The sequence below is a fragment of the Sorex fumeus genome, unplaced genomic scaffold (genome assembly GCF_029834395.1).
Source record: "Sorex fumeus unplaced genomic scaffold, SorFum_2.1 ptg000024l, whole genome shotgun sequence".
In the NCBI taxonomy this organism is placed as follows: domain Eukaryota; kingdom Metazoa; phylum Chordata; class Mammalia; order Eulipotyphla; family Soricidae; genus Sorex; species Sorex fumeus.
Genome location: NW_026606081.1, coordinates 46,744,512 through 46,816,600, shown reverse-complemented (window position 1 = coordinate 46,816,600; position 72,089 = coordinate 46,744,512).

The window sequence follows — 72,089 nt, the reverse complement described above, 5'->3', positions numbered from 1 at the left end:
ACTTCCGTGTAACTCCAACAATGGCCAGGATCCAGAGATTATCACACTCAGCTCCCGGAAGCGCGCGGCCGCATTTGCGGCCGCGTGACATCTTATCATCTCATTCCTAATTTGGTCAAACTGGCAGGCTACCAAATGTAACATGCCCACACGGCAGAGTCTGGCAAACTCCCCGTGGTATACCCAATATGCCAAATACCAGTAACAATGATGGGTCTCATTCTCCTAACCCTAAAAAAGCCTTGAATATGGCACTTTAAAAAAAAAATCTCAGGGCTAGGACGAAGAAGACGTTACTGGCACCTGCTCGAGGCAATCGACGAACAACAGGGTGGTCGTGATCGTGATCGTGAATAATGGGTGTATGTAAGTGACTCAGCTTCGCTTCCTAAACTCCTCCCACATTCTCTGAGCAGTGAAACCCTTTATTCCTGTGAAATCTATTTCATAACTTGAATTGTAAACCAGACCAGGGTAAACAGGTAACATGAGGGGCTAAAGAGTATGATCTCATATATTTTCTATGGCTTGTAATATGTTAAGGTTACCTGATTATGCTTCAAAATTCTCAAAATAATATGATCTTCTCATTGTCTAAAAAGAAAGTCTGATACTGAGACAGGTTTTAATTCTTCTAGAAATATCTACATTTTGGGCTGGAGCGATAGCACGGCAGGTAAGACATTTGCCTTGCATGCAACCAACCCAGGTTCGATTCCTCTGTCCCTCTCGGAGAGCCTGGCAAGCTACTGAGAGTATCCCTCCTGCACAGCAGAGCCTGGAAAGCTCCCCGTGGCATATTCAATATGCTAAAACACTAACAACAAGTCTCACAATGGAGACATTAGTGTGCCTTCTCAAGCAAATCAATGAAAAATGGGAGGACAGTGCTACAGTGCTACCTATGAAGAAATGGTACCTTAAACGAAGCCACTGTAATAACAAATGTTCATTAGAAATGCCGAAGGTATGCTATTTAGAATGGAATGTATAAAATTTCATGTCAAAATACATTACATGTCTTATATGTAAAAACAAGTAAGCATCAAATATAGATGCTTCCTAATCTACTGTTTATGTCATATTAAAAGGAATCTCATGCACTTCTATAATTAGCATGCAATCTAATCTAAGCTCTAAGTGTTCATTTTCAGCTTTCTTTCAAAATTATATTGTCTTATGGTTTCCTGGGGGAATTGTTGTCTAAAGTTTATCAGCAGGGTTCTACTACACAGAATCTTCTTGCATTCCACAGTAAATGTGCTTGCGTCAAACAGCAATTGCATCAACAGCAAATGTTGAACAGAGTTCAACAGTTCCGTTTTCATCCAGTACTGCAATTCTTCTTACCCTGAAATGTATACTGCTCAACAATATGTATGGTGGACATATTTAATTTGTAATGTGAAAAACATAATTGCTTAGCAGGTATGCATCCTCAGTATAAATCATGCTGACACTCACTCTTTCCTTTTATGAGTACATTGATCGCTTGCTGGATTTTTCCAGACTCAATAAAAATCATTTATGCCCCACACTTCATGACAGATCTCCAGTTCCCTCCTATTTTGACCTACTTTTCCCCCAACAACCCAAAAGGTCCTGACCTCTATTATCAAAATCTCAATGCAGATGGAAGCTCTGATGAGATTCTAATTAAGTGAAAACTTTTCTGTAATTATACATGTTCACTATTTAATGAGACTCTTTCTATAATTAGAAATTTATTTGGACACTTTCAAATTTCACAGGCTGTTGCTACAGCGTCCTAATTCAAATATTTTTCATTCATGATGGGGCAAAGATCTCTTTCCCACAAATGGATCAATGCCAGGGGAAATGTTCTTCTTTAATTAAGTGTGTTGTATTGTTCACTGATGACTCACCAATACCCCTGGTCCCCCTCTCACTTTTTTTGTCCATTTTAGCACACAGCCAAAATCGATGCTCTATGAAATTTCAACTTGTTAACTCCAAACTGCTTATTGGTGGCCAAATACTTATCAATGGTGATTGAATCATCAAATAGTAGACAAAGTTTACGGCAGGAGTTACAGTCATCCTGGAATATGTTTGTTTTGTTTTGCTTTGTTATCTTGGTGGTAGGGGATATGTTATACTGATAGTGGCAAAAATAGCACTGTAGCAGCTCTGTCCTCCCATTGTTCATCGATTTTCTCAAGTGGGCAGCGGTTACATCTCCAGTGTGAGACTTGTTACTGTTTTTGGCACATCAAGTATGCCATGGGGAGCTTGCCAGGCTCTGCTACGCAGGCGGGATACTCTCGGTTGCTTGCCGGGTTCTCTGAGAGGGTGTCAGGCTCTCAGAGAGTAGCAAAAATTAAAAGAGAAATCAGAAGAGATGACATATACAAATGTCTTTCTGGGTTAAGGATTCAACCTAGGCTCAGAAGACGGGAAGCTGGGAAATATAGCTGATACTTTTGTTACTTTCTATATACCTCTGTTTTTTTCCCCCTTTTTTCTTTATTTGCTCTATCTTGGGCCACCTGATGTTAAAGCAGTCTATTGTTAAATAGCTCATCCTGTTTCCTCTTCATCAATACCCTAGAGGAAACACACTGTTCAGACGCAGGCATCTATAGAAAAAGATGCTTTCCTCCCAACTAAAAGGTTCCACGCCATGAAGCAGATAGTAACACAGGACCGAAGCAAGCACCAGGAAAAGAGCTAGCTGCATTCGTTCTCTCAACCAACTGGGCTGTGTCTGAGCAACTGTCTTTTCACTTGCTGAAACATATTATGGACTTTTCTTTGTTGACCTGTCATTGTGGAAAATTAATTCTTCCTTCTCCAGCTGGGAGGCTGTCAAAATCCCATCTATTTTGAAAGTCACAGTATTTAGAATATACTTGAGCTAGTGTAAGGTAACTGCAGAAGAAAGAAAGAAACAGAGGGTGAGGGGATTGTCTGAACACTTAGAACTGGATCCGAATCTCAAAATTCTCAAACCCATAGGACCCTTTGTACCTAACAGTCAGCTCAACTGAGTCAAAGAACTGAATAATATAGAAGACTATCAACAAAAAGCATAAAAATGACCTAGTCTTGGACCAACGAGAAAACACAGGCTTGCAGTAGACCCCAGCCTTTATCTTTGGTACCATTGTGGCCACATACAGGGTTGGCCTGGGGAAACCCAGGCATCATTAAACCAACCAGACTGGGTGGATGAGAATTGCTAGGAGTGAACCCAAGCATCTCTTGGGAACAACACCTCCAACAAAAATAAACAAATAAACTTGACCCAAGCCTTATTCATTTATTTATTTTGGTTTGGTGGCTACACTGGGCTGTTTGGGTCTAATTCCTGGCTCTATGCTCAGAAATCACTCTGAAATCACTGGTAGTGCTCAGGGGACCATACTGCTCTATGCTCAGAAATCACTGGTAGTGCTCAGGGGACCATACTGCATGCCTGGTAGCCAACCCGCATCTGCAGTGTGTAAGGCAAATACCCTACCCACTGTGCTTTCTCTCTGGCCCTAAGATTTATTTGTCTTATGTAGACAAGAGTCTTATCATTTTGTCAAAAAAATAATAGAGCAAAATGTTTACCAGTGAAATATTCATGTGGCTTGAATTTTAAGACAACCAAGTATTCTACCAGCAAATGAAGAAGTAAAGTATACTATCCAAATGATACTACATTTAATTATGATTATAGGACGTTATACTATTATATTTAACTACTATGATTCTCTTAATAAAATTTATTTGATTTTTTTACTGAAATTTAAAATATAATTAAATCTTTACTTTTTGTAACAATGTAAAATTGTAGAGCATCAAAGAAGTAGATGAAATATGTAAAAATCTTTCCAATGAAGTTGGTAATAAAAAGTTAGAAAAATTTAGAGACATTGTTGACATTTCCGATGAATAAGTATGTTTATTTAATACTGCTTCAGTATTGAGGCTTTATTTTTACTGTACTTTCATTGAGCTAAGAATCATGTAGTAGTCTATTTCATGTGCATGTCATATTTTAAGTAATTTAAGAATGATTATGTGCATTTCGCTTTTAAACCTCAGCATGGCATCAAAGACAGATAAAGAGATGGGTGCGGAGATCTGGTCCATAGTGGATATTTGTATAGGAATTGAAAAATGTCCTTTTAAATGTAGAAAACTCAACCAAGTGAAATGTAATAGCTATTAATACATCCAAGACGTATTATGTTTAGAAGATATGTGGATGATATGATTATTTTAAATACAAGTAGATACAGCCACCTTGGAGTTTCCAAAAATGTTTAAATAAAAGTAATGTGTCTTTTATCTATTATAGCTTCTTTAAGCAGACTATTTCAGTTCTTTACCTTCGAATTCATTTTCTTCAATGACTATTATTTACTCCAAGAGAAAGTTCAAGTTTATGGATAATATCATTTATTTATGACAGAATAAATCTTTAAAATCTGATAAAAATTACAAGGTTATAAAGTATATTAAGTCCTCTAACAGATGACTTAACTTCTACACTTTCTGACATTTTCTGCAATAACATTTTATTTTAAATGTCAACCATACATAAATTCAATCTCGTCACAGACACTGAGATGTTCAAAAGTTCTCAAATTTAGACAGAGGGAAAGAAAATCAGGCCAGAGTAAGAATAACTAAAAGGTTCTATTTGAAAATGCCTTAAAATGCTCATGTCTTCTACAAGTAAAAAAAATAAAAAGCGATTCTGAAATATGGCAATAAATTATGCAATGCATCATAAATTTTAAATTGCCCATTGTAATTGTGGCATAATGTTTTAGAACAATGTCACGGTGAAGGAAACATCAAATACCACTTCTTCCTGTGTTTGCAATACGTATTTGTATTTTAAGAAAAAGGATTCCAGACATTTGAATAAAAGTGATCTATCAATATTTTAAAAGTGAGATGATTTCTAAATTGTTCAAATAAGCACATTTACTTTGGATTTTGTAAGGTTTAGAGGCCAAAAATTAATTTCATAGTTGTTTTAGATTTGTGTATAACAGAAAAAGAATCATGTAGAAAGCATAAGTGTGAACCATGAGGTATTTTAAATTTACTTTGTCTTAATACTGCTTATATAATTCTTTTCTCAATGGTCATTCTTTTTCTTTAAAAAGAAGTAGATGGTTAAATAAATAATCCTAATTCTATAGCTGGTGATAGTTCATATTTTTTATGATCATTTCTTGTTCTGAAATTTCTCTATTATACTCATATCCATTATCTTGAGAAAAACTGCTAGAATAGGTCTATATTTCTATTCTCCTTTTTCCCTGCTGGGGGCAATGTCCCTCCATTACTATTTAGGACATGACTGAAAACTACTCACAGAGAAACCAAATGTTCTTTTCAGCAACAATCTCAGTCACCAAAGTAAGATGGGGGCAGCACGCCGACTCTGTCCTAATAAAACATTTTAACAATTGCAAATGAGTAAATTTTTATAACTTATTTCTACAATCTGCATAGTAAATTTTTAAAAAGTGAAGCAATAATGAATAGATATGAATTCTTTTCTCCCACCTGCATGATAATTTTATAGAGGAAGTGTTTATTACTAAAATCCTTGGAGCCCCCTAAAACTCATTGTGCATTTCTTCTTGATGCTTCTTATTTAATAACTCATAAGTTTAAGGAATAGAAGTCAAGAAATGAATAGGTTGGAAAGAATAATCTTATTTAACTAGAAAAAATTATAACACTATATAATTGGATTCAGACTCCAAATATTTCCCTTTAAAATTCCCTTTGCAATACATATAATAATGCATCTAAAAATTATAAAATTAGATAATGATGTGTAATGCCTATATTAACTTAATAGAAATGTATAGTGATAAAAGAACAGTGAAAATTTTAAGCCTATACTAAAAAAAATAACGTCATCATGGAACTAATTTTTCATTCAATGTGCATAAATTACTTTAGCTTTGCTTTTATAGGTTATAAAGGAACAATAACTCAGATGCTTTTTCAAAATTGTAAACAAACACAGATACATACATTTAAACAGAGAAGTAGTAGAATACGATGTCATACATTTTTTAAAACATTAACCAAATTTCAAATACCAATAAAATATAATTTTATTAAGTTTGCCCCAATTATTTTTGAACTAGGATTCTCTTTCTTTTGTTTATTCTATTTTGTAATTTAAATGCTATATCTTAGGCCACATATTTACATATCTCTCCTTTATGATACTAAACAGCCCACATTTGGAATATTTTATATCCACAACTGAACCATGTACTTTTTTTATTCAGATCACATTTGTCCTTTATATACAGGGACATCTTCCACATGTGATATGTTTAGTTTCCTGATCTTTTTCAACCCATTATTTTCTTAATGTTTACACATGCATAAATAAATTAAAATGTATAAGACATTAAAATGTTTCTCAACTATACCAATGAATAAATCTGATCATATTCTTAATAAATTAGTATGAATTGTGTTTAACCAGAATGAATAAACTTTCTGAAAGAGTAGCAACTTTTTTTCTTACATAAATTAAAGATCTGATATTGCTTGGACAATCTCTGGTTGGGAAAAGGAAGTGATTGTGAGATAATATTTTTCCACAAATGAAAATATGACAAATTAGTTTCATAGTTTCAGAATCAAATATTAGATTTATTCTCTCACTCACCCAGTCAAGCTAGATCACAGTCTTACAAAATACAGTCCCAGTTGGAATAAAATAAATAATAAAGAAGATTAAAAACTAGAGAGTAAGAAGATCTCATGCAGTAATGATGAGAGTAATAACAATCAGTATGATAGTGGAAATGTATGTCCTTGTGAACTAAGAAAAGAAAGGCCTGGGGGAAGGCCTCATACCATCCCCAAGAGACCAAATGTGAAGTTCTACATTTTATGGTACACATTATTGTTGTCTGATATGACTAGTATATACTGATACACCAAGAAATTAGGCCTTGGTTGAAAACTTCTCAAAGAAGTGATCTTAATTTAACGGAATACAAATACAATCACTGTATCACTGTCCTCCCATTGTTCATCGATTTGCTCGAGCGGGCCTAGTAACGTCTCCATTGGAGACTTTGTTGTTACTGTGTTTGGCATATCAAATACATCACGGGTAGCTTGCCAGGCTCTGCCGTGAGGGCGAGATACTCTCGGTAGCTTGCCAGGCTCTCCAAGAGAGGTGGAGGAATCGAACTCGGGTCGGCCATGTTGGCTGTGTGCAAGGCAAACGCCCTAACGCTGTGCTATCGCTCCAGCCCAAATACAATGCACTTCCCAAATTATAGTATGTCAAAAACAAAACAAAACAAAACAAAAACAAATCTGAACATGTGTGTGGGGAATACATTCTCCTGTCTAACCAAGAACTCCCAAGGGAAATGTCTGCCCTAGCTAATGGATTTGAACTTGAGCAATGCAGTGACAAGCACAGCACACTGTGGAAAGTTAACGTATTGAATACGTCATGGGGAGCTTGCAAGGCTTTTCCATGTGGGTGAGATACTCTCGGTATCTTGCTGGACTCTCTGAGAGAGTGGAGGAATCGAACTTGGATCCGCCGGGTAGGCCATTTGCAAGGCAAACACCCCACCCACTGTGCTTCAGTACCATGGTGAAAAAGCAACTGTGTGAATTAAAATATAAACTTTACCAGGTTATTTGATCACATGAGAAAATACATATTTGATCATACTGAGAAGCATTTTCTGCATGATGGTAGTAAATCTGCCACAATTCATTAAGCCAGTTTCTATAGAAGTCTCTAAATATTTATTTTGGGCTGGAAAAAGAATACAGGTGGCAAGGTATTGGCCTTGCATGAGGCCTACCTGGGGTAATTTCTGGCACTCCATATGGTCTCCATGCCCTGCCAGAGTGAACCCTAAGCACAGATCCAGGAGAAACCCATAAGCACTGTCAGATGTGGCCCCAAAGCAAACAAACAAAATATTAATTTTGGCAGCTTATCTACAGTTATTCATCAGGAATGAGAGCTTCAAAATGTTGCTCTTTATTTTTTTCTGTATGCATACAACTACCTATACATTCTTATGTCTGTATATTCTTATATATAAAGTTATTCATGAAACTGACCATTCCTTCTGGATTTACTTAACCCTGAAGATGAAGCAAGCATTGCTTGAGTGCTTCTTCTGCCAATTCAATTCTTTATTCTTAGCTTATAATAAGAGTTCTATTAAACATTCCAGTACATTTAACAGAAACCAAAATGTTCCATTTGAAATCTGCATATGGTTAATGGCACTGTTAAAAATAACAGCCCTTATAATTGTCAATTATAGAATCATCTATTTACTCAGTCTTAAAATAAGTCATATATAAACTTTTCCTTCAATCAGTTATGTACTTGGGAGACAGACAGAACTGGGTTCTGTGAGTAGAGGCAATGTATTTTCCATCTTTGCCTTTTATATCTTGTATATAAAATGGGTATTACAATATAGGACACAGAGTATTGCTCTGATGAAAAATATAATGGTGCCTACCCATGGCTAAGTAGTATTCTGTGCAAAAGGAAGTCTCAGTAATTGCTTGATTAAAGGAACTGGTATGATGTTAGCTGATGAAACTAGGAAGAAATGTAAAATTATTCTAGCAGGATAGTTACCTTTTTCTTTTTATTGAAGCATACATTAGGAGATGCTGAAGGGTTGAAGCTTCATGAGACAAGGGCAGGGGAAGGATTTGAGTGAGAGTAAGCTGGGTATTTATTCATTTTTCAGACACTGAAATCATAGACTGCCTATATCTTTCTATGCCATGAGACAAAACTAAAAGGAATGTCAGAACATGTGCAAGCTGAATGGATCCTTCAATATCACGCAAATTTCTTTTGTCACCTTTGAATTAGTTGATAAGAGGGAGAGTAGCACACTCTTGGGAAATGGCAATGAGATGCCAGAATTTGTTTTCTTATCACTATGACTTTTATTTTAACTGCACTCCCTCATCCAACCCCAACCTACTTCATATTCTGAACCTGATATCTATAAGATTCCTCCCTGTAAAATTTTATCCTAAAGAGCACTAGTATTTTCTTAGCTTTAAATATAATGCATTAACATCATCTAATTCCAAAGTTCAAAGTTCAACCTACAGTACTTGCAAGAAACATGTTTAAGAAAAAGTTTCAAAACTTTGTAGTCTGTTTTCTTTGTTTATAAAAATTTTTTTAAAAAATTGCTCAAGAGTACTTAGTAAATATATATTTTATAATGGATTTACATGTATAAAGCATTATCTTAAAATAGCATATGTCATAGTCTTAATGATTTGTGACTTTCAAAATAGCATTTTTTGCAGTGGTAAATGTGATACAAAAACAGCAAATTTCTCTTTATCTTATCTTTCCTCACTAATAAAGTTGTGATGGCAGCTTTGGAAATTTTGTGTGAGCAGGAGGATTTTTCTTTAATGCACAGAAAATAATAGTGCTGCATTAAATAATTAAAAAACACATTTTTTGATGTTAAAAAGTGGTATCTAAACCAGGAAACATAACTGTCAATGAGACCTATTAAAGAAGCGTTCACATATTTTCCTCACTAAGCTCTGCAATACCATCTAATCAAGCAGAGATTTTGAAAATTTTCTGATCTACTATTAGAAAGTCCAATTTTTGATAAAAAAAAAGAGCCTGAAATCGACAATTTCTGTTCACTGGTATGAGAATTAGAACTAGAATTTACATCTACAAACAGGTACAGAGGTGTTTTTTTGTTTGTTTGTTTTTGTTTTTTGAACATATCATGATGGAGGCTTTTGCAGTTTTGTTTTGATTTGGAGGGTGCGGTGTGAGTGGAGGTAGGGATTTGAATATTTGAATCATACCTGCTGGTGCTCAGGGCTTAGATCAAGCCCTGTATTCAGGAGTGACTGCTACTGGTACAAAGGGCACCATATGTAGTGGAATGGATTAAACCAGGATTTGTGGGACAGATGGCAACTCTACTCATCCCTGTCCTGCTTCCCATAAGGAGTTTTTGTTTTGGAAAGTACTGACAGAAAGGTTTTATTCGTAATCGATTTCTTCCTTTCTTTTTTTGTTGTGGTTCAAATCTATATTACATTCACCAGAAAATCTTCAGCAAGAGGGAAAAAACATTAAAAATCAAAACAAAACAAAATTGAACAATAACAAACTAATCAGATGAATGTAAAAGAAAGAACTCAAATTAATGATGCTAGTTCATCAGGTTGATCCATTAATAGCACCTTCAGTGTATCACTCTGGTTTTGATTATTCTATCATCTCCTCAGGGAAAAGATGCACTCCCTCCCCATGAATATTTCATTTTACCTTTTCTTTGAGATCATTATCATTACCAATTATCATCTTCTCAATTGAGCTTGTTTTGTTTGGGGGATAATCAATCAGTGCTATAATTTGTTTTTAACTGCACAGCTCTACCACACATTGTATATGACATTTAACTAAATAAACTGTATTTTCCTCTTGAACTGAAATTTAGACATTGAGAACAAGAATGGTTGCAGGCAGAGTAATAGTACATCAGGTAAGATGTCTGCCTTGCATATGCCTGACCCTAGTTCAATCCATGGCATCCCATATTTTTCCCTCCACCTGCCAGAAGTGAGCCTCGAATGCAAAAGCTGGGAGTAAGCTTGAGCACTGTTTGAAGTGGTCCCTGAACAAACACCAATCCCCCCAAAAAACAAGAATGCTTATAACACTCCCCTGCCATCTAACACTCACTGAAATGTTTTCTGAATCAGGAAGGTAACTCCCAGGCTTGAGGTCAATGAAAAATGAAACAATCTGATCAATGTCAGAGTATTTCAGCTAACACATAAAATAATAATGGCAAGTTGGTAATCATAAAATTTCAAAGATAAGTAATCAAATCCAACAAAAAAGAGAGACTTTAATTGCCCTACAATCATGTGCTTTAACTAAAACAGAAGGTGCATGCCAGAATTAAGGTATAAAGAATAAAATGGATGAGGGAGTGCAAAGAAGTAAAGTGGAAGATGTCTGTATCTTCCTTGACCCTAGGGTATAGGAGGAGGAGAGAGAAGGAATTAAATCTTGGAGAGAAGTTAAACATGAGAAAGGGAAGTAATGAGGGAGGTCAAGGACTTTGGGTACATTGATCATGTCACGGAGGCGGATAGTTCTATATCCACCTACAGCTAACAAGACTGAAATCATGATATCCAAATGCAACCACCAAATTTTAAAATATGCCTGTAAAGGTGGCAGTCTGGTTGGTATAGGGGATGGGAATGAACTTGGGAACACTGGTGGAGGGGAGTTGACACTGGTGATGGGATGTGTGTTAGAACATGACATATGTAAAACTCAACTATCAATAACTATGTAAATAATGGCTCTTTAAGAAAAATACATATTTCTAATTATTGGATCACTGCGAGATACAGTTACAAAGCTTTCATGACTGAGTTTCAGTCATACAATGATGGAGCACCATACCTCCACCAGTGTACATTTCTCATCACCAATGTCTCCACCATTCCTCCCAAATACATATACTTTTAAATGAATTTGCAGACAAATTCATGCCATGGAGCAAACTCAAGAAATATTGGGCACAAGCTGCCCCCCACGAGCGGCTCTCCGGCACAGCCATGGCTCCAGAGCACAGAAACCAATCTCTTAACTATCTAACTTTTAATAGAAATACGTCCAGGGTTAATAAGTAAAACAGCAGAAATCCAAAAGCGCGCGGCTGCAATAGCGGCCACGCGACATCATTTTATTCTTAAACCAAGCTGTAGAAAGCAAATCATTTCGCAACGCTGTTTCAGCATATCTGATTGGGGGGGGGGGTCGTAAACTCTAAACAATAATTGTGCATCTTCTATCGAAACAATGTATCTAGTCAAAGTAGATAGAGTATTAACTAGAACTCATCTGCCTCACAGGAATTAGGAGGGGTGGGAGGTGGGGTTCTATTGGGGTTCATGGTTAAAAATAAGTATTGGTAAAGAAAAATGTGTTTGATACTTACATGACTGAGACCTAAACCCGAAAGCTCTGTAACTTTTCCCACAGTGATTCAATAAAGAAATAAACTATAAAAAAAAAAAAGAAATATTGGGACTTTTTTTTTTGCCTCTCCGAGGTATATTTCCAGGAGTGGTATTGCTGAGTCAAATGGGAGCTCAATTTCTAGTTTTTTGAGAGTCATCCATACTGTTTTCCACAAGAGCTGAACCAGTAGGCATTCCCACCAGCAGTGAAGGAGGGTCCCTTTCTCGCCACATCTACGCCAACACCTGTTGCTTTTGTTCTTTTGGATGTGGGCCATCTCTGTGGTGTGAAATGATATCTGATTATTGTTTTGATCTGCATCTTCCTGATGACTAATGATGTAGCATCTAGATATAGAAGGGAGTACCAAATGGGGGGTATTGGGAGGATCCCCTCAGGATGGGAGAAGCATACTGAAAGTAGAGTCTAGACCGAACATGATTGCCACTTGATTCTTTTGTAGGCCACAGCACCCAAAAGGAGAGAGAGAACAAAAGGGAATGCCCTGCCACAGAGGCAGGGTGGGATGTGGGGGACGAGGGGGGGTGGGAGGGATACTGGGATCATTAGTGGTGGAGAATGGGCACTGGTGGAGGGATGGGTACTCGATCATTGTACAACGGAAACCCAAGCACAAAAATTTGTAAGTCTACAACTGTACCTCATGGTGTTTCACTAATAAAAAAAATATTGGGACAATCTATTTCCCTAGCTTTATGTTTGGGGCAGAAGGAGAAATACTATCCAGGTGGTAATGCAATTATCTCAATGTATCAGAGATACTTGCAGCCTGTACTGTGCTCTCTTATCTCACCTTTAGACAAGGAAGGCAGATATTGTAACATCCCATTCCCAACCCCTACCCTCTATGCCAAGGTACCGCAAGTCAGAACTTTTGGCTGCATACTGCAGCAAACTGAGTCCAGCTAGACTGGTATTTTCTCTACATGTCATCCTTACCCAGTGATGATGTGGAAAATGGGATAAATACTGCAGGAATATAGCCTGGTGGTAGAGAACATTCAGTTGCAGATTACCATGAGGATTTCCTCCCCAGACACGCTTTCAATTGTCTATAAGGAGACAATTTGCTGGCTTCTTCCCTCATTGCCTGTCTCCCTTTCCTTCTTCCTCTACCACTAACTGTGGGATCACAGCTCAGCTATCTAATCAACAGTTTAGACACAAATGATTACCTGGGATCTTCTTATGAGCACAAGCCAGTGAATCATGATTGTATTTGATGAACCTGGTTATTTCTGTTCAAGATGTTGACGGTTTTCAAATGCTATTTTTGCCCTTCTGTGTCCCTTTTATAGCTATAGCTTATAGAGTTATTCATGGTCTAACACAGTGTTCTTTAACCTTTCTACAAACACAGACCAGCATTTGCTTAGCAGTTAACTGACCTGCATTTAGAACCAAGGCTGTTGTTTAAATCTTTCTGCACCAGCAGATGGGCTCCAGTTCGGGGATTGGTGTTTGAAGAGTCTGTTCAGGTCTCTTATTTCAGTAATAGCCCAACTTTGAAGTCTCATCATGTTTATAGATGAACCTACAGAGTGTTTTTCTCACATAATTTTCCAACAATACAGATTCTGGGAATTCAAGATTCGGCAATGTTAGAGTGCACATCTAAAATTCGATGAGTTGGAATAGGATGCACAATCTATACTATTTTAAAATTTGATTTCTAAGAAGTGTATTGACTGCACTGATAAGATATTGGAAATAACATTTTCTGGCATGTGTGTCTAACCAGGGAACAAGGTACTCAACCATGTTCTGCCACAGAAAAGGCAAGTGTTTTGCAGTTGAACTACATACATTGTGGAGCCTCAAAATGCTTGAATATTAAATATGGATGCTTAATAAAATATGTAACTTTGAAAACATTTAGAAATGGCATATATAATGTGACATTTCAGAGATTTTCTCTGCTGATTCAAGGAAATTTTTATCATACAACTGCAAATTTTATAATAACACATTAGCTTATCAGACTAATGTGAACAATTTTATAGTATATAATCTTTCAAATTTTATAAATACGTTACACGAAGATGGCTTCCCAGTTTTAGTAGCAATGCAAATCTCCTAATAATAACAATATAGTAATTTTTCTGATAATTGATCATTTTTATTCATTAATTAATTTAAAAACAATGACTTACTACCTCATACCTTTGATATTGTGAATATGGTCAGTGTTAATCAGTATTTTGCAATCTAGTGAGATTTTAATGGAATTTTTATCACACTTAACAGCTGAATGCATACAAATGTCAAAATTTATTCAGTTTTCTTAGAGATTTTATGAGAGAATATATAAAACTTGAATAAATATAGCTGTTAGGTAAAACTCTGAAATGTTATTGAGAGAGCATTTCATACATTTATAAAATACCTTGTCATTAGGAACAGAATTATGAGTGATGTACCTTATACTTTGGGTATTTATTAAGAGGAAGACTGATATTTATTTTTATTTTGTGAAACATTAATTGCAACAGATTTATGAATGACCTAATTCTGTATTAAGTTTAAGCAATAAAACTTTATTACTACACTCGTTTTGAGAAATGTAACATAAAATTTTAAAAAGCAATTCTTAAATATTGTGTTTATATCTCAGTTGTGAAAGGTATTTTTCCCCATGATTAGCAGGCCTATGTAATTTTAAGCACTACTCCACTTTATGTTAACTTGCATGTTTAATAATTTAGATAGATATGAAAGCAAAAACAAAAAAATGATAAAATACCTATTCCCTGTACTCAGCCTCAAAGACTCATGAATCTATGAGAAAAAATGTTTATACTCCTTACCATCCTAGGGTTCATTTACAGTCTGTTAAATCAAATTTATAATGTATAAAGTTATGGATTTTTAGGAACAGTTGTTTTGCTTTCCTAATTTAAATACACTAAGATAGAAAACAATGTCCTTTTTTTTCTTGTAGGAAATTCTCAACTTTTGCAGAAATCTAATGTGATTTAAGTTACAAAATACTAAAATCCCACTTACCATTCAACAGTTGCAGGAATAACACTTAAAAAGTTAAATCACCAAACTTTTAATAATTCAATAAATGTATCTGAATATCCTATTGAGAAAAATGATCATACAGATTAATAAAAATGCTGATTAAAGATTCTTAGATAGAGCCAGAGCAATAGTACAATGGGTAGGGCATTTGCTTTGCATGCCACCAACCTGGGTTCAATCCCAAGCATCCCATATGGTCCCCCAAGCACTGCTAGGTTTCATTCCTGAGTGCAGAGCCAGGGGTAACCCCTGAACATCTCTGGGTATGACCCAAAATATAAAAAATAAAAAAAATCATATATATATAAGGACTGGAGCAATAACACAGCGGGTAGGGCGTTTGGCTTGCATGCATCTGACCCTGGTTCAATTCCTCCGCCCCTCTCGGAGATCCTGGCAAGCTACCAAGAGTATCTCGCCCGCACAGCAAAGCCTGGCAAGGTACCCATGACATATTCAAATTGCCAAAAACAGTAACAACAAATATCACAGTTTGTTGTGAGATGTTACTGGTGCCTGTTTGAGCAAATAGATGAACAGCAGTGGGACAGTGCTACAGTGATATATATGTATATATATATATACATATATATGTATGTGTGTGTATGTATATATGCTGGCAGTATCTTTTAACTTAAATAAAAAAAACTCAAAGTGGTTCTAATCAGATACAAATCATGACAATATATAATTGACATATGAACAATATACAATTTCACTAAAGGTGTAGAAATATTGCTCATGTTCTTAGCCTCTCCAAAGTTTCTGTTCCAGGAGTAAGCCATGGTAGATGCCATTCAATGCTAGTGGAGAAAAGTTCTGTATCAGAGCAAGTAGATAACAGAAAGGGAACACAGTCACAATGGGCTGGAGCAATAGCACAGAGGGTAGGGTGTTTGCCTTGCAAGCCAGCCAACATGGCCAATCCGAGTTCGATTTCTCCGCCCCTCTTAGAGAGCCCGGCAAGCTACCAAGAGTATCTCGTCCGCAGGGCAAGCTACCCGTGACGTATTCGATATGCCAAGCAGAGTAACAATTGTCACAATGGAGACGTTACTGGGCCCCCTCGAGCAAATCAATGAACAACGGGAGGACAGGGGCAGTCACAATGAGAAATAATATTTTTAAATCTTTCTGCAGTTAAAAACATTCTGTCAATTTGAAGCTTTACCCAATATTAATATATATGCCACTAATATGACAGCTATAAAGCAAAAGAAACTTTACTATATCTTCTTAGAATGACTGTAGATAACCTTTGTAATTATTGTTTCATAAACCTCGCACACTTTTTGCATTTACTCATTAAAAGAAAGGCTAGATTTCTGACTTACAAATCTGTATGTGTTTTGTTTATGTTCTTACATCTCCAATACACATAAAAATTTGGTGATAAAACAGAGGAATCGCAAGAAAAAATAAAAATAAAAAATGTAAATCAAGAATTTTTATTTGAAAAAGAGCCAAGAGGCAAAGAAACATCTAAAGTGAAAACTGACTTGATTGATGTCTACTGTTACTCTGTGTGACTCACTACAACCACCTATGTTTATACCCTCACAGCTGGAAAAACACTTTCTATAAACACGTTCAGCTTTTTCACTACTGAGTGTGATAGATATAGAAGATTTTTCAAACTCAAAAATGGACACAGGGAGAATAATTGCCTTGGTGACTTTTCTAAAGTCAGTAAGTCAGGGAGAAAACCCTTGACTTCACTTTCCCTCCATTGGATAGTTAAACTAGCAACTCAGTAAAGGAACTAGAGATTTAGAAATAAGACAATGCATATTAATGTGTGTGCAATTAATGCATATACTGTAGCATTGTAGTACTGTCCTCCAGTTGTTCATTGATTTTGCTTAAGCGGGCACCAGTAATGTTTTCATTGTGAGATTTGTTGTTACGTTTTTGGCATATCAAATATGCCAAGGGGAGCTTGCCAGGCTCTGCTGTGCGGGTGGAATACTCTCAGCAGCTTGCTTGGCTCTCTGAGAGGGACAGAGGAATCGAACCTGGGTCAGCCACATGCAAGGCAAACACCCTACACACTGTGCTATTGCTCTGCCCAAATAAATATGCAACTTAAATTAATAAACTACTAACTGCTGTCTAAAGTTGATGACTTTATGTAGCAGCTTAATAAGCCAGGGAAGGATGGTCAGAAACAAAAACTTTCAGGTACTGAAAAAAGCTCAAAAGGAAAGCACCATCCTTGTGAAAGATTGTTTTGTTTGTATAACTTTATTCCTGAATTCAAGTTATAGTAAGACAACAAGATTGAATCAAGCTTTCAAACTGAATTTCTAACTGCATACATACATACTTACACACAAATTGATGTTTTCTGCTTTCATTTCACAGCAATTTTAAAATACTCTGAAATGACCAGACTCCAACCTCTCTATTCCCCTGAATTATAGCACTGTTCAAAGAATAGTATATCTAAATGATAACCATGCCTCTAATTACACTGATAGATATTTCCCTTTCCCCTTAGTTTCTTCTATTGCCCATGATTTTCTTCTGGGTCACAGACACTTCTATTCTTTTTCTTCCTCTATTCCTTTTTAACTCATAGTTATTAAAGGATGTGGAAATTTTGGACACATACACACATTTCCCCCTTCTCTTCCTGTTATGTTGTTTCTTATTTTTCTCATTTGTTTCTCTTTTCTTCATCCTTTATGAAATTGTCATTGAAATCATTGTCATCCTAATTTCTAAGCCCACCAGCAGTATCCAGTGACTTCTGTACAACTCAAGAAATTTTTATATATGAAGATTATTTCAAAGTTTTAACAATTATGTAGGCAGAAATTTATATCACCCACCATCAATATTCCCTGAATTTCTGTAGAATTCACTAAAAGATTACATACAAACGTTCTTTTAATGCCTCAACAATTTTGTGGGTCAAAATTTGTATCACCCCTTCACAAAAGAAACACAGATGAAGTGATGAATAATACACTTATTTCATCACTGACAAATGCAATGCAATTCTACTCACGTGATATATCATCTTGTTTTATCAATGATACCCTGTAAAACCTTCTAAATATGGCCTGTGTCTAAATATAAATATTGACTTAAAAAAAAACAGTTTCCACAGGCCCATTTACATTCTTAGTTCAGAGTATCAGAGCATGTGTTCTTACGGATGTATATTTTTAACCTTCCTTTTCCTACATAAAGACAAATTTGCCATTAAGTTGAACATAATTTATTACACGTGATTTTTCTTGTACCTCTTACAAAGTACTGGTTAATATCTAAACTTCCATTCATTTCAGAATATAAGAGAAGGGCCTGCTAATAACATGAGCTCATTATATACAGTCTGGTTAAAGCAGAATTTCTTCAACAACTCTCAAATGCAAGAATTAGGTAACTACTAGTTTTATAACAAGGAACCTATTATCAAAGCATTTCTCTACCTCTTTTCCCTTATGGGAAGGGGGAGCCCTGTTTTCTTTAGCTCGTATCAAAATTATTTTCTTAAGTGCAATTGAAAATAATTCCCTTTGTGAAACTGTCTATATTCTATTTTGTTCTGGGTTCAAATTTATAATATGGATTTTACACATTTACACTTTCATTTCTATGTTCTTCGCTTTTCCACAATTTTGCACATTTTTTATGAAGATGGGAAATATTTTCTTTCTTTTGAATCAAGCACACTTTTAGGCATATAACAGGCTCAATAAATTCTGTGCAAGTTTGTAAGTCTACAACTGTACCTCATGGTGTTTCAATAATAAAAAAAATTCTGTGCAAAACATATATTTTTACTGTTAAAAGAAACATGAATTAAAAACTCTAAAGTGTGTAAATTTGATTGATGAGAAAGTTGAACCTCTTTATAAAGAAACTGCTATATCTTAGGTCTATCCTTTCTACATTATGCAAATGTTTATTTTACTTAATTTCTTGCTTATGAGTTATAAAACCAGCACATGGATTGATGGATGGAAAGTAGAAGATTGATGTTTGTCAGGAAAAGGCTTATGAATAATCTGGAACATATTGTGTTTGTTTCAGTAAAAAATACATTAAGAATTCACCAAACAGGGCCAATATGCGGGAACTGGAAAGAGTTGTGAAATCCTAGAAATTCTGGCAATGCATTTCAAAATAGATGAAGAGTCAAGCACTTTTATGGTCTTCCAGTTTAAATTGGGATTTTGATAGCCATTCAACTTTTATAGGCATTTTATCAAATAGTATATACTTAGCCTCTCTTTTAAAATACTATGCATGTTTCAGTGATCTAGAATTGCTCCAAATGCATAATTAACATTTATAAAAAAGTTTGTAAATATCTTAAGGGCAGGAAACACCCTATATACTTTTAATGTCCTCCAGAATACCCAGAAGAATGCCTAACATGCCAGCAATTTTTAAGAAATGTGTTATACAGACGAGAGAGCCCGGCAAGCTACTGAGAGTATCTCACCCACACGGCAAAGCCTGGCAAGCTACCCATGACATATTCAATATGCCAAACACAGTAACAACAAGTCTCAGAAAAATGGAGATGTTACTGGGCCCACTGGAACAAATCGATGAACAACGGGAGGACAGCTGCCTCAGCATCATCTAATATTCAATGTTTAGGATACTAACACTCCCCATACACCACCTGACTCAGAAGAATTCCAACATCCTAATAAGATCCTTATGATATTCCTAGAGAGCATTAGGGCTTTAAAGTCACTTATGCAAAAGGTACTATATAAACACTTTTTTTTCTGCTTTTTGGGTAATACCCGGCAATGCACAGAGGTTACTCCTGGCTCTGTACGCAGGAATCACCCTTGGCAGTGCTCAGGGGACCATATGGGATGCTGGGAATTGAACCCAGGTTGGCCATGTGCAAGGTAAACGCCCTACCCGCTGTGCCACTTGAACTTTTTAAAGCATCATCTTCACAATCTAGTTGGTATCTGCTTCAACATGAACATTTGCAGGAATGTTTACATTCTGGAATCATTTAAAAAGTTATTTCGAAAGTCTTAAAATTTTAACTAAACACTTAAGGCAAAGAAGCTGAAGAGACAAAGTGAGGACAAGTTATTAAAAAAAAAAACCTTCAGAATCCTTATGCTGTATTAGAGTTCCCAGCCAGTGTCTCATCCCTGTCCTGCTTCAGCCAGAGCACAGCACCTACAGATGAATTGACAGCATCACTTTTCTCTCCAAGTTAGAGATACAGCAAGGGATGAAAGTATAAACTATATAGTCTACATAGTTTCCAAAAAGCCAAGAAAGTTTTTTTTGTTGTTGTTGTTGTTTTTCTTTTTGTTTTTATTTTTGAGATCTTAATGTACTTCCCTAGGGTCTCAGCACAGCTGGAGAAAAAAAGCACCCAAGTTTCCTGCAATATTATGTTGCATTAGGCTGTACATGTGTGGGGGAAGAAGATGCTTCAAAGCCAAGCACAGTGGAGTCATCAGGACTCTGCAGTAGGTCACTCAGTGTATCCTGAAGAGAGAGAGAGAGAGAGCAGAATCCAAGCATCTTGCAGGACAGGCCTCTCCAGATCTGCACTAAATTTACTTTCCAAAGTTCAGAGGAAAAAATGGATATAAAATCTCTGAATCTCAGTAAAACACGCTGCAGCACTGTCCTCCCATTGTTCATCGATTTGCTCGAGTGGGCACCAATAACGTCTCCGTTGTGAGACTTGTTGTTACTGCTTTTGGCATATCGAAACTCACGGGTAGCTTGCCAGACTTTGCCGTGCTGGCGGAATACTCTCCATAGCTTGCTGGGCTGGAGCGATAGCACAGCAGGAGGGTATTTGCCTTGCATGTGACCAACATGGGTTCGATTCCTCAGCCCCTCTCAGAGAGCCCAGCAAGCTACCGAGAGTATCTCGCCCTCATGGCAGAGCCTGCAACCTACCCGTGGTGTATTCAATATGCCAAAAACAGTAACAATAAATCTCATAATGGAGACATTACTGGTGCCTGCCTGAGTGAATTGATGAACAATGGGCGGACAGTGCTACAGTGCCACAGAAAACACAAATTGGAGAAAATTGAATTTGACAAATAAATCTCTTGGAGGGGAAGGGAAATGCTCTGAGCTTGATCCACAAAGTCACAAACTATTAATATATAAGTAGCTCTCAGTGGGAAATGCATTGCTACTGAATAGGAGAAATAAAGAAAGTTGACTTTAGTTAAGATAAGAAATTATGTTGGGCTGGAGCAATAGCAAGGTGGGTAGGGCTTTTGCCTTGCACACAGCCAACATGGCTGACCCGAGTTCGATTCCTCTGCCCCTCTCGGCTGAGCCCTGCAAGCTACTGAGAGTGTCTCACCTGCACGGCAAAGCCTGGCAAGCTACCCGTGATGTATTTGATATGCCAAACATGTAACAAGTCTCACGATGGAGATGTTACTGGGTCTGCTCGAGAAAATTGATGAACAACAGGAGGACCCTGACCGTGACCGTGATGACTTAATACAGTACAAAGAAAAAAGGATGTGGAATGGTTAGAAAATACTAAAGGAAAAAAGCGGAGAGAAAATTAAGAGGAAAACCTGAAAATACTCTCAACTGAAATTTGAAAACAATTTGGAAATAACCCAAAGAGAGCCAGGAGGCTGAGTGCATGCTTCACAGACAGGAGGCTAGGATTAAATCGGGGTCACCCTGAGCAACCCTAGAAGCAATCTCCAAGCACAGAAGTAGGAGTAGCCCCCCAATACTTCCAGGTGTGACTCTCCTGAACCAAAGGACAACATAATAATCCAAAGAATGAATTGTCATTTCAAACCCAAAAAACAAGAATCAGTCATAGAGGTGGATACCTAATTCTCATTATCCATTTAAATTGGTATTGTTATAGGTTATAAAGGCAAAACAACAAAATAGAGCAATGGTGACAGCAAAGCCCTAAATGAAAAAGCAAACCAAATGCTCTGCCTCTCTCATGATTAAACTAGTAACCCTTGCTGTAATCGCCATAAGAAGAAATGGCTTTGGTCCTTATAATTAGAGACTTCAGAGCGGTTTTTCCTGTTTTCTTCTGTTTTTAGTTTTATGGCCTCACCCAGCAATGCTCCAAAGTATCTTATTGCTCTACACTCAGAAATTACTCCTGGCGGTGCTCAGGGGACCATATGGGATGCAAGGATCAAAAGTGGGTTGGCCACATGCAAGTCAAGCTTCCTACCTGCTGTCTCTCTCTCCTACCCTGAGATCTCATGGTTCTATTAAGGACCATTGGCCTTGAGAATGTGACAGCATTAGCAGGAGATTATACTGAGTAAACAAGATTGAGAATCTAAATCCAGAAATTGAATTGAATTGTCAGTAACCTAGAGTCACAGAAAGAAGAGCATCAAGTCAATGATGAAAAACAAAGAATCAGAATTTTTTAATTATTTAAAAGAAGTATCAAGGAAAAAGATGTTCTAACACTGAAAAAGTGGTGACCCTGAAGTGGGGACATTTTAGCAGTGAAAAAAAACGGTAAATAAATTTATTTTTTGTCACATTAATACTAAAAAATGGAGTTTTTATGTTAAAATTGTACATACACCAGAAATATTGTGTACATAACAATGAGCATAAAACATATCTGATGGAAGAGGTCCATTCTTATGGTAAAAAAAGTCGTTGAACTTTGTCATGGGTGTGGTGACAGTTATAGACAACCAGAGATGTGCATTAAACCTTGAAAATGACACATTGCAGCCAATAATATGAGTAATTTTTTTCTAATTTCCAAAATTAAATATGTGGAGATACTTATTCAACATCAATGCTTGAAAAATAATTTAAACATTTTTATAGAAATTATTGTAGGATAACAAATTATGAGTAAAGCAAGTTGCTCACAAAGGTATAACGAAAAAATAAATCAGCTAATAGAAGGCAAGTTTAAAATTTCTTTTGCAATGTGGATGCAATGATGTTATTGCCAACTACAGTCAATAGAAACAAGACTACCCCTCCCACAACATTAAAAAAGAAAAATTGAGGGAATTGAGACATAAAAAACACTGAGAAGATAGTCATTCTTGAACCCAGAACCATCACTTCAATAGTGGCTGTGAACATCAACTTCCTTTATAGAGAAAGCTATGACAAAGGATCTGACAAAAGTATAACAACAAATTAAATGAATAAATTGACTACTTCATAATTTCTAAACTCTACTTTCTTAACTCTGAATATTTTATTTAACTTTCAAAACTTCTTATCTCTGTCTGTGTAGCCCAAAGCTAACACAGACTGTGTGACTGTATTAAAAGATAAGTTCATTTGTAGACATAGAAAAGGATATTCATATATTTTTCATGTATCATCAACATCACTGAATTTTTTTCAACCAGTTAAAAGTGACACAAGCCTTGTTAACTCACAGCTGTTATCAAAACAGGTGGAGTCATGTTTGAACCAATTTCTTAGTTCAAACAATTTCTTATCTTTTGATCACAATTTCTTATCATTAGTATAGTTCTTTGTCATGCAAAACTCCTCATTTCACTATAAGTTCAATAGTATTTCTGATCTCAAGTCATAAGATTTCCATAGCATTCATTGGATATTACCGATGTATTCTGAAAAAAGCACCATGTGAGAATATTTACTATAAACACATAAACCACAGACCACTCCAAATCTAAGCCACATTGGTAAATTCAGAGGATACCAATCTATCTCTGAACAGTAAGTTCATTGGGACATATTATGATATTTTAGTTTCCTTTCTAAAATTCAGATAAAACTAAGCCTCTCCCTTCTTTTCCTTTGCTTAAATCTTTGCCAAAGAAACACTACAATATTTAATATATATTATAAAATTCTAGTCACATTGTCATTTAATTAATGTGAATATAAATTAATATAAATTTAATATAAATTAAAATTGAATAAGTACCACCATTTAAATTATAAAACTGTAGTACATGAATGCCTATTTAGCAAAATCATGTCTAATGTCTGCGTGAGTTAACTTTTTCAAAAATAATTTAAGGTGCAAACTTAGAACAAACAAAGCGATTTATGAACTATGAGGCCTAAATTTTAGTGATCTTCTGACATATCAAGTAAACATTATTTTTACTTTAATTAAAAGATTATCATTTGCTGATGCAATCAAGAAATATGAATATCCAATCACTATTCTATTAAGTAATTGAAGTAAAAATAATTGGGAATTCATGTTACAAAAACAAAACCTCAATGCCATATGCATTTATGCATACATGTCCATATATATTGGCATGATTTAATTTGTGTGAGCTCTACATAGTTTAATTTGTCTTCTAGACCAAGAAATTAGCACCAACTAAGTGAATATTGACTAGTGAATACATATATCTGCATATATATACATAATGAGTCCCTTGGAAGGGAGCGGGTTGAGCTTTCCTCCCCGCCCCGGCCAGGGCTACGGCAGCCGGAGACCTCCAGGACCAGCCACCACCATGCTGAGACCACTCTCCGCACACCTGAAGGTACTGGCAGAGGGACAAAGCCACGCGGGTTCCGGGGCCGAGACCTCCAAGCCTACTCGAATTGGAGTCGAGCATCTTCCACCCAGATCCTCCAAATTCCAGTAGGCGGGGGTCACACCCACCACCTGGCCCCCTGGCGCCGTGTAATCCCATCAGCGGCCAAGACTCAGAGACTATAAAATCCAGATCCTGGAACCGCGCGGCCGCATTCGCGGCCGCGCGACATCTTATTATCTCATTCCTACTTTGGACAAACTTGCAGGATGTCGAATGTAGCCTGCCCACAGGGCAGAGTCTGGCAAACTCCCCGTGGCCTACCAAATATGCCAAATACCAGTAACAATGATGGGTCTCATTCTCCTAAAGAGCCCTGAATATAATCTCAGGGCTAGGATGAAAGAGACGTTACTGGGGCCTGCTCGAGGCAATCGACAATTAACAGGATGATGAAATGAAAAAAAATGAATATACATAATGCATATGCATATTTTACATATGTATACACATATATTTATGCTACTAAACTGACTTTCTCCTTTGCTGCTGCTTTTAAAAAATTACCTCCAAATAACATTTTAATGAGCTTTATATTTCTGATTTAACTCTAATTTAATCATTGACTAATATATCTATGATAGATGAATGATCTCATTCATACATTCAATCAGTATTCATTGAAAAGAAACTATGTTCTTATTCTTTCCCTTGACAGTTGACTTCAATGAAGAGTGTGTAAAAATCATGATACTACAGAACTTAGAATTCAGTGACAGAGAATTATTGTGAAGTTACCATAAAATGTTTACAGTGTAATAGTAGGTCAGTAGTAACATTTCCTTGAAGATGGCATCTACTTTCTTCTGTCTCACTATTTATTTTCCTTTTCAAATTTCATTCTATGTACCAAAAGTGAAATATTCTCATATTTTCTTTCCTTTTGTCCCTTGCTCCTAGAAACAAATTTGCTCCTACTTTAGGCGATCAAAAAAACAGTAATGTTTAGGACTATGTAAGGTTACACATGATTCACTGATGAGACTACCAACACTAACATAGAAGGGAAAAAAATCCCTGTTATTATTAGGTGATACTAACATATGTAAATTGAAGAACAAAAGGCAAGCACACTTATTTTTTAGTCAACATGACATTAATATGACCTTGGGAAACTGTTCTCATGGTAATTTCTTCTCCAGGATTGGATAAAGTCCATGCTAATATTTCATTTGAAATTTATAGATCCTAAGAGCATCATTCAGTAGCTCTCCAGAAATGTGGAGCACATGGAATCTACTGGATGAGGGAACCTACCCCAAACCAGGAAATGAAACAGAAAATAAATTTAAAATACATGCTTCAATGAACAGTAGAAATCAATGATGAGGAAATGGGCCATTTTTGCCTCAGAGATTTTTCACTGCTCAGTGAGTCAAGGTCAACTTCTAATGGTTGTTAACGTGGCATTTTTTCCACATTGGTAATTTTTTCAGTGTTAATTAAGATCACCTGCTATCAACCATCCATGAGGAAACTCTGGTTGCCTGGATAGATAGTGGACACCCATTTTCAAAGTTGTACTGAATTTTAATGATTTTTTTAAAGAGGACTACATCTGCCAAGTCATAACATCACAAAATATTAGAAAATCTTTTAAGTACATTTTTGATTCTCTAAATGGAATATATCCCTTTGATTCAGGAACTGCTCTGCGATTAGTTCCTCATGGTGATCTTCTTCTTTGTCAAATTTAAAGGTATTATGTCTTTAGATATTGATTTTTGGAACATCTTTGGCCATATTTTCCCCTTGAAAAGACAAGTGGTAGAGGTTGCAATGGCCAACCTGAGTTCGATTCCTCTGCCCCTCTCAGAGAGCCCAGAAAGCTATAAGAGTATCTCACCCGCAGGGCAAAGCCTGGCAAGCTACCCCTGACGTATTCGATATGCCAAACACAGTAACAAGTCTCACAACATCGATTTGCCCGCTCGAGCAAATCGATGAACAACGGGAGGACAGTGACAGTGGTAGTGACAGTGACAGTGATGGTGTAGCTAAACATTATACATTCATGAGCTATATAAACAACTCCTTATACTGAAGTAAGTTTATTTTATAAGGATTGATAAGAAAACTCTGTAAAATGAGATTATAAATCCACTCTCTTTTATTCACATCAATCCTTAAGAATATTTAGTATCAGAAACAGACTGATGAGAAAAGTGTTTCCAAGAGGTTAAGTGAATTTCAGAATATTTGGTCACCAGGTTGAGGACTCTCCTAGAAACTTTTATGGGTCACTCAGCTTTCCCTCCTACCCTTGGATTCGGAAACTCTTATTTGGTAGGCATAAGAGCAGGGGTTATTATTTGTTATTTTTTCTCCCATGACATGCCCGTCATGAGAAGATCTAGGGTTATGTTTACCTTCCCGTGAGAAAAAACTTCTAAGCACCATGCACGAAGCTTTCCAGCTCTTGGATTTAGATATGATGGTGCTAATATTGCAACAGAGCCAAAAGAGCAGCCTCAGGAAAGTGGCTTGGGGCGAAGTGTCATGGTCTACTTTTTAAGTTAATAAAACCCAGTTTCATAGAACTTCCTCCAAGACATCTCAGGAGTCTATATTGCCCCAGGCCCCAGCAGCTGCCTTATATGCACTCTTTCATCCATGAGAAATCTGAGTGCAGAACTAAGTTTAGACTCAAGATATATTTCCCTCGTATTTCACAGATTGGTGACATTTATTGCGGTCCTCACTTGAAATAAGTAACCATTCAAAGGCAATTATATCAAGGCGCCGAATATATTATCTTTATTCTTTTCATTCATACTGTTATGGAATGATTTTAGGATGACAACCGAAAAAAGAGACTTACCAGAATTGTGGGGGAGGGCATTTTTGTTTCATTTTTAGACTTTCTTCTAAAGGGGAAGCATACGACCACAAATAATTTGATAGCTTTTGTAATGAATATGTTTACCATATGCAACCAATATTTATTGACCGCTTGAGATGTGTTTGCCTTGTAGATATTATATATTTTAAATTGTGTTTCTGTAGCTCACGATCTACTTGGAAATGTATAAAATGAATATCTGGGACTGTAAAGCAAGATTTTATTGAGTGACTCAGATGAATAAACAAAATGTCAGAGACAGCAAGCCCATCTAGGATGGAGATTAGTTTCCAGAACAATAGATTATTTGAAGGACAAAGCTATAAGTGATGAATGATACTTGCCATTTCTAATAGAAGCAAAAATTCAAACTGTTAAATGAGCTTTTAACTATTTGCTTAATATAAAACCAATAATTTTATCATAGTAATAAGACTATGGCTAATTATGAATCTATGGCTAATTTGGCATATCTCCTATAAAATTTTAAAATGGAAAGTTCACACCTGTCACACATGGTTGGGGTTTCTGTAACACTTTTTCACCATTTTTTCAAATGGAAAAAAATAAAAGAGTTGATTAAATTTAAAAGACTGTTGAGAAGCATCAGATAAACAGAATTAGAAGGTAGGTCTGGAATTTTATCACAGGAGCAAGCTGAGAAATGTGTGTGAGTTTAATGGATATTGTCAGAGGACAGGAGACATTGTCTCAAAAACAAAGGATAGTTTATTATTCCCTGAACCCCTGACCCTACCTAATGCTATACACAGTTAATTGTGCTGTTGTGGAGGAACCTTGCACCTAAAGAATCCAAATATTTTTTAAGGGAAGTAACCAAACTGGTTTTCTGTTCTAGATGAGGACATTTTATGTTCCAAAGCTGTTTACCACACAAATCCCTGGGAAAAGATTCAGAATCTTTAGGATTTTCAGAATAATTCAGAAAAAAAAAGGTAACTGATATCCCTCTTCACAGACATACTAACATATGATTAACTCACAGGCTAGTTAATATTGATTCATAAAATGGCCTTCAAGTATTTAATATGTATAAATTACATACTAAATTACAAGCTTATAAGATTAGAGTTTTTCCAAACAAAGTGAAACAAAGAGAATCAAGGAGACTCTTCCAGGGTCCAACAATGTCACAGCGGAAATCAGAGTCCTCATCTTGTCCATGGGTGAGTTACACATGGTTCTCCTCCACCCAGGAGTCTAGTCAGAGTCATGAGTGGCTCCAAGAATTCATATGCGTTTTGATGAAAATTGGATTGGATTCCTGTTGCAATAAGAAAAACTGATATTGCCTCTTTTCATTATTAATAGATAATTGCAGCATAATGTTGGATGAGCCACTAGGAAGCTTGGATTCTAGACTGAACTAGAACACACCAGGAAAATAAATAGCTTCTCCACACTGGATGTGAGTGCCACTCTACTTTTTAAAAAGTGATGATCTTTAAAGTAATTTTAGCTTTAGTGACCATGATCCTTGACCACAATGCCCTCCAGCTACACTTGGGTATAGCATTGATTTTTTTGTTTTTAGAGTTCCAGTCAGCAATTACACATTGATTAGAAATGATTTGTGAGATTAAAATAATCCTCTTTTTTTTCAGTAGAAGATTCCTTAGATCAGCACCTTATAATTATTAAGCTAAATAAAATGATCAAGAAGAAACCACACTTCCTTTTATTTTAAAAATGATGCAGTCCAGTGTAGAATACAACTGTGGGTCTCCTAAAAGAATGCAATGTCAAGTTCAGAAGAACACATAAATTATTACCTGGAATGTTGCATGGTAAATAACCATAGAGAGTTACAGTGAGCAGAGATAATCAAATGAACAAAGAGTTGAAGCATGCTTAGAAGAGTACACAGACGTAATATTAGATGGGAGAGCTCTTTCTTTAAATTCAAGAAAGAGTCCTGCTAATAAAGAGTACATACAGTATCCATATGGATAACTTCCGATAGTGTAGAGGTGATGTGTGAAAGGAAGATAGATAAAGTAAAGTTGAAAGTAATGGCAAGAATACCGAACTGGAAGGGGAAGTCACTACTTGAGGAAATGGCCATTCTAGTATATTATAAATGGGATCTTTAGGGTCACCAGGGTGAACATAACATTTTTATTTACAAGGTATATTCTGGCTGGAAACGTGGCAAAAGCTGAAGGAACATAAAAAGAGAGGCTGATAATTACCTGGAGATTATAACAGTCTATGGAATTTGAGAGCAGTTGAATTTTCTAGGGCAGAGAGAGTAGGGGTGAATGATTGGAATGGTTTGAGAAATGGCAAAAAATAAGTGGACCTGGAAAAGGAGAGATCAAGAAATTTCAACTGACAAATTTCAGTTGTGCATAAATGAGTGGTTAGTTAATGTGAGAAGCAGAAGATTCCTCAATATGATCATAGAAAAGGGGGATAGGAGAAGCAGAAGTTTCCTCAGTGAGTTCATAGGAAAAGGGGAATGTGAGAAGCAGCTGGTTCACCTCTTCTCACTCTGGTCGTAAAAGTTATAGGGGGCAGCTCTGGCCAAGAGGGATAAATGATTTAACTGAGTTAACTAGTTTGCAGCAACAGACCCAGAGAAGCTCCTGCAGAAACATAAGGCCAGGAAAGGAATTTCAAAGAAGAGTATTACCATTCCCAACACCCCCCTGGTAACCGCCTGAGCAAAGAACTTTTATCTAGGTAGAAGCCAACTTGGGGGCAGGTTGGAGGAATGCTATAAAGGCCACCTTGAACAAAGGAAGGCCGCACATATGCTGCCCGAGCCCATGTGCTGTTTGTGCCCATGTGGCCAAGCACATGTGCTTGAACACATGTGTTGCCCACATCTTCCCTCTTAAGATGTGTACTTTCATGCTTTCGTGTCTAGCCAATAAGATGCTTTCTTGATGTATGGGGACGGGGTATGTCTTCTTAATTGGGAACATTTGTTTTCTTGATAATTTGCTTTTGTATGCCTTTGTTCGCTTTGGACTCTTTGTAAGTTACTTTTGCCTTTGGAGTTGTTTTTCATAGAGCTCTGACCTTAATTTAGGATATCTCGACCCCAGCTAGCTGGTAAAATAAAATCTTGATGTGCAATTTGCATTCCCAGTGGATTCTTTGTCTCTCTGAATACTGAGGAGTGGTCTCGGTCCTAACAGTTAACTAGTCAAAAGAGAATAAAGCCAATAAAGCTGAGATCCAGGTTAAAGATGACAGGCCTGCCGTGCTCAAGTTCAGATAGGACAACTTTGATGTATTGAGACTCATTCAGAAAAATACAAAATGGGTAAAAAAGATATCTAGAGATTTGTACTCTGGCATAAATATTATGTTAGAGATTTACTTAGGAAAAATAGTAATTTTTAGGCAAAGAACAGAAGCAGGATTTAGATTGCTAAAAATACTAGAAATAAAACAATTACAGTATTTCCAAAGAGTAAGAAGTGCTAATGAGAAATTGATTGTAGAAGAAAAAGTCTGCCTTAGACTTAGTAAAACTTTATCTGTGTCATAATCCCAAGATACATCTCCGGGAATGACAGGGTGGAATGACAGATCATTGCATAAGAAATAAAATCTATAGCCTACTATAGCCCCAAAGGAATTCAGATGCTTTATGACAGAAGTGACAAAAATTCAGCTCCTATATGGAAAGCTTCTATTTGGACTGATGTTAATGTGGAACAGAAATTTAGAGGCAGTGCAGTCTCCAGGACTATGTTGCTGGGCACTTGTAAGTAATAAGAGCATGTCTCTTTGATTTTGGTCTGCTCCAATATTCTTCATTCTCAGCTGGACCCTCAGGATTTGAAGGATCATCTTATATGCAAGTTCATGTATTGATATTTGAAGAGCAGAGATCTAGAATCCCACTCAATCATGGGGCTTGAGGCTGAGTCTTTTCTTGGGCACACTTTGTTAATGGGAACCACTAATACTAACCAGGGGAATCCAGGTGTGATGAAATAGAATCCATCTTTGTGGTTGGATCTGATGGATGGTTAAACCAAATTAGGATTCCATCAGAGAAAAAAAGGGAAGGGAAGCAATATCAGAGTATCTACTCTAAGCTAGGGAACCACAAAGCTCTCTCTTCCACAGGTCAGCTGGTAAAGGTGAAAGAGAGATGAACATCTTCCGAGAGTTGTGTTTTCCCTTTTTGTTCTTTTCCCTATTGTTTCATTGTGTGTGTGTGTGTGTGTGTGTGTGTGTGTGTGTGTGTGTGTGTGTGTGTGGCAGTGGGGGAGAGAGACGGTCGTTGAGCAGAAGGGCTGTTTGGGAGGTAGAAGTTAAAATAGAGATGATAAGATGAATAGAACGGAAGTGCTGAGATGAAAAGAGCTAATAGGATTCAGTGTCCTAGATGGATATATCACTTACGAAAAGGAACAGTTATGGGCAGATATCTGGAGGGCTGGAGGGAACACTGGGGATGAAGGTGAGAGAATCTCTATTCTTGAGGACTCCTCTTTCACCCATAGCAGTGGGATGAAAGATATATGGGAAGAATGAAGCAATAAGCTGTGCAAAGAAAACCCTAACAAAAGTTTCCCATTTCAATTCTCCTTGCAGTCCTGTTCCCAGGGTAAGTTGGAGTATCAGCTGGTGTTTGCCACCCTCCCGAGGTGGCTTCTGGCCCACCCATCTCTCCACTAGCTCTCAGGTTTCTCTGGTGCCATCTGATTGTCGACTTCTGAGCCTCTGAACCCCAAATGTTCTGCCCTTTGTCCCCCTTGACTTGTGCTGGAGCTTTCTGCTCCCATCCATATTTCTCCTTTGCCTTCAGTTCTGACCTTCCACTCCAGTGTCTGAGACAAAGCGGAAGATCCACTTGAAGAGGAAGAAAATTGACTTATTTTCTCCAAAAACTTTTCCTTTCGGGTTAAAAACAAAAGAAAGAAAGAAGTTAGATAGGAAGCCAAGAGGACCCCCAATATCACTGCATTGACCTTGCTCAGGTTCTGTCATAAATACATTAGTAGTTTGCTCTAGACAAAACACCGTTTTCACTTGAAAGAAGGGTGGACAATGATTAGCATTTAAACACAGAGGTGTATCTCCAGTATTTCCTTGCTGAGCTTTAATCTTCCTGATCTATCCAGAGGTGTTAAGGTGGTGATGACATCTCCAAATACTATTGTGTCGCTAAAAATGTCCTCCTTGAAGTCTATTAGCAGTTGTTTTAAGTATTTAGCAGGTTCCTCATTGGGTGCATATATATTTGTACAGCAGGAGTGTAATTTCTTTCTGCTGTACAGAATCCTTGATTATTAAAAAATGGCCTTCGCTGTTCCTTCTAATCTTTTTCAACCTGAAATCTATTTTGTCAGATAATAGTCAGATAATCTGGCTACCCCAGATTTTTTGAGGGAGTGGTTTGCTTGAAGGATTGTTTTCCATCCTTTAAGTTTGAGTGTGTCTGCTCTGCTGCTCTGACTGTTCAAATGTGTTTCTGTGGCACAGAATAATCATGAAAGTGTGTAAGTCTGTAATTGTATCTCATGGTGTTTCATTAAAAAATTTAAAAAAAACCACAGAGGTGCAGATGAAGTTTCAAACACATGCATTGAGGAATTCCAACATCAGTGCTCATAGGATGTCATCATCTCTTCCTAGCTCTGATTCATTCCAAATGTGTGGGCACCCAGGGAAGCCACCTCTCCAAACAGATTGACTAGTAGAGTCCACTGCTACTCTATTTTCCATGTCTTCCATTTGTGCAGATTTCAGTGTAGAATTGGACATTATAGATTCAGTGTGATTTGTCAGCAACATGGAGTAGTTTGGAAATAGACAAAAAATGCCATTTCTGAGGGGGCTAATTTTGCTTTTTCCTTTTATAGAAAATGGACATGGCAGGCTTCTTTAGGGAGTAGCATGACCTACATAAATTCAGTGTGGTGTGATTTTTCTTGTATTCCCCAGGGAGAGTAGGCTCCCCCACTTCCGCCCCCCACTCATGAGCTTCCTGCTGCCACAAAAAGGGGGAAAAACTGATCACAGGAGCTTTGAATACAATTTTTGTTGAGCTTGTTTTTTCCCTCACCTTAGGTGACCCGATCGATAAACAGTCCAGGAGCTGAGAAAAAAGAATCAGATGACTGGAATAGAGCCAGAGGCGGTTTCTCCAGTGTAGATCAGAGTCCATTCTGGCGTTATAAAATTTAAAATAAATTGCACAGGAGACATTCCTATCTCAAGAAACTGGAAAAGGAACTAGCAGAAATGATAATGATACTGCTGACTGCTGATGTCGGAAGAACTCTCTTCTCGAAATACAGAGGCAAAGGCAACCCACTGGCCAAAGATCTGAGTGGTCAGAGTGACAGGATATTTGTTTTGAGGTTTTTGGGGAGTGTTTTGGTTTGGTTTTTGACTGTGAGTGCTCAGAGCTTACTTGTGACTCCGTACTAAGGGACAGGCAGGTAAGGGGACTATATGAGGTGATAGGGATGGAGCCCAGGTCTGTGCAAGGCAAACATTTGACCTACTGAAGTATAGCTCTGACCAGGGTATTTGTTTTAAGTCATGAATTCACAAATTAAAACATTGGCGGGACCCATGATCCTCTGACAGACTACAGGCAAAGATGGCAGCGTACACAGTGGAGTCTAGACAGTGAGTTGCAGCTTATGCACCAAAATTCATGGGGTTTTAGGCCTTAAATCCAGCTGGGTGACATAGACATTCTTTTTTACTGCCTGCCCAAGAGAGGGACTTTCTGAAATCTGGATTTCCTGGAAGTACAGAGGGATGCTCAGGTACCCAAGCTTTTTCTCCACTCCAAGAAATATAATTTTATTATAATAATTATAGTTATTACTGGGCTGGAGTGATAGCACAGCAGTAGGGCATTTGCCTTGCATGCAGCCAACATGGCCAACCCGAGTTCGATTCTTCCGCCCCTCTCGGAGAGTCCAGCAAGCTACTGAGAGTATCTCGCCCACACGGAAGAGTCTGGCAAGCTACCCGTGAGGTGTTCAATATGCCAAACACAGTAACAACAAAGTCTCCAATGGAGACGTTACTGGGCCCGCTCGAGCAAATTGATGAACAACGTGAGGACAGTGACAGTGACAGTATTATTACTATTATTGTTATTATTAATCTTTTTGACATGGCACCATGATTTCAAAGTTATCCATAGTTATATTTCAGGCATTCAATATTCCAACAGCAACCCAACCACCAGTGTCAATTTCTCTCCAGCTGTGTCCCCAGATTCCTTTCTAACCCCCCAGCCTGCCTCCATGACTTGTTCATTTTTAAATTGGTTTTTTGTAGACAAGATCTCCTGCATTCAGCATTATTGACTGTGGTTAGGATACACAGGTAGCTGTACCACCTTCTACAACACCAATGCACTCAAGGTGCATCTCTCTTTAATACTTTGCATTACCCAGTCCAGGCAATATATTTCCCCATTCAGTTATCCACTTGCCCCCAAACAAGGCTAAACTGCTACCATGGTAGGGGGTGTCCTAAAAATCAGCAAATTCCTGAAATTTTAAAGCAGTAGAGGATTTTGAAACTTTCTTCCAGTGGAGGGAGAAACATACTTTGGGGTGACAACATATAATTAGAGAGGTGTAAACTTGCACCCCTAAAACATCTGTGACTCTCATAAACATTTAAAAGAATTCTAGGGCAGCATATGCTTCAACATTTTTTTTACCTGACTATAATCATTTACACTAAAAATCAAGGACGATATTATGTGTTTTGGAAGGTATTTCTTCACATCATTCTTGTGTCTTTCAAAAATTCTCAGCACTTTGTGTATTGTTCACACATGTCCATAAAGTAAATGACAATAATCATAAAAACAAACTTCAGCATGTACTATGTGCCTTCTGTCAGACAGAGCATAAAGCACTGGTATCTGAACATTGAGTTGCCACAACAATGGTCCTTAGTGCCATCAAGACAGTCTTCAATGGCCTTGGAGGGGAATGCGGTGCAGAAAGAGCTTTGAGGCCAACGCTTCTCCCACAGCCTCAACAGACATTACAGACGCTCACTGGACTAGAAATTTCATTAAGCGGATTCCAGTTCTTTCTTTAAGAGACCAAATAAAAGTCTGTAGATAGTCAGAGCAATAGTTCACAAGGTAGAGTCCTTGCCTTGCTTGCATGCCATCTACGTGGGTTCAACCATCCAGCACTCCATATAGTTTCCTAGCATTTTGCCAAGAGTGATTACTGAGCATGAAGTCATGAAAAAGTCTTGGGCCCGAGCAGGTGTGTTCCCAAAACAAAACAAATAAACAGAATGACTCCTAAGTCTAGAAATGTTTTTGTTGTTGCTGCTGTTGTTCTTTATCCCTTTGAATCTGCTTTCATTAGTTCAACTTTGTCAATGGTGTACCCTATTGAATTAGAAAACTACAATAAACCCCCAATTTACAAGCATTAGAAATGTTATGCTTATATTTTCTGTACTGGGAAAGAGTCTTCAGGGTGTGCCATAAAAGTTTGGAAAATTAATAATGCATGGCACATATGCATCATGTCTGATGCTATATTTTCTTGACATAAGAGAAACTCACTTTTTAGTTTTGCTGATATTTCATACTGAAATTTCTGTATTTCATATGAGCATAATATGAAGAGATAATATACTCTAAATTGCATGCATTTATGAATGTGCACATATATATAACAATAATAAATTGTTCTATTCCAAAGAACATGTCTACTTAAAATTTAAATCTAATGTTTTTTTAATGATATTAAGTGGGCACTTGTAGCAACTTTTTTATGGAAAATAATCTTATGAATTTCTCCACAACAGATATTCATCAGACAGTTTAAAATGCTGTTAATAAGCAATTAAGTTTCTTTGCTTTTCAGACACTGAATCTGTTTGTTCATTTCATGTTTTAGAATGTGCATTATAACTATTTCATTCGTATTCCAGGAACTATGCCAAATATCATTCTACAAAGAGGAAAAATAAGAGGCATATTATCTTGAAGAAAAATAAAAAAACTTATGCTAAGGCACAAAAAGCAATTTTGTAAAAATTGAAGATAACTTTTTTATCTTAGTAATTGGAACATCTATTTAATCTCATTAAAGATTTAATTAGTTGAATACAGATAAATTTGTGGGTTTTGACAAAATAGAAAAAAATATGTTTTTTTAGTTTAAAAGCTAACAGATGCACAAATATAAACAAGTGCTTCAAGAGTTCTGACACATAAATAATTTGAAAAACACAAGCTGACAGAAAGTTTTTCTATTTAAATGTTATTCTCAACTGAATGTTGAAAATGAGTCATTTTAGAAGAATATTTCAGTGTTGCCATTTGTGAAAAAAATGTACAAAATTCATATTTTAATGTCTTAAAACAGTGTTAAATATTCATTCATTTTAATTTCATGATAAAAAAAAGCTGGGCCCAGTGTAATGAACCACTATTATTTATTTATTTCGAGTGCAATTTATTAAATTGCCTCATTGCCTAAAGGCCTCTGAAAATACATATAAATGCAAAAAATACAGGAATTAAATTAAATATATCAACAGCCTAATTTGTTACTAAAAGAGTAACAGGACAAAACAATGCCACAACAAAAAGATATATTCTGCATTTTATATACATTTTTAACACTGCATTTTATTTATTCAATTGTGATAGCCTTCTCACATTATCTGTACTCAACTAAGGTGGGTGAAAGGATTGGCATGAGCTCTGAGTTTTAAATTTTTGTAGTTGTTGTTCTTAAGTAATTTTAATCTACTGGAATAACAAAGATCTTTTCTGCAAAGATCAACAGTACAGCCATGATGGAGTATTTCTGATGTACAAAAATGTCTGCTGAGCTCTAACCCAGATGCCAGTGTGAACCCTGAGTAGCTTTGTGTTTAGCGTTGTTTTTAGTACACTAGAAAAATTCTTTCTCTTTTCCCAATACCTGACTTTGAGTTCACTGTACTTTATTTCAACAGACTGAAAATAAGTGGTTTCTATAGAAAGAATCAGCTTTGTCTGAAGATGATATAATGGAAACTTCTTTACTGGACCAGCTTATCTACTACTCATCTGCCCCAAATATCTCCTCTGCTGGTGATCCCTCACTTTGGGAGAGTCCAATGTCAGCCTCAAAACATAAACAAAGAAGGAAAACTCAGAAGTAGGTTATTCTGGAATATATCACATATGACAAATACATATTTATTTATTTTCCCAGGAGAAGGAGCAAGCAGAGAACCCACCATGTTCAGTGCCCCCCCCCCCCAAAAAAAGAGAGAGACAGACAAAGCTATCCATAGAAAATATTGTCCTCTTTTTTTCCCATCTTGCTTCAGGCTTTCTCTGATCTGACCCCAGATAAGACTAATCACACTTTTTTTTTAAATAAAAGCTTTCTTTAAGCATGAAAGGTCACACTCTTATTATGAAATCCTAAAATAACGATCTCTTTGAAACAATTTTTGATGGCATCTGAGTTCCTGGAGATAATTGCCTTATTAGTGGAGGTCCTGACCTAGAAAACTGCTTGGAAAACTGGTTAGGTCTACATATAGAAACCTGCTTCCAGTGAAAGACATAAAAAAAAAAAGTCACTGTGATCTGAAATGTGGCATGTGACCCAGTGGGTAACATAGATGAGAGTTGCCTTAGAATCATGGAACCTCAGAGTGTGGAGAAGCCTTCTGAGGTCACTGAATACAGAAGTCTATTCTAGGTACAAATGCTTTCTGCAACATCTGGACCAGCTGCCATAAGCCTGTGTCTCGATTCTAGAACCTAATTACCATCACCCCAAAATCAGATTTCTTGAAGCTCTCTCACATGTGCTGTGGCCTATAAGTAACACCACACTTCTTGCTATTCTTCCACCACAGCAAATCTCATGGCACACAGAATGGCTTATTTTAAGTTCCATCCATGCATTGTGACTTGTATACCTGCTTATCTGCACATCTGTCTAAACATCGAGTTGTCTTGACCATTCTTCAACCACTCCCAAACTTTCCTGTTTGATTTTCCTTCCAGGACCCAGATGACTGTCTGTTCTATATATATTTATATGTATACAATAAACCATAGAGAGAAATATGTAAACATATGCCTCTCAGAGAACCCGGCAAGCCACTGAGATTATCCCGCCCGCATGGGCAGAGACTGGCAAGCTCCCCATGGCATATTCGATATGCCAAAACCAGTAACAACAATAGGTCTCATTCCCCTGACCATGAAAGAGCCTCCAATTGTTGGGAAAAGATGAGCAAGAAGAGGCTACTAAAATCTCAAGGATAGGTGGAATAGAGATGTTACTGGCGCCTGCTGGAGTAAATCAAAGAACAAAGGGGTGACAGTGTTACGGTGATACAGTGATTATATATAATATATAGTATCAGTGATTATATATAATATATATTATATATAAAAATATATATATATAAAATCAATCCTCACTTAAAGACCTGAGAAAAGGCATTTTTCGCTGCCTTCATCCTAAGTGAACATCATAGTGTGTAGTTAAACACATCCAGATAGTATAACTTAATAAACTAAGCTACATGATATCTTTTATTATGGATCAAAATGTGACTATATGATATATTTTTCTACTACTTACGCTAAGTTTTTTGAATGTTGATAGTCACATCTTCTACTTAACCAGTCAAAACTTTGTAGTGTCTGCAAATGTTTAGAGAACCAAAGAACTTTAGAAGGGACCGACACCAAATTAATTTGTGCTGTAGCCTCTCTGTCATGCTCAATCCCTTTTCAAACGTTCATACCAGTAACCAAACTGCACCAATGGTCACTATTGTGTGAACTCTGTGGATCCCAGTTGCATCTCCTGGATCTATGCACCTTTCCCCGTCCACTTAGATTCATGAAACAGCTTCTTACGGGAGGATCTGTTCCAAATTGATGTAGATCCAGTGTTAGTACATTGTTTTTTTAATGATTCTGCCTGAGAGGTTCTAAAAGATAGGCATGGCCATTCCCTTCCTAAATTACAATCCTCCCTCCCTCCCTCTCTTCCTCCCTCCCTCCCTCCCTTCTTTTCTTTCTCTTTTTTTGCAATGCAGGGGTTATTTCTGGCTCTAAAATCAGATATTACTCCTGGTGGTGCTCAGGGAACTATATATGATGCCAAGGACCGAATCCAGGTCAGCTGCATGCAAGGCAAATGCACTATCTGCTGCACCATTGCTCCAGCCCCTTCTTATTTTCCGCAAATAAAAATTTAAACACCAAAGTGCTTCCAGGTTTTTGTGGGTTTTTGGTAGTGGTACTGAGGGGTCATTCTCAGAGATACTCAGCTGTAAGATGTAATGCCAGATCACCAGAGTACATTACTTTGGGTTTCTGAAGTGCTGGGAACCTGCAATGGTGATTTGGAGGCCAGGTAGTATGGAGACACAACTGAGGTAACTACTCATGCAACCTGTGTTCCCCACTGTTGTGAAATATTTCCTGGCCTCAGCTTATATTCTAGAAAAAAATAACACCAAAAAAAAAAAAACCCCATCACACTTCTTTGTACCTGGTTTCTTCATTTATCCCAAGTTCATGATTAAAAACATTTTTTCAGGCCTGGAGGGACAGTACAGCTGGTAGAGTATTTGCCTTGTACGTGGTCAACCTGGGTTCGATCTCTGGCATCCCATATCATCCCCTGAGTAATTTCCACCAGGAGTAATTTCTGAGTGCAAAGTTAGCAGTAACCCCTGAGCATCACCAGGTGTGATCCAAAGAGCCCAAAAAGTAAATAAATAAAAACACTTTCTACAGGAATTATTTTGTTTTGGATGAAAGGGATTTACCCAAGCAATGTTCAGTGATATTCAGCCATCTGGACCGGGCAATTCAACATACAGGCCTAGAGATGTTGTATAACAACTTTCCCATGGTGCTGGGGATAGCTAGGGCTACAACCTGTGTTTAGGATTCTGAAGGGTTACATCTGGGTGAGCTGGGAAAGGTAAGCCACCTGGTCTTCTAGTTCTCTGCGGTATCTCCTCAGCTTCTCCCCAAGAAATCTTTCACCCTACCTTACTGAATTGCATAGAATGATTTGGCTAGGGAATTTTCTTAACAGACACTGTATTTTCTTTCTTGTTGAACTGGTCATATTGCATTCTATTTGCTTGCTTAATTATCCCTCGCTACTAATTTGGGACTGTAAGCATTCTGAAGTCAGAGAGCATATCTGTCTTGTTCATTACTGGGCCTCCGGGGTTCAGGACTGAGTAAATATTCAATTTGGTCTGAATTGTTCCAAGAAAAAAGGAATTCAACCCTAAATCTCTCAGGATGCCACCTTCATCTTGGATTGGACATTTTGATGTAGTGACAAAAGCCGATTCTATTTATCTAGGGTCTCTTGCATTAGGCTGCAGTTGTTGATGAAATACAGAGAATAAAATTAGGTAGCTGCTGAGTCTTTTATTTTATTTATTTATTTATTTATTTATTGGCATATATGGCTCTGCCTAGGGTTGACTCCTGGCTGTGTTGTCAGGGATCACTTTTCGCAAGACTTGTGGGACCATATAGGATGCTGGGGATAGAACCCTGGTTGCATAAAGGCAAGTGTCTTACCCACTGTGTGACTTACCCACTATGGCTTCAGCCCATTGCTCAGATTTTCTGACCATTAGTTAATTCAGCAATTCTGTGCTGAGTTTCCAGGCACTCACTCTAGCAAGAGATTTGAGCACAATAAATAAAGGAATATGTTTCTCAGCTGACACCATTTAGGGATACAGACAATCAAGACACACTTGCACATCAGTAAAAAAAATTAATAATTTCTGATAGCAGTTGATGTTATAAGCGAATTATAGCAGGGCATGGAAATTTAAAGTATCTGGGCAATAATATTGGCTAATATATCTATTGGAGAGCAGGAAAGGTTTATCCTTATCATGGAAGACTTTGGGTCAAAGTGAGCAAATATATCCCCACTCACAGCTTTCCAGAGGAAACAGTTTTCCTAGAAGAGGTCTTAGGTGGGTTGAGGTTCAGTAATTTCAGAGACAGTAGAGAAAGATTGGAATGCTTGGGGCATACAGCCAGGGGACCAGATTCTATGGCAGCCTACAAGGGTGCCAGTGATTTTATCTTCAGTTGAATGGGAAACCATCAGAGCAGAAGCACCGCTTCCACCCAACCAACATTCACCTTCAGAGTCCAACATATCTCCAAATTAATCCAGTGATTCAGAGGCACACAAATTTGATACTTCTTCTGTTTAGTAACTCACAAATCATTATAATTAGGAGTCTAGTGAAAACCACTGCACTCCCCCCCCCAACTCCCCCTTTCCCTTCTTTCTTTTCTTTTATTCAGGAAGCTCCAAAGTAACTAGCCCTGGGGGGAGATAAAGTGATAAATAACCTCATTCAGCTCAAAGAAACAACAAAAAATCCCCAGCTGAATGGTTCATTGCAAAGGCAAAATGGTCATTGTTTAGAGAAAGAGGCCTCCTCTCTTTAGCTCCCAGGCCATGACTAATGATTTTCCTCCAAAGCTCCCACTTTTAAAAGAATGAATAAGCCCCCAAGGTCTCTGAGAGATAAGTATTACTTTCCTCCTGGTAGCTCAGCTAGTTGACTAAGAGGGAAAAAGAAACTGGACAATAATTCAGAGCCAAGTCCTATAAATGCAAGAGTAGATACTGCCTTTCGGGCCTGAAAATGTTGGGTATCCAAATTACTTTTGTGCCAGTTTCCATACTGCCTGCTTTTTACATAAACTCACTCAACCAGGATGGCCTTGCTTTAGATATTCTCCACATCAGCATAACAGCATCTGTGCATTTTCCCAAAGGCAACTGTCTTGGGGACCTGACCCACAGTCCAAAGCCACCTGTGGAATGGAGTGATCAGGGGTCTCAGTGGACAAATCACTGCTGTACTAGATTCAGATATTTCTTGCATAGTTGAATATTTTGTAGACAATTTTCAAGCAACAACAAAGGACCACAAAATAATGAGTTGCCTTTTTGAAGCCAAAGAGCATATCCAATGTGCTAATGTGAGATTCAATGTATTGCTTTCGTTCTCTCATCTCTATTAGGAAAAAAATGTCATGGGTTAATATATTTGTGCCCCACTGAGAATTCAAGAGGAAACAAAATGCTTAGCGTCTGCAATGAGGCCATGCATTAATGTGGGAAGGCCATGACATATAATAGATATGGCAAAATTATTTTCCCCGGTAGCCAAAGGGGACTCAACTCAACAATGGGCCGGGCTTTGAGAAGTATTTATTTGTGATGTGAAAAGGAAATAGAACTAGAATATTGTGGTTGAGAGAAACCATAAATAAGATTTTTCCACAAAGGATTAGAGAACAAAACTACTCTTCTCACAAGCTGTATCATCTCTGAGTTCAAGGACCTGGTTGCAGAAAAGTCTGCAAGCATTTGTGATGGCAGTAGAATGTATTGCCCAAGTTTCATTTTAGAAATGGGTTTTAGTTCTTAGGAGAAATAATCAAATAATATGAACTAGCCATTGGGATTAGAGGCATTTATAAAAGCTTACTGAAAGAAAAAACACCAAAAGTTGCACATTTCTACATATTTTATTCATCAAGTAAATATTAGAACAGTTTTAAAAGCATATTTACTGATAATTTTAGTCCTAATTCTCTTTCGTGAAAAATAATATTTGATTTGAGATTTTTGCATTGACCAATAAAAATAAGCATCTTTAACATTCTGAATGATACTGAAAATATTACACTTAAAATTTAAAAAGCCAGCTATATAGGGACTAGAGGGATAGTTAGGTTTCAGAAAAGATTGAACCCAGGATTCAATTTCCCATGGTACTCAATAGGGTCTCAGAGCACCACCAAGAGTGATCCCTGAGTACTGAACCAGAAATAAGTCCTGAGGATAGGAGGTGTAGCTAAAAAAGACGTGTGTGTGTGTGTGTGTGTGTGTGTGTGTGTGTGTGTGTGTGTAATAATATCGTAAACAGTTTTACTGAAATCTTTCTATAATGTTCCATACCTTGAAAAACCCTTTATGTATTATTTAACTACAGTCCTAGGACTCAAATATGACACAATAACTATCTAAAGGAAAAAGAAATGACCAATTTATAAAAGGATCACAGGATCACAGTCCTCCCGTTGTTCATCGATTTGCTCGAGCGGGCCCAGTAACGTCTCCATCATGAGACTTGTTGTTACTGTGTTTGGCGTATCGAATACATCACGGGGAGCTTGCCAGGCTCTGCCGTGCAGGCGAAATACTCTCAGTAGCTTGCCGGGCTCTCCAAGAGGGGCGGAGGAATTGAACTCGGATTGGTCATGTTGGCCGCTTGTAAGGCAAACACCCTACCGCTGTGCTATCGCTCATAAACAAAAAGACAAATAAGGAGATATTAAACATTCACACCATGTTAAGTATCAATAATAATCAAGTGTTTAACTAAATTTTGATGCTGATAAAGATTAAAAATAACACCTAGGTGTAGTAGTGAGGTTTGCAGGGTATCAAAAAATTTCTTGCTTATGACGGTTTTTAACCAACTTATAGACATTGAAACTGAGTAATGATTTTTACCTGCTTATGTTCCTTCTGTGTGTAGGAAACTAGATGAAGTTTGTGGTCAACAATGAAAAAAAAAATAGATTGGTCTGAGGCTTGCAGTTTGAAGATGGTGATAGCTCTCTCTGGCAGAAAACATGCGATTAAAATTTGGGGGGCTCTGATTAGAGCAAGAAGGAATCTGGTCAATCCCATAGTATGGATACTCAGAGGGACCCCAGACCCTGGCTGGAAAGTTTCTCAGCTAAGACCACTCAGTGGAGTTCTCTGATCTCCACCCTTTTCCTCATTGTTATACTAAGAATAGCAGCCCTAATGATGCTCTGAGGCCATTTTCCCTCCTGGTGCTGTATGTTCACTGAATGGCCCTCAAATTTGCAGTGCCAGACTTCCTTCTCTTAAATTTGCACTAATCCCCTGAAAAAGCCACAGAGTCTGTGATATCACCAGGACTATCTTTGGTAAGGAAGGGCTCTTTCTTGTGCATATTTAGATAGCAAAGGATTCAAAGGATTCATTAGAATATTTCAGATTTATATGAAAGAGCAGAAAAATATCTTTTTCTAACAAATCATTCTTTGGAAAAAAATCTTGCACATTATTTAATTTCACAATAAAAATATTATGAATTTAAACTTTTTTCTAAGATTTTATGAGTCTATTTTGTTGTTGCTGTTGTTTTATTTGGGAGGGGACGTACCTGACAGTGTTCAGGGCTTGTTTCCTGGCTCTGTGCTCAGGGATCACTATTGGCAGTACTCAGGGGACCATCTTCAATGCTAGGGGGTCAAATCAGGGTTGGCGATATACACTCTAGTGTCTTAACCTCTGTACTTTCTCTCCAGTTATTCCATGCTGAATTTTTATTGTATTTTACAGTCTGTTGCAGTAGGGTCAAAATGCCAGACTGAAAGTTCCTAACTCCCCAGAAAGAGTTTTGTATTTATTTTTTTCCCCTCACGGTTATGAATGCAGTCCAGCTCTGTCTGGCAGAGATGTCTTAGAAATATGTATTTTTTAAGTAAATACAGATCAACTTTCAATAACTCTGGAAATACAAAATTCAAAAACAACTTGTGAGCATATAAGAGCATAATTAGCAAAAGAGCACATTTATAATGCTTTATGCTTCTGTGCAACTGCTATATTTTATGATGTAGTCGATCTAATTTTGCAATTTGTTGAAGAATTTTCCCATTTGCTGCCCGATTTCAGAAACTGCATCCGTAATCTCAGTCTTGTGCTTGTCCAATGTTTACCCATGTATTGTTTATGGTGAAGAGATAGCAATTTAACACACTTGTTTCCATAATAACCTTGTTTATAGAAACTGGAATTTAAAAGATGTTGAATTATAACAACTTTCTTAGAAATACAGAGATTCCTATGAGGATTCTTATTGGAATTGTTTATTTTCATATTTGTAGCCAGTGTTTGGCTCTTCCCACACACTAAGAAGATCTGATACCCTTCTGACTAATTTCATATAAAGGTACTACCAAGGTTTAGATGCTCATTACTTTTTTTTTTCTTTTTGGTCACACCCAGAGATACTCGGGGGTTACTCCTGGCTCTGCACTCGGGAATTATTTTTGGCAGTGCTTGGGGGAACATATTGGATGCCAGGGATCAAACCCCGGTCAGCAGCATGCAAGGCAAACACCCTAACCGCTGCTCTATCGCTCCAGCCTCACTCATTACACATTTAATAAGTGTTTTCGGCATTAAGACAGAATTTCTTTCCCCTTTGACAAAGTATGTTTCTAAAACCTAGAACATTCTAGTCTGTGCAGACCATCAATCCAAAAGACATTTTCAACAGGATCACTCACATTGCTCATGAGTGAATGGTGCCCCTGTACAACCAGATTCCATATCTCTTCCACAAGTGCATCTGAGATCAAAGGGGCAGCATGATGTCAATTGAGTTTTTTCATAGTCCAAGGACAGAGGAACTAAGTGCAGTGATGAGGGAACCCAGAGATATCTAGAGGTCTTGGAATATTAAAAAGTGATTGAGATTCCCGCCCTTCCTGACAGCAGTCTAAGCCCAGATCCAATTTGAAATAGAATTATGAGTAGGACGTGGATGGCATTAAATAACTCACATGGTCAGGAGAAACAAGGACGCTGAGAAAAGGGAGGGAAGAGGCACAAACTGATTGCTAGCTTGTGGACTACAATCGATGCATTTTTTTGTTCTTAAAATGACCTTAGATAAATTTATTTAAATAAAGGATATTTGTTCTTTCAATAATGATGAAAATGGGTGGTGATTATTAAATAATACAAAGAAGTCAATTGTAAAAAGAAAAAAAACACATTAAAATTTTTCTATCCCTAAGTTAGAAAGCAGGTAGTTTTATGTGGCATAAATATAACCACAGAGTCATTGAATGAGATACATTTCCGTAGTCAGATTCTGTTAAGTTCCAGTGACCTGAAATTTTTCAAATTCCCCTCCAATAATACAAGCAATTGCTTTTCCTCTAATGGGAGTATGCACATTTGTTAAATTTCCTCGGTTGAAATATTCTTAGCCGTGTACTTCAATACACAATTAAAAGTAGTCAGGGAAGAAACAATAACTCACACTTTATTTTTACATTAGATTTTGCCACAGGGGCTGACAGAGGAGGTTAAAAGAGTAATAAAACAAGGCCTATCACTCATCCCTGAGGAAAAACAAGGCTAATCAGAGATCAAAGTCTAGAAAATAAAAAAAGACTCCCTGATTAATTTATATCATCTCAGTGTAATCTGAAGGACATTAAAGTGCCTGACACATTCATCCTATCTCCCTCTGTAAATCTATATCCATTTAGGTAGATTATTCTTAAGACAATTTCACGAGCCAAAAAATGGATGGAGCTGTTTCCCTTATGTGCACTTTCCTGTATGTTGTTAACTACCAATGTATTATAATTATTTATTACAAATAGATTGAAGGTGTTGGTGCAGTTTAATTCACAGTAATCTCATACTTTCAAAATGTACCGGAAACTGGAGATCTTCCCAGTGCTGACAGTGCATATACTGGCTTTCTGGGCTACTATATTCCTCAGGAGTACTTTTCTTTATGTTTAGTACTTTAAAAAGTGAAGGGACCATCTGCTGTTGCCTCATAGTTGTTTACATTGTTTAGAACCCCAGGTCATAATGAGAATAATTCTGCTGTACTCCCACAGAGTTACTTTATGTATAAATAATTAGTGATGCAGCCCTTTCTTTTAGGCACGCAAAGGATAACAATGAACAAAAAGCTGGTTTCTCGGACAGATACACACTTCAGAGCTCTCCAAGTTCTCTAGTGTAGTAACAGAAAAGTTGGTATTCTTTTATACCTCTGCATCATAAATATGCATATACTACACATAGCAAATCCTCTATTATTAATTTATAATAGATAATGCTAGATAAATACTTGCCCTTATAGACTTTCTACTTAATCTTCTTTCTGGAACAGTTTAAGACAGGGGACAGACAAAGGTGACAAGACAGAGGATGCAAGCATAGTAGTAATTAGCATGACTTTGAACTCATTCGTAAAAAAAAAATGTTAAAATATAGTTTTAAAAGTGTACAGTTTTAGAGATAGAGAGAAATCTATATGCATTTGATATGCCTAAACCAGTAACTATAACAGGTCTCATTCCCCTGACCCTGAAAGGGCCTCCAATCATTGAAAGATGAGTAAGGAGAGGCTGCTAAAATCTCAGGGCTGGGAGGAATGGAGATGTTACTGGCGCCCACTGGAGTAACTAGCCATGTGATGACAGTGAGACAGTGATACAATTTTAGAAACTTGAGAACAATATGCAGCAAGGCACTGACTTTGCAGACAGCTGATCCCAGCACTATACATACTCCCCCAGCACTGCCAGAGGTCAAATCCCCTTTGAAACCCACCCCTCCCACCCCCAAACCTCCAGTTTCATAGAAGTTGTATAGGTTGTACCTTTCTCCTTAACAGCTAAATAGTGCAAAGTGGCAAAAATGAATAATAGAATGTACAAAATATTCATTTATAGGGCTGGAGTGATAGCACAGCGGTAGGGCGTTTGCCTTGCACGCAGCCAACATGGCCGACCCGAGTTCGATTTCTCCGCCCCTCTCGGAGAGCCTGGCAAGCTACCGAGAGTATCTCGCCCGCACAGCAGAGCCTGGCAAGCTCCCCGTGACGTATTCGATATGCCAGACACAGTAACAACAAAGTCTCCAATGCAGACGTTACTGGGCCCGCTCGAGCAAATCGACGATCAACGGGACGGCCTTTACTTTACTTTACTTATCCAAAATTAGGGCTGGAGGGATAGCACAGAGGTAGGGTGTTTGCCTTGCACACAGCCAGCCCGTCCAAATGGGTATGATTACTCCGCCCCTCGCAGAGAGCCTGGAAAGCTACCGAGAGTATCTAGCCCATGCGGCAAAGCCTGGCAAGCTACCCGCGATGTATTCAATATGCCAAACACAGTAACAACAAGTCTCAAAATGGAGACATTACTGAGCCCACTCGAACAAATCGATGAATAATGGCAGGACACTGCAATCCAAAATTATATACATAACTGTAATTTTTACCCATGAAGATTCAGAAATTATATAGAAATGAGTGGATTTCTCATGTATTAATGTATTAGTGCATTTTCTAAGAGAGCATCTATCAATAGGAAAAATATTTATCAGTTTTCCAAGGGGGCTATTTTTTAAGAACTGCATAAATTGTTACTTTAGAACAAGCAAAATAAGTGCAATGCATTTAATAATACACTAATTTCATTAACTGCTCAACTGTTTTAATGTTTGCTTAAAACAAAAGAATGTGCAAATACACCAGGTACATGAGACTCAGTTCTTCAAACATCTGTCTCTCCTTCAAAGGATGGTAGATGTCCAGGGAACACAGAATTTAATAAAGATTTTTATAAATATTCAAACTATTAGAAAAATAGACCAAATATGGCCAGATCTGAATATGTATTGTGTGAATACTGCTCAGCAAGAATTTTGTAAGATGATCCTATCCACGAAGCAGTAGTGTTTGATTCTTAGATTTGAAATAACAACGGGTTTGATTAGATCGTGTTCTTTTTTGAAGCACTCCTGGATAGCTCTAAGGCTGATCATCCGCCCTGGCAACATTGAATAAACAGAAAGTCCCACACAAATTATGAGTGTGATGTGTAGTGGCTTACTCCACTGGGTTGGTTCTTGGTCAAGTTCCCTTTAAGCCAATCAGTGAAATGATTATGTTGCCTTATTCATTTTCTGCACTCCGTGTAACTACTAGATTTCCTTGAATATTTTGTTTTGTTTTAGGGCCATACTGTTGGTGCTCAGGGCTTACTCTTTGCTCTGTGCTCAGGGGTCCTTCCTATGCACTATATGTGGTGCCACGGATCAAACCTCAGTTAACTACATGCAAGGCAAGTCTCATACCCACTGTACTATTTCTCTGGCCTCACCATAAATATTTTAAAGAGACATACATTTAAGCAACGATTAAAGTAATGGCCTAACACAACAGTAGAAGGGAGTTGAGTGGGAGTCATATATGATGTTTAAGGCTTCAATCATTTCTGATAATTATAGAAAGCTGTACTTGTTTATGTTCAGGAGATTAATATCAGAATCTTTATTAAGAAAGAATGAGCACCGTAGCACTGTTCTGTAGCACTGTCCTCCCATTGTTCAAGGATTTTCTTGAGCAGGCACCAGTAACATCTCCATTGTGAGACTTGTTGTTACTGTTTTTGGCATATCGAATACACCATGGAGAACTTGCCAGGCTCTGCTGTGCAGGAGGGATAGTCTCGGTAGCTTGCCAGGCTCTCCTAGAGCGGTGGAGGAATCAAACCCGGGTCAGCTGCATGCAAGGCAAACACCCTACCTGTTGTGCTATCACTCCAACCCAAGAAAGAATGAGATAATTACTAAAATACTTCACTGTTTAAACACAGTATCCCTACCTCTAAATTACTCCTCTATGGCACAAAAAGTTTTCTATTTTTAATTATAGCATCAAAGACATTTTATTGTAATTATCGATTCCATTTTATCATTTCTAATATAGCCTGGCACAATAAGTATAATCCAAAAAAGGAACTGGAATCCTTCTACAGAAGGTTGTTACATCTACCATGATATGGAAAGATTCAAATTATGGGTCTTACTAGCAATGACTTCTTAAGACCTCGATCAAGGACTAAAGTCTGAATATGATTTTAAAGGACAGTATTTTCACTTGCATGTTTAAAAAGATTACTGTATCACAATCTAGTATATATCATAATAAGCTATCTTTAATTTATTCTAATGCTTGTTTGGAGATTTATTTCATACTGGCTATATCTTTGGCCAACCAAAAACTCCATTTCACAAAATTTTTACAGTCTAATGGTTACCTTAAATTTCTTTAGTTCAAGGGTTTTCTAAAACACATTTCATTAAATAGTGCCTAATAGGGTTAAATTGGGTAGTGGAGTATACAAAAAGATAAAAAGTAGGTCACACGCAGAAAGGATATAGTTTTCTCTGTGTATTAGTTTTCTCTATAAGCTGTCCCTAATTAAAGGATTTCACTGCTTTATTTCAAATCCTTACACAGATAAGACCTGAAGAGGTCAACTTATTGCCCCAAGTCAGATATTCAGATAGTAGAAGCACTTTCTCCTGTTCCCAGACCAGTTAACATTGAATCCATTTTCTTAAAAATCCATTTACAAAAGTCTTTACTAATCTTTCTGACAGTAGTTTTGTAAATTAAACATATAATAATCTAATACTGGAGCCGAAGTTATATTTTATAATTCTTGTCATTGGCATGTATGAATTTACAGGGTAAGCTTTTAAATCTATAGTCCTGTGCTGGTTTATAAAACCCAGGAGAGGAATGAAGAGAAAAGGTGAAGACACTTTAGTCCCCCTCCTGTACTCCTCCGCACCTGTATAAATCTCTTGATACGAACTTCCTGGTTTAGACTTTCTTGGTCTTCATGATCTCCCAGAACATGCTAGAAGATTCTCATTTGTATAAGCAATTTAAATATTTCATGCATCTCCATTGATTTTATGGACTTGATTCTTAGCATCAAGATGGAAATGAATATCAAGGTGCCTACTTTAAAGAAAAGGTGTTTAAGAAATAGAAAACATTCAAAAATAAAATTCACTACCTGATTATCAATATTTTTATTGTTCCATTGTTTAAATTTGGTGAATTCAGTAATACACTACAAGTTGGTGGACCCCATAAGATGCTTTAATGTGCTTCTCTGGCCCTGTTAAACTCCGAATATATGCCTTCCTCCTCAATATAGTAAATCAAGTAAGTACCTGTTTTACAGATGTAGAAATGGGGTGGATGAGATTAATGTCCAGTTTCTGATCAAGCGCTTTGGGAGAAAAACTACCTCTGCTTCAGATGCATGGGTGGTCAGTGGTAGAATGTCACCTCATAAAATGCAAAAAATCCATGAGAGGTAAAAGAGGAACACGTAAGTGCTGAATCCCTATGTCCACTAAATGAGCTGGACCCCAAGCAGAGAGTCATTAAGAGAACACAGCTGACCTTCCCATATACACATGTGTTTAGTGTTTGGGTAAATCTTCACACCATTCATTGGGAATAAAAGCTTGGAGTTTAGAAGTCTAATTTGGAATCTTGGGTGACCAGTGAGAGGAACAGGGCTCAGGCCTTTGTGTTTAATTAATTAATTAACTAGGAGTTAGTAGGTAATAAAATGCAATATTTTTTTCTTTAAAAATCAGTAAGAAAAAATTATTATCTTGATAAAATGTCAACAAAATATGCACCAATGGCTTTAGAGAGACAGCTCAGAGAATTACAACACATCCTGTGTATATAAGCCCTAAATTTGATCCTCATCTCTGGACTGGGACTGGAGAGATACAGAGAGTAGGGAACTCACCCCATATGTGGCTGTCCTGGGTTCAATCTCCGGCAATCCATATTGTATAGAGTCCCAATAAATCTAAGCACAGCTAGGTTTGGTTCAAAATCAAAACCAAAAGTTCAAGAATCTCTAGGGAGATACTGCTTCAAAATAAAGCAAAGTGGGCATTCAGCCGAAGAGAAGGATTACATGGAGGGCAGGATTCACAGATCCCGAAGGAAAAAAAAAAACAGGTTCCAAAAAGAGCCGAGATCATCGGGAAGTCCCAGATGGGGTAGGTACCGCATCCCGCCTCCCCCAGATGGAACCCCGGTGACCAGAAGCCTCTACAAGCACAGCTCGAGTATGCGGGAACTAGGACTTTTCCTCAAATCTGCCGGGACTACAACTCCCAGGTAACCTCAGATTCCGGAAGTCATGCCCACAGCCCGCCCCCCAGCGCCATATTTAGAGCATTCAGCCGAAGAGAAGGACTACATGGAGGGCGGGATCCACAGATCCCGAAGGAAAAAAAAAAACAGGTTCCCAAAAGAGCTGAGATCATCGGGAAGTCCCAGATGGGGTAGGTACCGCATCCCGCCTCCCCCAGATGGAACCCCGGTGACCAGAAGCCTCTACAAGCACAGCTCGAGTATGTGGGAACTAGAACTTTTTCTCAAATCTGCCAGGACTACAGCTCCCAGGTAACCTCTGATTCCGGAAGTCATGCCCACAGCCCACCCCCCAGCGCCATCTTTACAACATACAGCCCAAGAGAAGGACCACATGGAGGGCGGGGACCACAGATCCCGGAGGAAAAAAAAAAAAAAACAGGTTCCAAAAAGAGCCGAGATCATCGGGAAGTCCCAGATGGGGTAGGTACCGCATCCCGCCTCCCCCAGATGGAACCCTGGTGACCAGAAGTCTCTACAAGCACAGCTCGAGTATGCGGGAACTAGGACTTTTCCTCAAAACGGCCGCGCGACATCTCTCTATATACAAAGTGAACCATGGGAAGTAAACCACCCAACGTTTCTCTCTGAAAATCATAGTTAAGTTTGGAGCACGGCCACAGCCCAGAAACACAAGGACTTAAAGCATAACCCAGCAGCTTGGAGCAGAAAAGTGAACGGACTATGCGTTAATCCAGGCCATCATGTCTGTCCAGAGGGGAAAGGGTGTTGCCCCATTCGCCCTCTCTTCTCTGGAAAGAAGGATGGCGGCCACATGGGGGCCTTGTGGACAGCAGGTATGAGCCGGGGGTGTGGGGGTGACTAAAACCTCATGGGAAGGGTGGCGTTCCGGTCCGTCCTTCACGCCCTACCGAGGCCACCAGTTGCCCCCCACGAGCGGCTCTCCAGCACGGCCACAGCCCCAGAAACACAAGGATTTAATGCAGAACCCAGCAGCTTGGAGCAGAAAAGTGAACGGACTATGCGTTAATTCAGGCCATCAAGTCTGCTGGAGGGGAAAGGGTGTTGCCCCATTCGCCCTCCTCCCTCTGGAAAGAAAGATGGCGGCCACATGGGAGCCTTGTGGACAGCAGGCATGAGCTGGGGGTGTGGGGGCGACTAAAACCTCATGGGTAGGGGGGCGTTCCGGTCCATCCTTCACGCCCTACCGAGGTCACCAGTTGGCCCCCACGAGCGGCTCTCCAGCACGGCCACAGCCCCAGAAGCACAAGGACTTAATGCAGAACCCAGCAGCTTGGAGCAGAAAAGTGAAAGGACTATGCGTTAATCCAGGCCATCAAGTCTGCCAGACGGGAAAGGGTTTTGCCCCAGTCGCCTTCTCCTCTCTGGAAAGAAAGATGGTAGCCGCATGGGAGCCTTGTGGACAGCAGGTGTGAGCCGGGGGAGTGGGGGCGACTAAAACCTCATGGGAAGGGGGGCATTCCGGTCCGTCCTTCATGCCCTACCGAGGTCACCAGTTGCCCCCCGCGAGCGGCTCTCCAGCACGGCCACAGCCCCAGAAGCACAAGGACTTAATGCAGAACCCAGCAGCTTGAAGCAGAAAAGTGAAAGGACTATGCGTTAATCCAGGCCATCAAGTCTGCCAGAGGGGAAAGGGTGTTGCCCCATTCGCCCTCTCTTCTCTGGAAAGAAGGATGGCGGCCGCATTGGAGCCTTGTGGACAGCAGGTATGAGCCGGGGGTGTGGGGGCAACTAAAACCTCATGGGAAGGGGGGCATTCCGGTCCGTCCTTCATGCCCTACCGAGGTCCCCAGTTGCCCCCCGCGAGCGGCTCTCCAGCACGGCCACGGCCCCAGAAGCACAAGGACTTAATGCAGAACCCGGCAGCTTGGAGCAGAAAAGTGAAAGGACTATGCGTTAATCCAGGCCATCAAGTCTGCCAGAGGGGAAAGGGTGTTGCCCCAGTCGCCTTCTCCTCTCTGGAAAGAAAGATGGCGGCCGCATGGGAGCCTTGTGGACAGCAGGTATGAGCCGGGGGAGTGGGGGCGACTAAAACCTCATGGGAAGGGGGGCGTTTCGGTCCACCCTTCACGCCCTACCGAGGTCACCAGTTGCCCCCCCCAGTAGCAGCTCTCCAGCACGGCCACGACTCCAGAGCACAGAAACCAATTTCTTCACTATCTGACTTTCAGTAGAAATACTTCCAGGGTCAATAAATAAAATAGCAGAAATCCAAAACCAACATTTAATTCTTGAACCCAGCTGTAGAAAGCAAATCACTTCACAATGCTTTTTCAGCATGTCTGATTTGGGGTGGGGGGTAAACTCTAAATAATAGTGGTGAATCTTTTATTGAAACAATGAATCTAATCAAAGCAGATAGAGTGTTAACTAGAATTCATCTGCCCCACAGGGACTGGGAGGGGTGGGGGTGGGGTTTTATTTGGGTTCTTCATGGTAAAAAATAAGTATTGGTAAAGGGAAATGTGTTTGATATTTGCATGACTGAGACCTAAACCTGAAAGCTTTGTAACCTTTCCCACGGTGATTCAATAAATAAATAAATAAATAAAAATAAAATAAAATAAAGCAAAGTGTATGCATTAAAATTCATAACTACCTTAATACACTTAATTGTATGGTACATCCCATTTGAATGTGGATGACAGATTCTACAAGTTACTTGTGATTTGGTAATTAATTATTTCTTTCAGATAAAATTATAGAATACTACATGAAAACACAATCTTAAAAAGGATTTAAAGTTCATTCCTTTACTCAGTAATAAATGAGGACTATTTTCAATTACAGACAAATTTATGAAAAAATTTGAAGATAGGTTATATCTTTAGAAGACTATAGACATAGGAATTCAGACAAAGATTTGGCAAATCCTGTACTCCATATGAAAGAAATTTAATATCAACAGTAATAGACTGAATCAGAATAACTGACTCAAAAACTATTAGCTAATTATGACTCTGATACCTTAATGGTTATTAGAGTCAATAAATTAATTCTGCATCTGAGTGGAAAATTATAGAACAATGAAAATTCAATCAACATGAAGATATTATAAATTACAAATAATAAATCTAGTCATGCTTTTTCATGCTTTTTTGTTAAAGCACAGAGCTGGTATTCCTCTAATTAATAAAATGTTTGTTCTTGTTAAATTCAAGCTCTCACAATAAGTAATTCATAACTTAGATGGCATAAAATTAATTATATAGATTTGTTATGCCAGTAAACATTTTAGGGTACATTTCTATGATAAGTGAAGTTAAGAAGTTTATCAGAAACTTCTATAAAAGTCTCAACAAACACATATATTAAAATAATATATTTGCATATGCCTATATAATCTAATTCTATATGTGCCTAATCATCCCTGTTTTAAGGAGCTTAATTCTTCTGTTTCATGGATAAGGAGTATTAATGTTCTGCAATGCACTTTCTCCCTCTCTCCCTATTTCTCTCTCTCATTCTCTCACAGTTCCTAGGAATCAAGCATGGGTCTAAATATACAGCCATGCATTTTGATACGGAACTGCATTCCAAACCTAGTGATGCTTTTTCTCACTAACCTCTGTCATCAGTATTTCACTAAAGTTCTTTCCAACCATTCTTCCAATTGAAATCAAGTAATATTTTTTTCAGGGAGGAACCCCTGGAACCCCTGTGGTCACTCTCAGCAACATGGGCCTAAAGTTAAGTGCTTGGAAATAGCAGTGCTGAGGGCCACCAGAATTGACCTGGGATCACTGGTATCAAATCTGAAACCGTTGCAGGGGTCTGGAGGTGGAGGTGGGCATGGAGGAGTGAGGGAGTGAACAGGTGAGCATGCAATGCCCAATATCAAATTTAGGGCTTCTCCTAAGAAAGGCCTGAACTTCAGCCATCTGAATTATCTCTATGACTGTACTTTTTTTTTTTTATTTTAATAGAGAATATGTCCATTATGGGCTGGAACAATAGCACAGCAGTAGGGCATTCGCTTTACAAGCGGCCAACATGGACGACCCGAGTTCGATTCCTCCCCCTTCTCGGAGAGCCCGGCAAGCTACCGAGAGTATCTCGCTCACACGGCAGAGCCTGGCAAGTTACCCGTGATGTATTCGATATGCCAAACACAGTAACAACAAGTCTCAGGATGGAGACTTAACTGGGCCCACTCGAGCAAATCAATGAACAACGGGGAGGACTGTGACTGACTGTGATGTCCATTATAAATCATTTCCAAGATTCACTCAATAATATATCATAAAATTACTATCTTGGTTTAACAAAAGTTATCTCTCACTACTTACATCACTTTCCCTTCAGTATTAACATACAGGAATAGTCAAACTCTGCCTTTCTTTCCTCTCCCTTCTTCCTAGTAAGTAGACCTACATACAGCAAAATGCTTGCCAAAGATACTCTCCTTTTTAAAAAAAATTTTTTAAATTTTTATTTTCAAAATATTTATTTTTTATTTTTTTATGAATCACAGTGAGATACAGTTATATAATTACCCAAACTTTTGTGATTATGTTTCAGTCATTCAGTGATTGAGTACCCATCCCTCCACCAGTGCCCATTCTCCACCACCAATATTTCCAGTATCTCCCACTCCATTCCCCCTGCTTCTGTGGTAGTCAAATACTCTCTCTCTCTCTTTCTCTCTCTCTCTCTCTCTCTCTCTGTGTCTCTCCTTTCGGGTGTTACGGTTTGCAATATAGGTAGTAAGTGGCCATACTCTCATTGACCAAACTTAGTCAAGCTCTTGTGAAGGCTCTTCTCAGTTTGATCTCAATCTTTAGACCCTGTGTCAATATTTAGGCTCTTCTCTTATCTATCTAGTTTTAGCAAAGACCTTATGGAACAAGTTAACGGAAAATTCCCTGTCCTGGATGTTAGATCAATTCTCCAGGCCACCTCCTGGCTCAGGTGAAGTCTCTGATCACTATAGTTTGCCATTAGCAAAAATTTTATTGGGGGAGTTAAACAGGTGGGTCCCCCACCCACAAATCACTAATGATAATCTTTCTAGTAATCTGGTGGGTGATGCTTCTGAGTCCTGAAAACCCATCCATTGATGCTCAGTCAATGGTGTAGAGCATTCAGTTTAAGGACTTAGAGACCAAGAGGGGCCTGGGATTAAATCAGACCTGACTGCATGTAAGGTAAGTGCCATAACCACTGTACTATCTCGCCAACCCCTAAGTCATGTTCTATCCACTGACCCTTAGCCTATTCTTCATCAAGAGATTCCTATTGTGCTTGTGGTATTCAACACTGAGCCCAGTCTCCTACAAAGGGCCCTTTTCCCATTTTGTAATAGTTTCCGAGTAATATTTATTTCTATCACTCTGGCTCAATCCAAACCCGGTATATCTCTAATCTGTGTAATAATCAGACTCACTTTCTTCCTCTTACATGTAACAGATCAATGAATAATACAGAGTTGCTTAGTTATTTGGTTTGGTGTGTAAAATTATTGTGAGAACCATTCCCAACAGTGTTCAGGGGCCATGTGGTTCTGGAGATGCAATGGAGGACTTTGTACAGGCTATAGAAGTAATCCAACAGTGAAACCATACCCTGAGCCTATGGTTTACTTTTGAAATTTTAATCAGATGGTACTAGAATGAATGCATTAGAGTGAACTTTATTCTTTGAACACCTTACACCATTTCATAATTCTAAGCTTCTTTTTCAGTGTGCTGTTTTTTGCAGTGCTTGAAATTGAATGCCAGGCCATGAACACATAAGGCCAGTGCTTTTCCCCTGGCCTATATCCCAAACCAATAACATACCCTTTAATTATATTTCTGATCATATAATAGGTTGGTTGCTCTTGGATGACATGGACATATTTATTGTGTTCATCGAATGTGATTTTGGAAGATATTTTGACTGTTATTGTTGGAGAAAGGGTTTAGAGACTCAAAAGATATGGGTCATTTGAACTCACTCTCAGAACAGATTCAAGAGCAGTGGTTGCAAAATAATGTTTATGTCTGTGCCATGTTCCTTAAATAACATCTATTAGTCACCTCTTCTGTGTTTACATTAGTCAAAGTAAATGACATAGTACCTTCCCTTAAATAAATAGCCCTTTCTAAGAGCATTTGGCATTTTTCTTTGAAGTTAACATACTTAGTAGATCTTCCTTAAAAAGCACCATCCCGATTATTCACTACTGAATTGTTTCTAGTCCAGATCTTGTCATAAGGCAGTCTGTGGTATATGTGTAAATGATTCATAATAGCAAGAGAGAGAACGTAGGAGGTAAGATGCTTGTTTTACATATGCCTCAATGCATGTCTGTGGCCCTGATTTAAATTCCCAGCGTGTCATATGGTCCCTTGAGTACAGCAGGAGTCAAACACAAGTAACAGCCCCTGAACATTGCCAGGTATGGCCACAAAACAAAAAGCAAAAGAGAATCATGGGTTGGAGTAACAACTCACTGGGCCAGGGTAGATGTCTCACATATAGGAAACCCAGGTTCTTCCCAGTTACTTCATGGTCTTCCCAGCACAGTCAAGTGACCACAAAGTGACCACAGAGCTGGTAGTAGAGAATTACCTACTATTTCACGAACAGCCCCAATATATAATCACACTGATAAATTAAAAATCTTAATCAGATGCATCAAAAGAATTCTTAGTCACACACTTCATTACCTGCAATAGTTTCAGAGGTTTTGGTGATTAAATTCAATATTACTTTTATGAATATTTGCCTGTAAGTGACAGAAAGCCTCCCTAATAGAAAGACAACCCATAGCCCCTAAAGCAGAAATTTGATTCAGGATAATGGCCTGCATAGATGTGAAATTGAACATGTATGCAGAATGGCAAGAAATCAAAGATAAATTAATGAGAATGCTTATAATTACATTTATGTGTTTTCCCTATAATAAACTTTTGAAATGAAAATGCACATCTGATTTGTCCATATGCTTAATGAAGGGGAAAATTCAATCTAATTGCATTCCACTTGAATATTTATTCCTAATGCAGTATACTTTGAATTTTTCAATATTTTACTTTAAAGGATAGTTCCAATAAGCATAATATATCAAACAATAGAAAAATCCATTATCTTCAGAACTAAGAAAATACTTTTATTCTAGCATATATTAAAATTCACAAATGTAAATGCATTTTAAATCTTGGTTCATTAATTTATGCTATGTAATAATTCATAAACATCCCAGAGATTTTATATAGATCTCTCAGGAAAATACAATTTATAAATATTTGCTTTACTTTAATTCTAAGTGATATGTGTTTTTAAGATTTAAAAAACAGCAAGCATTTAAGAGAAGCATATTAACTCATTATAAGTTGGTCTTTTAAAATATCATGACTTATCCCTTATATCAGTAATTAAAAGTCTTTCAATATTTTATTTCATGTGAAAATATTTAATTACAGATCATGTTGCCTTATTATATTATCAGTTTTAAAAATACAGTATTCATCATGTTTTAATTTTTAAGTTCAGATCTCCTATTTTACCTACTTATGGAATTAATCTTAAATTTCTGTAACTAACCAAAAACAAGATAAAGTTCACAAAAAACAATATACTAAATTTATATAAAACATAAGTTATAAACATAACATTTTATAAAGTTTAAATCTCATCAAGAATTTTGCAATTTTTATATATTTTATTTTCATAAAGTAGTTCACAATAGTTCATTGTAGATAATATTCGAATACAATCTCATCACCAAGCACCTTCCCACTACAATAGGAGGGAAGTGTGTGAAGGCTGTTGTATTTCATTCTGGGAGGAATTTAAGCCTGGATATAAGAGAATACAAGCAAAAGCCCAAGAAATGTGTGCTACATTTGGTACGTAAATGGGCTACAGTGTAAGAGGTCTCACGGCCACGAATGTGGCTGCACACTCCAGGGAATTCTGTATCATTCTCTTCTGGGAGCTTCACTTTATAGTCTCTGGATCTTGGCCTTGATGAGATTACATGGCACGGGGGGGACGGGGGCAATTTGTGGGTGTGACTGCCAAGCTACTGGAAAACTGGGGAGCTGGGGGGAGGAGGCCCAGTCCTGATCTGAGCGGGTTTGGAGATCTCAGTCATGGGCCCACATACCTGGATTTTTCTGCTGGTTCCCACTTGGATGAGGCTTGTCAGAGCATGTGGAGGGTGACCTTGAGCATGGTAGCAGTTGGGTTCTAAAGGTTTTCGGCTTCCGGGATTCTGCTTAGGGTGGGGAGGGGGACTCAACCTCCACCCCCCTCCCCAGGTGCCCTGGTGAAGACAGCCTGGCTCGGGGTCAGGACATTCTGCACCATCAAGAATTTTGAAACCTAATCTTGAACAGCTTTGTAAGGATCTACCTCACAGTGATTCCATTAAAAAATAGCACTGTAGCACTGTCCTCTCATTCTTCATCGATTTGCTCAAGTGGATGCAGTAACATCTCCATTGTGAGACTTCTTGTTACTGTGTTTGGCATATCAAATACGTCACAGGGAGCTTTCCAGGCTTTGCTGTGTGGGTGAGATACTCTTGGTAGCTTGCCAGCCTCTCCAAGAGGGGTGGAGGAATCGAACTTGGGTTGGTGATGTTGGCCACATGCAAGGCAAAAGCCTTACCACTGTGCTATCGCTCCAGGCCATTAAAAAAAACTAAGAATAAATTAAAACAAACTTAAATTTAAAGAAAAGAATTTTTAACTCCATATGAAGACAAGATATACACAGCTGGATCACGTATCAGCTAATTATGAGGCATTTCCTCTCTGCCATATGCTGTTTTTTTCAAGACAATATAGATGTGATAATATGAAGGTGTGCAGAAGTAGATCATACTCTGTTACAAAGCTTAACTACTATCTTCAATTACTTTCTGAGTATCATTCTCCTATTTCACTTTTAATTTTGAGAAGAAAACGACGGGTCAAGGGGCTTGTAGGAAAATAAAACAGGTGAGCTTCGCACTGTGTCTGGAGTAAAAATGCACCAGTTTTCTCAACAGCAAGGGAAGCCATTTACTATTGCTCTGGCCCCATCCGAAATCCTGCACCCTGGGGGAGAATGATTTCCCTGTCAAGTACTGTGGGGACAAATCTGTGTGGCATTCAGACTCAATGACTGTAGCCTACATTTTACGCTCAATGTCTCGCTGTCCTGAAATCCCTCTGTTGCTATGTTAATGCTAAAGAAGATGATTTTAGGAGAGGATATCTTTGGATGATGACCAGGTTTCAATGAGGCCTTGAAGATGTGGCCATCAGAGTTAAGACTGGTTCATGTGATAGAAAGAAAGAGACACTAAGAGCTTTCATTTCCTAAAGCGGAAGATCCAGTAAGAAGGGGTCATCTGCAAGCCAGCATCTTCACCCAGGGCCAGATATGCCAAGATCTGGAGGTTTGTTTTCTATCTCCATAATCAGGAAAGGGAGGACAGTGCTGTTTAAATCATCTGATCCATGGCACTTTAGTAAAGTCCGACCCACCCTCAGGAAAAAGGCTTTATTCTTTGTTTCAGATCTACCAGGTATAGAAGGTTGGTACTTGCAGATCTTTGTGTGACACTGGTTAAGAATCTTTTCAAGGAGACAAGTGAAATCTGTTGTTTCCTTATTGCCCTTTCTGGGATTTTCTATTGCCACCATCTTGGCATGTTCTGAACTAGGAAGCCTCTTGAGAGACAGAGTAAGAGAAAAGCAAGAATAATAACAAACAAAGCCTTCCTTACACCACATTAATAAGACAAAGAATAGGAATAACTACCATTGACATACACAATGTAGAGTTAGTTACTTATTTGATTCCTCCAAACAACACTTAGAAACAGATGTTAGTTAGTCTTCTACCTTACAGGTAAGGAGTCTGGAGCACCAGAACCCAATTTATTTACTCAAGGCATACAGCTAGGAAAGGAGAAGGTCAGGACTCGAATCTAAACAACTGAGCCCAAAATCATTATTTTTTAACTGACAGTTTCTAAAGTATTTCAAAGATTGCCTAAATAAATTGCTTAATCATGCATAGTCATTAGAACTTGACATAGGTATTCATCAGTAACTTTTAGTATGGAACATTTGAAGGGACTTCCAAGAAGTGTTCAAGATGCCTGAGGGCCTCTCCTGGCAATTCATAGCCAAATGAGATGTTGCTTCAATACAAAGTCCTGCCCAGAAAGCAATACTGCCCCTGCTTTGCCAGGTTTGGCTGTATGCAAGGCTTATGATTTAACACTCCTGTACTATCTCTCCTGTCTTAGCATGTAGCTTTAAAAAATATCTTATTTTCCTTTAAATTCTCTTAAAAGTGGAAGCATTTTTAAACATATGGAAATTAAAAAATAAGAGATAAAATTCAAAACCAAAATAAAAAAATATGACTAGTGTTAAAAAAAATCTTCCTTGATTACTTACCATCCCAGCTTATTTTCTAAGTTACTTTTCTAATAATAGAATTACATTTCTCAATATGTGGGCCAAACATTATTTACTTAAAACATGCAGGTGATATGGTTTTTCTAGTTTAATAAGGAATGCTTTCAGGGAATAATCCCTGGTCTCCTTTTTGTCATTGAAAGCAATTTAACTTAGTTAATCACATACTGTAACTATTCAGTATATGGCTTTTTGATGTATTACAGGTTTATGGTGGAGGTCTAATTCTATGTGTAAAAATAACTTATATTAATAAATGATCAAATGTCCTTTGGTAGCATTGTGTATGATCAGAATTAAAGCATAGTCTAAGTAGTCCATGCATTAATTCTAATTTTATATTACATTTAGACTGTACTTAAAGTAGCCAGAAAAATACAAGATGTCAAGTTAAATTTGAATTAAATATAAGGAATGGTAAAAAGGTAAAGGCCCTCCCGTTGATCTTCGATTTGCTCGAGCGGGCCCAGTAACGTCTCCATTGGAGACTTTGTTGTTACTGTGTCTGGCATATCGAATACTCTCGGTAGCTTGCCGGGCTCTCCGAGAGGGGCGGAGGAATCGAACTCGGGTCGGCCATGTTGGCTGCGTGCAAGGCAGACGCCCTACCCGCTGTGCTATCGCTCCAGCCCTCAAGGAATGGATATTTTTAAAATAATGACAACATCCCATGTAGGATATATTTGACTTGTAACCCTAGATAAACTCTGTTTTCCACTGTATGTGAAGGTATTTGTGGATTTCTGCTTCAGTGTCTAGGACCTTTCACTAGAGAAGTTTTATAAACTAACAATACTAGCGTTTTGAAATATGCCAATGTGTCTTGCAGGTTTAGCTACAAACTAAGATCTGATTTTTGGAAGTTGGCACAATACCTTTGGATGAAAGTTAGAAGTTGAAATGCTGAAGGAAATAAAATTATGAAAGTAGCAGATACTTATACTGTGCCTCCAGTAAAGTATTCTAATATGGTCACTGTCACTGTCCTCCCATTGTTCATCGATTTGCTCCAGTGGGCCCAGTAATGTCTACATCGTGAGACTCGTTGTTACTGTGTTTGGCATATTGAATACATCAAGGGTAGCTTGCCAGGCTTTGCCTTGCAGGCGAGATATTCTCGGTAGCTTGCTGGGCTCTCCGAGAGGGGTGGAGGAATCAAACTCAGGTCGGTCATGTTGGCTGCATGCAAGGCAAACGCCCTTCCTGCTGTGTTATCACTCCAGCCCATTCTAATATGGTATTTTTTTAAATACATAAAATTTATATGGGGACAGAGCATGAAGAAATATGAAGTATAAGATGGAAAAAATATAATAATTCTATGAGCAAGCATTCATTTCTGCTCACCCTATACACACAAGATCTCTTTGATTTGAATTACAGCCTGAGAATTGATTGATCCTTAGGAATAACCCCTTTACCCACTTGTGAATACAGCAAGAAGACTTTGCTAAGATGACAAATTAACAACTATCTACACATCAGCTTTCAACTAAAGCTTTTCCCTGTAACAACCAGATAGAACATTGGAAGTGGGTGAAACGTATCTTTTCTGCTATAGAATGCTGGATTTATAATAAAGTTTGCTATTGGCTGTTATTTCTGGAAAAGTGGACAGAGAAGGGTTTGCCAATAATTGAGGGTAGGGCATATTGTTGAGTTAGACTAAATTTAATAGCATTTTCACACTTATTATTTGAGAGGCATTTTAGAGAATAGTGCTTAGGGATATTACATCTAACCTATTTTCTACTTAAAATAGCTTCCAGATAAGTCAAACATAAGAACAATGCAAATTTCTCAAGTCAATTTTGTTTTTAACTTACTTTTAGCCTTAGCATTTAGCACCTTGACCAAAACAAAACAGACACCAATAAATGCCTGCTAAACCAATGATAATTCACTTTTTTCCCCAATTCCTCGACCTCTATTATCTATGTGAACTTGGCATATAGGTTGCTCTGTGCTCACTGAAGTTTGATCTCAAGTTAAAATTGCTTGCTGGATTAAAACTGTTTTTGCTTATTGCTGAGGAGAATCAAATCCTCTTCAAAAATGACTTGGGGTTTATACAGTTTTTGCTTTAATAGCCAGCATCAGTATATGACCGACACATAGAGAATCTTTGATAGCTTTCTTTAAGATGGCAGTGAATAAAGGTTGCTAAATGATTTCTATATTATTCATTTAGACTTTACTGTTTCAAGACTAGCTGGGACTTCCTGTAGATTGAGTCATGAAAGTTGGTAAGCTACTTTCAAGGGATTTGGGCAGAAAATAAAGAAATAGTACCAGAAGATATGATTCATTACAGTCTGAGGTCTGTTGCCTTACACATGAGTAAAATCAATGTCACATGTACATGTGAAAGTACATGCAGAAAGGAAGTTTCCATTGGAAACCATCATGACTGAGCATAAACAGGAACAAATGTCTGAACCTTCCAGCTCTGCCCTGCACTCATTTAGCAATGTGTAAAGACTGATCTTTCCATATGTACAGTCTCCACCCATGATAGCCTGAAAAGACTTTTTCCAATTTGTCTCACATTGTTATGTTAATAAAATTCCCCTTGGCCCTTAGAGAAACTGTTAATCCTAACCTAAAAGAGTGGAGATGATCCAATGTAAGGATGTCTCAGAAATAACCCTTGAATCCCTGAAAACTGTATTAAGGCAGGGCCTTGGGCCTTCTTAAGGACCCAGTGGTGAATTTTTAGTTTTTTGGTTACGTGGCTAGAAGGGGAGCTAAACTCAGGTATTCAAGGCTTACTTCTAGCTCGGTGCTCAAAATAACTCCCCGTGCAGATGATAAGAGGCACCAGGAGCCACATCCAGGTCAGCAACATACAATGCAAGCACAGTACCTGCTGTACTCTCTCTCTTTCTGCATCACTTTCTGGCCCCAGAGCTGTGGTTTTGTTATATGACAAAATCCCCTTGTCACATGGAGAGTATCATGCTAAATGAAATGAGTCAGAGGGAGAGGGACATAGAATGATCCCACTGATTTGCGAAATATTAAAACAAACAAACCAAAACCACTATAGTACAAGAATAATAGCCAAAGACAGCAGAAACAATGGCCAGGAAGACCAGACATGTCTTGGAAACTTGTCACAAGTTGTGAGAGACTTCAGCTTAGGACAGTGAAGGAAGCACTATGACACGGAAGTCATGGTCCTCCCGTTGTTCATCGATTTGCTCAAGCGGGCCCAGTAACGTCTCCATCATGAGACTTGTTGTTACTGTGTTTGGCATATCAAATACATCACGGGTAGCTTGCCAGGCTCTGCCGTGCGGGTGAGATACTATCGGTAGCTTGCCGGGCTCTCTAAGAGGGGTGGAGGAATTGAACTCGGGTTGGCCATGTTGGCTGCTTGTAAGGCAAACGCCCTACCGCTGTGCTATCGCTCCAGCGAGGACTGACAATGATAATTAGAAATTATCACTCTTGGACAATAACTGAGTGTGGAAAGGAATAAGTGACATACATGATAAACACCCAGTATCTATATTGCAAACCACAGTGCCTAAATGGAGAGAGAGACATAGACAGAGAGAGAGAGACAGGCAAAGAGAGAGAGAGGAGAGAGAGAGTCAGAGACAGAGAGAGAGACAGGCAAAGAGAGAGAGGAGAGAGGGAGAGAAGGAGGGAGGGTAGGGATGAGGAGATGGTTGGATGGAAATGGAACATTGGTGTTGGGAAACATACACTGGTGAAGGGTTGGTTGTTGGAACACTATATGACTAAAACTCACTCATGAACAACTTTGTAACTATCGTATGGTTATTTAAAATGAAATACATTTTATTAAAAATAAAAAGGAATCCACACTTTATCATCAAAGACCTCCCACCCCTTCCTGTGATGCCCAGGTACCTATCCACTCCTTCAGCAAAATATTCCACTTTCCGCTCTGGCTCATTTCCTTTGGAAGCCACAACAGCCTTACCAATTCTCTGTTCACAAGCAATTAAAAAGCTGGGTTTTCTCATACTAATTTTTCTGGTGTCAATTTGGTCCTCTAGCCCAGGAAGAAACTAAAGGGGTTGGGAAATGATTCCCTTGAGTCCTGGCAGATGCTGAGCCACACTGATAAAAGACAAGTGATAGTCCGGAAACAAAAATGATGGTCACTATATGAAAGGTTCTGATTAGCGAAAAATGCAAGAACAAACATGCACAACAATCCACTGTCCATCAAACCTGGTTTTGAGATAGTTTGACAGTGAATATAAGTTCTAATGAACCCAAACTCTTCAGCTGACCTCTCATGCAACAGAGTTAGGGATTTTGGACTACACATATCCATGTATATATTAACTCCTGGAACTCTGTATCATGACTACTCTTATGAGCCACAGAGTCAGATACTCAATCACATCCAGGATGTTATTGCTATTTCGACAATAAGGAACTGATTATCTAACAAGGCAAGAGGATAATGATAGTTCTTTAACAATTTGTTCTTGGTATTTAAAAAAGTCTAGCATATCAAGCTGAGTGATTCTAATGAATATAAATTGCAAGCATCCAAAATAGAGCTCATTCTTATTTTCTCATTTTTATTGTATTGCTGATTCCATTTTTGTTCTCATTTAGGCTTCTTTTGTCTATTTAGGAATATTGACAAGCAATCTATCTAGCTCATGCTCATGTTACAAATGGAAAATAAAATTCTCCAGAGAGGAGTTTAAGTGAGTTTAAGTCATAGTCTTTATATGATATGTTTAAATATCTCAAATTTAGATTTTCTTCCCTCTAACATTCTTTTAAAAGCTTTTCAGCTCCGCTAAAAGTACACTTCTTGTGGATGATTTGATAGCATATAACAGATGTCTTGGAGATGGTGGTTTTGTTTTGAGACTATTAAACTTTCACTAGCAAGGTAGAGGCTCCAATTCACATATCTCTTAACCCTTTGTTTCTGTCCTCCAAGGAGACAAACTATTTACAAAAGAGTAAATGCCAACTCCAGGATAAGAAAGTACAGATGGCTTACCATGGATCTGGTATTAGATTTGAGTAGCTATAACAATTTATTTTATTTATTTATTTTTTAAGACTTTATCTACTTCATAATACCTGGGATAAAGATCCACTAGAATAGTGGTCAAAAACGTAATTATCTTAATTTCTCCCACACTGATTAGGCATGCAAGAGGGTGGAACTATTAAAAGAAGTACTGAGTTCTCAATTTTTTAATATTTTATATATTTTATTTTATTTTGCTTTTTGGGTCACACCTGGCAATGCTCTGGGGTTACTCATGGCTCTGAACTCAGGAATCACTCCTGGAAGTGCTCAGTGAGCCACATGGGATGCTGAGAATCAAATACCTGGGTTTGCCGCGTGCAAGGCAAGCGCCCTACCTGCTGTATATAGCTCCAGCCCCACAAAATTATTATTATTTTTTCTGTTTTTGTTTGTAGGCCACACCCAGAGGTGCTACGGGGTTAGTCCGGCTCAAGGAATCACTCAGAAATCACTCCCGGTGGGCTCAGGGGATCATATGTGGTGCCAGATATCTACCCAGGGTTGGAGATATTCAAAGCAGCACCTGACCCGCTATACTATTGCTACAGTCCTGAGCTCTCAGTTTTAAAAGTTCAAGGAAGTTCATCATTGTAGAGAAATGTCCCCCCTTCCCCATCACTCCCCCACCCCAAAAGTTGTCTAAGGAACTTGGTCACTGCCTTTCTTAACATTTTGTGTATGTCCAAGCATTGCATAATTCATAGGGCTGAGAAGGTGATAGCACTTTCTAGATAGTGCAATCAAAGCCTTAACACATCATGTCCCATCTCTGGTGATACTGACATGGAATTTTGAGATTTATAGGAGCAGAAAGAGATGGCTTAGGAGTTGGTGCAGTGTGGCCATTTCTGACACGACCTGCTCGTTCCCAGAGATTGTCCTCTCTGACCTTTCACCTTCTCTTGGCACTCTAAAAGGCCATCCCCAAGATGCTTTATCACCTGTTTCGTACATGTAATTCATGGTTACATATGTTCCTGCTTGTTTCTCAATTGCAAGTGCTCCCCATTCCCCCTCATCTATATGCACTGTTATCCCCGAAAAGATCCCTAAATAAGGTAAAGGTAAAGGCCCTCCCGTTGATCGTCGATTTGCTCGAGCGGGCCCAGTAACGTCTCCATTGGAGACTTTGTTGTTACTGTGTTTGCCATATCGAATACTCTCGGTAGCTTGCCAGACTCTCCGAGAGGGGCAGAGGAATCGAACTCGGGTCGGCCATGTTGGCCGCTTGTAAGGCGAACGCCCTACCGCTGTGCTATCGCTCCAGCCCTAATAAATGTAGAAATTATTGTGGACCCCAAAGTCTATTCTTCACTTGAAACTAGGTCTGGATTCCCTCAACACTTTGTGGTCAGTTCAATTTGTCTCCCAAAGTTGCAAATTTTTTGCTTTCCTTTTTTTGTTTGCTCTGAGATTTTTTTTAAAGTAATGAATTGATTTTGACCATGAATATCTTCTATTTAGCAATGTCTGTGATTTTGGGAATCACCCACATTTCTCAGGGGGTACATCTATAACTGATCAAGAAATATCTTCAATGGAAGATCATGAGATAAAGCTTAAATGAAGATTTACATTTTGTTGCTGTTGTGGTTTGTTTATGGCCCATAGTTGGTACTTAGGGCTTCCTCCTGAGTAGGGGTTCAGGGATCAATTTTAGCAGTTTCAAGGGTTTCGTTTGCACAATGGAACCCAGGTCAGCAGCAAGCAAGACAAATGCCCTATGCGCTATACTATTGCTTCAACTCAAGACCTACACAGTGAATTCTCTTTTAACTAATGCTTTATCCAACTTTTCAGCCCTCTTTGCTCAGACCAAGAGATTATTCGGGTTTGGCTCTGTAAATCCCAGTTTTTATGCTACACTTAACTTCAGAGCAACCCTGCCAACATATATAATTAGAGAAGTATCTATTTCATATTTCATACTCTTATGAGTCATTCTTTCATAAGTGTATCTGTAATTTTTATATCAAAATTTTCATGTGGAATCACATGTATGGTATATTTCATTGAAGGCTGTAATATTTAGAATTTTCTCAAAATGTTTACCAACATTTCCTTTATTTTGACATTTATTTTAAGAGACATACAAAACCTGGAGTATAAGGAATAAGCCTGGCAATGCTCTGACAAAGTATTTTCATTTTTGATTTGGAGGAATGTTCAAGAAAGTAAGCAGGTTGCTATCAAACCTATTCCATAAATCTCATAATATCAATGTAATAAATAATTTAATTAAATACGTTTGATTATTTATTTATATTCTGCCTACTTAAAGTACTTTAAGGAAATTATATAAAAATAATAAAAATTTAAATACAATATTGCCTTTTTGATTAAAATGTAAAAACATTAAATATATATCCCTCATCATATGCATACTCTGATTACAAATGTTATTTGTAAATTCATTGTATTATCCATGCGGTGCTTTCTCTATAATTTTGAGATTTAACATTAGCCTGGCAAGCTACCAAGAGTATCTCGCCCACACGGCAAAGCCTGGCAAGCTACCCGTGACATATTCAATATACCAAACACAGTAACAACAACTCTCACAATGAATATGTTGCTGGGCCTGCTCAAGCAAAATCAATGAACAATGGGAGGACAGTGCAGTGCTATAACGTTACTATGGGTTTCAATAAATTTGGAATGAACCCCTTTTAATTATTTTTCCCATTATTGCTTGAGGGAAATTAAAATATTATAAAGCTATACCTTTCCCTTATCAGAACTTATTAACTTTCTCAATTATAAATATTTTACATAGCAATAAAACTATAGGCTGAGCCGGGTTCGATTCCTCCACCCCTCTCAGAGAGCCTGGCAAGCTACTGAGGGCATCTCGCCCACAAGGCAAAGCCTGGCAAGCTACCCATGATGTATTCAATATGTCAAACACAGTAACAAGTCTCACAATCGAGACGTTACTGGGTCCACTCGAGCAAATCGATGAACAACGGGAGGACAGTGCTACAATGCTACAGCAATAAAACTATAGGAGTTTCTTACAGAATTTCAATACTACTTGGCTTTTCCGCTACCGATTTAAGGAAAACAAACATCCATTCTTTTTCTGCTTTGTTGTTCTACTATTCAATACGGAAAGTCGAACATTTCGAGCTCACAATTTCTTTTGGCTTTGAGAATTCCTGCTAGCTTGCAAAATGCTCATTTTAAAAATAGACATGAAAATGTTCAGCTAATGTGCAGTATGTTTTCAGGATAATTTGACCTGAAAAGCAGGGCTGGTAATCTTATTTTCTATTCAAGACTTCCCTTGTGTTGCAGATAATGTCACAATGAACAAGGACCATGAGGCTGCATTGATCTGTGTCACTGATGGTGTCCTTTTATGCTCTCTCTCTCCGGGGACCTATTCTCTCTGACCACTCAAAGTTCCCCTTGGTAAATTATGTCATTCTAAATTGCTTTTCACATTACCATTGGGCAATATATTTTTAAGAAGTTTTTCACTGGGGTATCTATAATTGAATAAAACTTTTTTAACTGCATGGTTATCCTGGCACTGCAATTTATTCTATGCACAACTTCACCTACTCGTCTGTACTTACCATATATTGATTTTGGAGATATTTTATTTATTTATTTTTTATTAGGCCAGCAGTTGGAGTGTTCATAATTAGTTCTAGGGCTTTAGTTTGCTTCCTCTGTTGCTACTTCAGTGAGTGTGTGGATTGACAAAGAATATTTAAGTCAATATTTCTGACTTTCACAATGAGAGACCCTGTCTACTTGGAATCACAGATGTAATAGTTATTTACAACAAGTGTAGCAATCACTTCATATACAAATGTATCCTAAAAAGTTCTCTTACATTCTTTTTTTTTCAAAGTGTGCGTGTGTGTGTGTGTGTGTGTGTGTGTATGTGGGGGGGGGGGTGCATGTCTGGCTGTGCTCAGGGATTACTCCTGCTTCTGAGCTCAGGGATTACTCCTGGCATATCTCAGGTACCAAAAGTGGTGCTGGGGATTAAACTCCTGTTATCTGTGTGCAATGCAAGCACTCGACCCGCTGTGCCGTATCTTTTATTTTTTCTTTTTGGGTCACACACAGTGATGCAAAGGGGTTACTCCTGGTTCATGCACTCAGGAATTACTCCCGGCAGTGCTTGGGGGACCATATGGGATGCTGGAAATTGAACCTGGGTCAGCCTCGTGCAAGAAAAATGCCCTACCCGATGTGCTATCGCTCCAGCCCCATGCTGTGCTATATCTTAGGCCCCACTTACACTGATTTTTATTGGGCATTGGCTGTCACAGCAAGG